The sequence below is a fragment of the Zootoca vivipara genome, chromosome 1 (genome assembly GCF_963506605.1).
Source record: "Zootoca vivipara chromosome 1, rZooViv1.1, whole genome shotgun sequence".
Lineage (NCBI taxonomy): Eukaryota > Metazoa > Chordata > Lepidosauria > Squamata > Lacertidae > Zootoca > Zootoca vivipara.
In genome coordinates this window covers 41983633-42055392 of record NC_083276.1, presented here as the reverse complement: position 1 = coordinate 42055392, position 71760 = coordinate 41983633, and the positions used below count along the sequence as shown (strand labels likewise).

General features: G+C 44.5%; 2 protein-coding genes across 3 annotated transcripts; one reads left to right on the top strand and one right to left on the bottom strand.

Moving 5' to 3' along the window:
- Positions 1–24784: 24784 nt before the first annotated feature.
- Positions 24785–36462, bottom strand: VPS18 (VPS18 core subunit of CORVET and HOPS complexes). The gene is made up of 5 exons (XM_035111455.2): positions 36193–36462; positions 33119–33260; positions 31948–32039; positions 29180–31050; positions 24785–27802 (listed from the first exon to the last, which is right to left on the bottom strand). The coding sequence occupies exons 1-5, from the start codon at positions 36281–36283 to the stop codon at positions 27074–27076; spliced, it is 2925 nt and encodes a 974-aa protein (XP_034967346.1). The 5' UTR covers positions 36284–36462; the 3' UTR covers positions 24785–27073.
- Positions 36463–47396: 10934 nt separating this feature from the next.
- RHOV (ras homolog family member V) lies at positions 47397–67192 on the top strand. Of its 2 annotated transcripts, none has more exons than XM_035111446.2 (4): positions 47397–47475; positions 48081–48561; positions 62027–62080; positions 63250–67192. In XM_035111446.2, the coding sequence occupies exons 2-4, from the start codon at positions 48469–48471 to the stop codon at positions 63688–63690; spliced, it is 588 nt and encodes a 195-aa protein (XP_034967337.1). In that variant the 5' UTR covers positions 47397–47475; positions 48081–48468; the 3' UTR covers positions 63691–67192. The 2 variants fall into 2 exon arrangements, with proteins under 2 accessions (XP_034967337.1, XP_034967327.1); XM_035111436.2 differs by having other exon boundaries at positions 62022–62080.
- The last annotated feature ends 4568 nt before the right edge of the window (positions 67193–71760 follow it).

The window sequence follows — 71760 nt, the reverse complement described above, 5'->3', positions numbered from 1 at the left end:
TGATTGTCATATTATATAGGATCATATGAAACTTCCTTATGCTGAGTCAAATTTTTGATCTGTCTACATCAGCATTTGTCTCTTTTGACTGGCAGCGGGTCTCCAGGGTAGGATTGCCAAATGCCCAGAATTTTCCGGACATAGCCGATATTCTGCCCTCATAAGCAGCATCTGGGGGAAATCGCTGAAATGTCCAGGAAAATCTGGGTCTATGGCAGCCCTACCTTGGAGAGCTGCTGTAACAGCAACTTTTGTGTCTGGATTTTCACTTATTGAAATAGGGCAATCCAACACCAGGGTGTCAGGTAGAGGTCTGTTTCATTATCTTCTACTTGAGATCCTTTTAATTTGGAACACCAGGGACTGGACTTTAGGTCTCCTACTGTTGAGTGGTGGTCCCCTTCCAAATTTTCCTTCAGTTCCTATTTTTCAACATTCAATTCCTCTCCCTCCCTGCAGGCCCCACTCAGCAAACTTTCCCAACTTGTTGCACTGAAGGGCATCAGTTTGCTGTGTAAATGTTATTGATTTAGACTCAGGGATTTCTGGAATGTGAAGTGTTGCTAAGAACCAGTGATCCTCTCATTCAGCTTTGTCTCTGGTAAATTGTTTGTATTCTTGGAAACAGAGCCAACAGTCTTCTGGTAATATTTATGCTGCAATGCTTAGTTCAAAAAGGCTGGCTTGCATTTCTGCTTGGCCTTTGTGATCTCCATGGCCTTGCCCAGATAAGCCTGCCAGGTTGCAGCTGGAAGGATTAACAGAGATCCCAGAAGCATATTTGGGGGGTGGGGGCTCCCTGTGGTCTAATATATTAAATTAAAAATTAAATTCAAGAAGGATCCCAACTGTTACTGCATAGCCTCATCCACACATGTACACATGGCACTTGACCAATACATACATGTTTTGGTCCTTAGCTAAGAGTCACAGTGTGCCACAGGGTCAATTATACTTGTAGAAGAGGGGATTTAGCAATCAATCAACAAGACAGAGTTTAGAGTAAAAAGCACATGCCATTTATTACAAAAATAGAATGTATTCCGTAGAGTGGTAGGTCTTTGGGATGATGGAGGCCGAATGCCAGACATGGGGAAGGAAGAGTGGCAGGTGCCCAAAAAAACATGTAGGGATCCTGATTGTGTTTGAGGAAGGAGGCGAAGCCTTTGCAACCCTACTTGGGAAAGTAGAGAGAGATGAAATGGAAAAGAAACATAGTTGAAGAAGGCAAATCAGAGTGCAGATACTGTATTACTCTGGAAGGCAGAAAAGGTTCTCCTTTTGAAGGATGCTGTGGGTCACAAGGCCACACTTTGCACCATTCCATCAGGGTTGCTTAAGCTGTCTCTAATGAATCTGTGACAGGGAGGCTGTCAGTTTGCATTTCTTAGTACAGAAAGTATTGATCTGATATGTAGAGATCTTTCCTATTCTAATTAAATCAAGGGGGTTCTGGAAAGTTCTCCGTGTGAAAGAAACAGCCAGAAGGTTCGTGACGTTTGGGTTATTCCTGCAGAGAAGCCGAGTACAGCTGGTTTAAACTGCTTCTCTTCTCTCTTTCTGTCAAAGTCATGCTGACTATACAGTGGTGCCTCACTAGACGAATTTAATTTGTTCTGTGAGTCAATTTGTTTTGCGAAAAATTCGTCTAGTGAATCCCATAGGAATGCATTGGGGGGGTTTGCCCATAGGAACGCATTAATTGAATTTCAGTGCATTCCTATGGGAAACCATGATTCGCTAGATGAATTTATCACAAAACGAATTCGTCTTGCGAGGCAACCTCCGCTTGAAAAATCTCTTCGTTAAGTGAAAAATTGTCTTATAGGGCATTCGTCTAGCGAGGCACCACTGTACAAGTAAGGCCAAAAGGAGCCTGGGTTTCACTTTCTCTTTCTATCTCTTTTCCTTCTGGTGTGGTGTTCTGTACACAGTACAGTCATACCTCGGTTTAAGTCCGCTGCAGTTTGAGTATTCTTGGTTTGAGTACTCTGCGGACCCAGAGTGTTTACTTCCGGGTTCCGTGGCATGCGGATGCGCAGAAACGATCTGCGTGGTGCACGCATGCACAGAAGCGCTCTATCGACACTTCGCACACGCGCAGAATAAGCACTCCATTTAAGTACTACTCGGGGAGCGAATGGCTCCCCAGAACCAATTGTGTCATTAAACCGAGGTACCACTGTATGCTTAGTGTTAAGGTTTAGACTTATTATAAGTTATTGTAAGTTTAAGTTAAGTCTGCTGCAACTGGACTTCTTATGGACAGTGCCAATCCTGAATGTATTGGATTTGTGACCATTATGCTAATTTGCCTTCAGTAGCAGTAAAGCTCTGCTGGATGGAATATTAATGGCCTCTGCTCTGTTTTTTGGGAATCCTGCAACATGTTTAAGTTTTTACTCTGCTAACTATACATTGGAATCTGCTCTGGATCAATGTTGAGTAGAATTTCATGACAGAGGCCTGGGGAGTGAGTGGCTGACAACAGATCCAGGTACTCTTGGAGTAGAAAGTAGATCCATTTCAATCAGCACTTAGGCTTCCTTGGTTGCCCTGTGTGACCTGTGTTGGGAGAGAAATGGGGGAGATGACCTTGTTGACTCTCCTTGATCTCTCAGTGGCTTCCAGTATTATTGGTCATAGCATCCTTCTGGGCAACTAGCTGAGTTGGAGGCATTGCATTGCAGGGACTCTGCTTTTACCTAGACAACCAATTCTACACAGTGGTGCTTGGGGGATATTGTCCAGCCAGAAGAAGAAGAAGAAGAAGAAGAAGAAGAAGAAGAAGAAGAAGAAGAAGAGTAGTTTGGATTTGATATCCCGCTTTATCACTACCCTAAGGAGTCTCAACGTGGCTAACAATCTCCTTTCCCTTCCTCCCCCACAACAAACACTCTGTGAGGTGAGTGAGTGGGTTGCAAATGTGTGTAGAAACTATATACATTCATTGCTCCATGCACTTTTGCCCCAGACCCAGCCAGGCACTGGCATGTGCTCCCCCCCAGAAGCATGTGCATAAAGGAATGTGGCCCTTGGGGTGAAAAAGGTTCTTCACTCCTGAGTTAGGGGAAGTACCTTATCAGGTTTCCTCCAGCTTGGTACAGTGGTGCCTCTACTTATGAAGGCGATCCGTTCCGTGGCGCTCTTCGCAAGTTGAAGTCTTCGGTTGTTGAAGCGTCTGTTTTGCGCATGCCGCTTCTGCGCAGGCGCAGAACGTATGCGCGGCAAAACGACTTCCGGGTTTGCCGACTTTGGAAGTCGAAACCTTCGGAAGTCGAGGCATTCGGATGTCGAGGTACCACTGTATTCACATGTAACGTGCTACCATGGGATTCTGCAAGAGTAGAGGAAAGTTACCACTGTCCCTCCATAGAAATAATTGCCTGGAGATGTTTCTCTTCTTCCCATCATAAGGTCCCTGGTGCTGCTACTCCTGGATACAGATGATGGGAAAGATGAACAATCGGAACAGGAATGACCTAAAATTCAAGAGTGCGTGAAAGCCTCAGGCCTTGTAGATAAAGTCAGGCCAGCAATTATCCCAGAAACGGCATTGGGGAATTTACAGGACCCTTTGGCACAAGCGCTGAGTGTGTGCCTCAGATTCCTGGCTGAAATACAGAAGGAAGCTGAGAGCGAGAGCCAAATCTGAAGGCCAACAAGATTGTACCCCCCATTGGGACTTGCACATGGGAGGAAAGGGTTCAATTAAGGCTCCCAGCTGCTAATGAACATCTCCTCAGTTGCTTTGGCTTGGTGTGCAGCCCAAACATGTATACTAAATTGCACACGTACTAGTTTAGGGAACAAAAGTGAGAGGAAAGGAGGGTGTGTCCAACCATTATGGTTTTGGTGTCCATTGAGAGCCAATCAGACAGAAAGTAGATAGAGAATAAAAGGAATATGGGAGAAAATCTAGAGTTGGAACTGCCTAAGGAAGAGTGGGCAAAGGTATGGAATAAAAACCCAGTGGGATTATTATTATTAATCGAATTTATATACTGCCCTACACCCGGGGGTCTCAGGGCAGTTCACAGAATAAAATCAAGATTAAAAAAGAGAGAACTCCATTAAAGTATTATTGGTATCTCACTTCCCATGGACTATCTAGAATTACAGTGACCTGTTCCCCAGAATGATGGAGGGTTTGTAACACTCATGGGACATATTTTCATATGTAGTAGATGTGTGTGCCGGTACAGGCATTTTGGCAATGTGTTCATCAACAAATTTCTGCAGCCACTGGGCAGGAGGTTCATGTGAGCCTGTGATTATCTTTATTTGTGGGTGCAAATGAGAATCTGATACCCGGAGACCTTTTTAACATGCCTTGTGTTGCTGCTAGACTTGAAGTGGGGAAAAATTGGGGGGAAATAAAAATACAACTAAGTTTCCGATAGGGTCCTAGTGCCAAAGGGTCTGTGGAATAGCTTTGGCCAAATAGCTAACATGCACAGTAAGGACACTGTGTACTGTGAGTATACACAGCAATGCCATCTGTGTGTTGTGAGACAGCTTTTGTAAACTTATAAACAAGAGTCACAGAGGAAAGCACCAGATGCATGGAAGGATGTTTTCTGGTAACATGCACCAAACAGGACTTTAAATGTGATGTGAACTTCTGGAACTGTTATTTGTTGCCTTACTATATCAGCCAAGATATTACCGGTATGTGATCTCTTGTTTATATGATTGTGTTGATTTTCAAAGAAAATCATAACATTTCTTGCTCTCTTGCCAATGTGTTGGGTTTCACAATCTAGTTCATAGGCTAGCCGCAACCCAACACATGAAGGAGGCTGCTTCCACAGAGGGCATTTGCTGTGGAACAACTGTGCTTTGTGATCTGATTTCATGAACATCATATTTTTTGTGTTCAGATTCCGTTCTATTTCACAGCTCAGAATAGCTGACTTTTTTCTAACACAGTAGACTACCTGGACAATATCTCCAGGCATATATGGCCTATTGTGACATTACTCTACCTGCTTAAGTGGTTGCGGCCATTTTCTAGATTGCCTCATTTCTCTAGGAATCAGCTCTATCACTTTAACCCTTCTTATTCTAAACGGCATTGACTTTACGAGTATTTTTCCTCTCTCCCACCTTTAATGGATTGAATGCACAGACTGTGTGCACCAGGAGACATGTGTTCAGTACTGGGGTCCCAATTCTGTGGAATTTCCTTTAGGCTGAGCTCAGACAGCCTCCCTCCCTGTTGAACATCCATCACCTAGTGAAACCCTTTTCATTACAGCGGGGATTTTAAGTAAGTTTTCTTATTTTTGTACTTACTTTAACCCAGTTTTATATTTATTTTATCCGTTTAAAGTAACTGAGATGTGGCGATTGCTATTTAAACTTATACACACACACACACACCCCTTGAACATGGTGGTAGGGGCATTCATGATTGAGAGTGCAGCTCAGTGAGTGTCAGAGGGAATATTTAACTCTTCCCCACCTCCCACCATAGTGATCTGAAGGAAAAATTCCATCTCCCCCAACATTTAGGGGTGGAGAAAGTGGACTGCTCATTTGGCTGCAGAGTCTGGAAGCAGGGCTGCTATTCCACTTCCAACTTAAAGCGCAGCAGCAGTTACTGGGTGCCGCTAAATCGCTCATGTCTGGAAAAACCCTTCGGTTGCTGAAGCCCACTGACATAGAATCATAGAATCATAGAGTTGGAAGAGACCACAAGGGCCATCCAGTCCAACCCCCTGCCAAGCAGGAAACACCATCAAAACATTCTTGACATCAACAGGTTTATGCGCAGCTACATCTGTGTTGAGCTGCGGCCACTGCCTTCTCTGGAAATGTATGACCTGCTTCCCTAAACACGTCCAAAGGCAGAAGCCTTTGCAGCAAGTTTTCAACGTTGTGCTTTAATTAGGCCACTTCCGTCAGCTCCACAAGAGACCTGGATGAGGCCAAGTCTTGGCAGGATGTAGCTGAGTCTGTGTCAGATGGAGGAGGAGCAGGTGGTCTTGCCCTGAAGCTCTGTCATTGCCACACTGTGGCCCTTGGAGAATGAGCAGAAATGCAAAAGACTTGATGGCGGCTTTGGTTGTTCACTTGTCAGTAAACGAGAATAAACTCCAAATCATTCCCATTCCCCACTTTGTGGCAAATAATCAACTCTTAAACATTGCATGACTTTGAAGTCCTACATGGCTTGCCAGAACTACTTGACTTGTGACTCTGCCTCCACCCAGACAAATTTATGTAGTGTCTTTTATTGTTAGAATGTTGATGCTAACCCAATGCAATAATTAAACATGTATATCCCTTTCAAGTGTTCCAACATTTGCACAGCACATTTCAGCATATACTGTACAGTACTCCATTTTGCAGCTCGAGGGGACCAAGACTAAGAGAGGGAGTGGCTTGCCAAATGCACCAAGTGAATCTGTGGAAAATAAATATTCAAACAAGGGACCTCCTGAGTGCACTTGTTGCACAATCTTCAAACTGAGGAAATTGCCATGCTTATTTATTATATTACATCATGGCTGAGATTGCCTTCATTTGGGACTGCTCTTGGAGATGACTCGGAAGCTATAGCCCTATCCAGACTCCTTTCACTGGATAGTTCTTTGGTCTGATCCAACAGCATATTCTTAGCTATGCTTTGTATCATAGGTGGAAACCTATAGACTCGAACTCCCATCAGCCCCAGTCATCATGTCCAATGATCAGGGATAATGGGAGTTGTAGTTCTGCAGCCACAGGTTCATCTTCCCCTGTTTTGTCTACCTGAGGGCAGGCAAACGTAACGAAAGTGAACATAAACCAGACCCTCCAAAAGATTCTGTTTTTGTCCCCCTTCAGAACTTGTTCAGTCCTCATTGACAGGAAATTTGCATCAGGAAATCATTAAACATCTCAGTGATGATACCTGTAAAGGTAAGGCAAGGTAAAGGATCCCTGGACAGTTAAGTCCAGTCAAAGGAGACAATGGGATTGGGATGCTCATCTCGCTTTCAGGCAGAGGGAGCTGGCTTTCCGGGTCATGTGGCCAGCATGACTAAACCGCTTCTGGAGCAAAGGAAGCCAGAGTGCACGGAAATGCCATTTACCTTCCCACCGCAGTGGTACCTACTTATCTACTTTCACTGGCGTGCTTTTGAACTGATAGGTTGGCAGAAGCTGGGACAGAACTACGGGAGGTCACCCCATCGCGGGGATTCAAACCACCCACCTTCTGATCGGCAAGCCTAAGAGTCTCAATAGTTTAGACCACAGCACCACCTGCATCCCACCGGTGATACCTGTAGGGCTCTTCCTACTTTTCAAACAGCTGAGATGTGCTAACTTGTTATCATTTCGTGAGGGGGGGGCAGGGCGGAGAGAGAACTCCTTAAAACAACTCTTCTGTCTTCTCTTTGTTTCAAATCTGCTTGTGGGGGGTGAAAGATAGCTGCATGTGGTCATCTGTCCTCCAAAGCCAATTTCACAGACACTTAACCAGGCTGTCAGCTTCACCCCAGCCTCTAATTGGGCTACTCATGGCACCGTGTTAAATTGAAACAAAGCCGGGATGCAAGGAGAGAACCATACTGAAAGGAACAAGAGCTGTGTTCTTGGAGCCTCAAAAAAAGTTTGCCCGCTCGAGGTGCCAAACAAATGCCAGCCATGATCGTTTACTGCCATGAATATTCAAGCCCAGCTGCCAGCAAGAAGGAGCAGCTGTGCTGGCAAAAACCGGCACGTCCCCTTCAGGGTGCCCTTGCACACTGACCCTAGCATCTGGGTCAGCTTAAGAAGAAAAGCCCTCTGTGTCCCAGGCTTCCCGAGCTGATAAAACGGATGCCTCAGGCCAACACTACTTTGCAAGCAGAAGTGTTTTAAAAACAACAACAACAACAACAACAACCCACAATCATAAAGTTGTGCCCATCCACTTCCAAAAGATACCTTTCTCTAGCTCAGGTGTATCATGTCCTTGTAACACTGGATCGTCGAAAGTAGCAGTTTAGGTTGACTGATAGTGGAAATTTAAATAGCGCTGGAGTTTTGGCAAAGACCACCAGGGACTCAGAAGAAACACCCTTGTGGATCTCAAGGTGTGGAGGTGACTTGGTGGAGGTGCAGGCTGGGAAGTTAGTGCTGGTTATTAGAAGGGTATAAGCTGCTGCCATGGTGTCTAAGTAATTACACTCCTAAGAAAAGGAGCAGATGTCGAAGTCTTTGTCTTTTGCACTAACCGAAAGCATCTCCAGATGCTGCTGCTCCAGATGGCTTAGGCCTACAAACAGCAACTGGCAAGGAGTGGTGAAATTGGGCAGTGATGGAGGGAGATCAAGTACCACATTTCACTCATTTTCACTCATGATCACTTAAGCGGAGAGTGGTTTGTGTGCACTTGCACAGCAGCATCGCATAGAGACTTTTATGTGTGAATGAGCGTCAGAATTCATCAGTCCAAAGAAAGGGACTTTCAAATCACAAGCACAATGGTTTTCAATGGAGTCAGTCCGCACATTTAGCTACAAGTTGTCAAGCACAGTAGTAACAATTTTATTTGTTTAACTTTAAGCTATACGCCTGGAAGACAAGGTGTAAAATATTATGGGCATTTTGAAAGAAACGTGTAGTTCCTTTTCAATGCTGTTGGCAGTGAAATTTCCAAAAGCAAAAACAAATGGTATCTTTTTAAACAAGCAAGTATTTCAACTTAGATACTTTACTGGATACAAGTTGTATGGGGAAAAGGATATAGTAGGGTTGCCATACATTCGGAATTTCCCGAAAATATCTGGAATACTGCAGTCGGGAGCAGTCTCCGGGTGAAAATCGACCAAATGTCTGGGAAAATCCATGTCAGCAGTGATGTTTTTGCCAGTTTTGCCCAAAATGCTCATCAACTTTTCTGTCCAGAATTTCCCTGTTTGAAAAATGGCAACCCTAGGATATAGCAACCTATACTCCGAGACTGCAAGAGAATAATTAGGAAGAAAAATTCATAAAAGAAATAGCAAGAGGTGTTGGCTACAATTAGGGATGCAGGGGGAATTTGGTTTGCATTTTAATGCAAAGCTATCTTAATTTGCACTTTCTGAAAATGCAGAAGCTGAAACACAGCTACTTCTGAAATTCACACTTCTCTGAATTTTGTGATGCCGTATTGCATCCAAAACACATGTACAGAAATGGATATATTTGTATATATCCACTTTAAAATGTATATATTAGTGGCAAAAATTCAAAAGCGCATTATATTAGGGAAGATAGTTTACAAAAATGTGCAAATTAGGCAAAATTACATACACAAAAACCTATGTATTTGAAAAGTGCACTAAAATGCTGGTATATTTTCACAAGGACTTGCAAACTGATGCAGAAAAATGTTGATGAGAATTTAAGATTGGAAAAAGAGGAAACTTACAGAAACCAAAACTGAGCTAGTCATTGACTCCTAGCTACAATTCTAAACGCAGCTATGGGAAGAGAAGTTCCATCTCGCCCTCAGGATTGTGGGTGCCCCACCACCACCACAATGCAGACATGTGACATCACACACACACACCTGCACATAGTGCATGTGACATGTCCAAGTCACACCCCCTGGGAAAGGATACCTCACTCGTTGGCTGCGGAGGGTGGAACTGAACTGCTCTCTCTACTCTCTACTGCCTGCCTGCTTTTTTCATTAACTTTGTGGGTGCCAGTCCCTGCAATTATATTATTGTGGATGCCCAAGCACCCACAGCCCCCTGGAGTGGGCTCCTATGGTGGACTTATTCCAAGTGAAAAGGGCATAGGATGACACTGACAGATTGGAAAGCTTACAGAAAAGGGTTACTGAAATCCTTAATGGATCAGAACAACTTCGCTTGGAAAGAAACCCACAGTCTTTGGGAATTTTTCGGTTCAGATAAAAGAAATAAAGAGGTTCACAAAATTATGAACAGTGTGACTAGAGTGGAACGACATATGTGTATAAAATGATCAAAAACCCAATAAAAATGATAAAAAAATAAAAAAATAGAGTGGAACGACATTGCTCCTCTTGCCCCGACTGCTAGTCGTTATTCAGTGGAACTGATTTGCAGTGGATTCGGAAGCGATAATATTGTTGTAATGTCGTAACTCACGCTGGGCCCTTAGGGTGAAGCACAGTTAAATATAATAGTACTGTAGTAGTACCGGTAGTAGTAGTAGTAGTAGTAGTAGTAGTAGTAATTTCTTCTTCACACAATCTGTGTTGAAATGTACTAAGGGGACTTGCAGCCATCGCAAATTCACACCTAAAAAGTGAAGAGTGCCTTTACCGGGGGGGGGGGGAGGAAAGGCTTACACAAATTAGTGATTAACTGCATTCTACCAGGATCAAGAAAAAAATCTATTTTTTCACACCTATTTATCTATGGGCTTATCCACACTTACCTTTTGCCCCATACTCACTAGGCACAGAACTGCACTTTCCTGGTCGTGTCTGTTTTCTTTCGCGCCCACTTTCCCCAGGAAAACCCGCTCTTTAATGCTGAATTAGAACAAACAGCAATTTGGGTTTTCCGCAGAATTATTTTCAGCGGTAAAGAGAGGGTTTTCGCAGGGGAAGCACGGGGGCAAAAGGAAAAAGCACTTGGACCCAGTGCTCTAAAGTGCGGACCTGTGCCTTGAAATGTGGCACAAGAGGAAGTCTGGATGAGCCTTAACTATCAATACAGATATATTTTGATCTTGCAACTGCAGCGACCCTTCCTTCTGGCTCCATCGCGGGAGTTTCTTCCCGTTCATTTCCATATAAGAGCAACTGCATTCCCAGGAGACCCAACTACAGTACTACAGTTAAGGCAAGTTCGTTACATTTAGCTTGAGTTTCTCCAACTAAATCTGGACTTGATTAGTTCTTTTCAGAAGGGTGAAAGTACAGAACAATACGGGTGTGTTTGCCAAAAGCCCATTGGGCCTTGAATGTCCTTGTATGGTGACCCGCAAATGCCATGGAAGAACAGGACAAGCCTGTAGCAATGGGAAAGGTCTCTATAATAGCCCCTGATTCGCTGTATACTTGACAAGCTGTTTTCCCATGTTGCTTGGTGCGCGGCTGTGGCAGCCTTTGCTGGCAAAATTGCATGAGCTTTGACACATCCACAGGCTGCTTATGTCTTGGCCATCACAGTTTACTCTTCTCTCTCCTGCCCCCCCCCCCAAAAAAATCTGGGCAATGGAGGCACTCATCTTATTTAGATGGGTATCTGAAGAAGTGTGCATGCACACGAAAGCTCATACCAATGACAAACTTTGTTGGTCTCGAAGGTGCTACTGGAAGGAATTTTTTTATTTTGAACTTTTTTAGAGTTTTGGAAAGAGAAATAGTATTGTGGAAGTTGGTTATCCTTTCCCTCCTTTATACAACAGTATGCAGTATGAGGACTGACTCTTTAGTCATAGAATCATAGAGTTGGAAGGAACCCCAAGGGTCATCTAGTCCAACCCCCTGAAAAGCAAGAATCTCAACTAAAGCATCCATGACAGGTGGCCATACAACCTCTATTTAAAAACCTCCAAGGAAGGAGAGTCCACAACTTTCTGAGGTTCCACTGTCAAACAGCTCTCGCTGTCAGAAAGTTCTCATTTCTTGTAACTTAAAAGAAAAATAGAATTGGAGAAGCTAGTCAAGGCAACTGACCCATTCATCCTTAAAAAAGGCCAGAAGATCAAATCATGGATCTCCACCTAACATGTGGCTTGAAATTTACTACAAGGGCCTAAATAGTTCTCAATTCAACACTAGGGAACACATTTACACCATTTACTTCCTAGTTATTCAAAATAACATTTTTCAAGGTCCTCATCAGCCTATTACCATGTCTATGGTATTTTCAGAAATGTTCGATATGCGCCATAGAAATCTGATCTTACCTACTGAACTCAAGTTTGGTTAAGCAAAAATCTCTGTTCACATTTTCCATGCATCTGATAAGATCCAATTCAGAGGGTAAGATCTGATATTAGCAAGGCACAGTGCAGAACAACAGGAGAAGCTCTCAGCCTGGGGAAAACAAACCAAGGACCCCTTTCTCTCATATACATATTAACCATAACAATAACCAGTGCTGTTTTTCTAGAAAAAGAGGTGCCAGAACTCACCATGATCTCTTATCATGACAATGGTGCCCACCTGAAATGTGCCAGAATTGAGTTCTGGTGAGTTCCACCTGAAAAAAGCCCTGACAACAAGAAGTTTATTATTTAAACCCCACCCATCTGGCTGGGTCGCCCCAGCCTCACTGGGCAGCTTCCAACACCCATAAAAACATTAAACATTAAAAACTTCCTGATACAAGACTGCCTTCAGATATCTTCTAAAAGTTTTGTAGTTCTTTATTTCCTTGACATCTGATGGGAGGGAATTCCACAGGGAGGACGCCACAGGAAGGCCCTGAACCTTCATTTCTTGCAGTGAGGGAACCGCCAGAAGGCCCTCGGAGCTGGACCTCAGTGTCCAAGCTGAATGATGGGATTGGAGACGCTCCTTCAGGTATACAGGTCTGAGGCATAGCATGGGAGTTGTTCTCTTATAACGGCAATGGCAACCGAGTTTTGGCGAGTTCCAGTTGAAAACAAACAAACAAACAACAATTCTATGGCATGGGAATCCACATAAACATTATCACCCCATGCTTAGAATATTCATGCACATTTCCCAACAATATGAAGAATTTGTTTGTTTATGTCTTTGTTGCATTTATACCCCGCTTTTTCTCCAAGGAGTTCAAGGTGGTGTGCATGGCTCTCCCTCTCATTTAATTCCGTCAACAACCCTGTGAGGTACATAGCTGCCAAGTTTTCCCTTTTCTCACGAGGAAGCCTATTCAGCATAATGGAAAATCCCTTAAAAAAGGGATAACTTGGCAGCTATGGTGAGGTAGGTTACTCCGTGAGGCAGTAACTGGCCCTCAGTCCATAGCTGCCAAGTCTCCCGCTGAAAAATGCAGGATCACCAGCGGCGCGGCACCGGAAGTCACTTCTACGCATGCCTGGACATGCATAGAAGCAACTTCCGGTGCTGCGCTACCCATGTATGGGCACCGGAAATTGGGCGGCGCCAGGACCCAAAATGGAGCCTCCCTAGCAGGTAGGAAATCCGGGGGATTTACGGGATTTTTTCCGATCCGGGCTGCCAGCGGGAAACGGTTTAAAATACGGGAGTTTCCCACGAAAAACGGGAGACTTGGCAGCTATGCCTCAGTCACCCGGTGAGCTTTATGGCCAAGTGGGGATTTGAACCCTGTTCTCAGGTCATAGTCTGACACTCTAACCACTACACCACACTGGCTTTCATACTGTATTGCTGGATGGCTGTATGTGTACGTGTGTGCAGGGGACCTAGAACACTTGTGTAGAAAGGGAAACCGTATTTGCAGCCCGCTGAAGCATGCAGATGTGCCCCAGAATTCGACACTACATAAGAAAATAGAAGCAAAATGCTACCTTAACCTAAACAGTTGTTTTCACATCTTTAACAGAGGGTCTCTTCCACCCTGGGCTGTTGTGATAACAGTTTGGCTGAAAACAGATGCTTTGTCCTTGAACGTTATTGGGCAATGTGCACTTGGGGCAATGCCATAGACTGCATCAATAAAGGAGCCCAACAGGGCTTTGCTCCTTAGCACCAAGCCCCCAGCCTGTGATGCCAGCACGGTGCCTCTGTCCTGATCCTTGCAAATGAAATTAGGAAAACAGGCTGCCTCAGTTGCATCTGCTTTTGCATTGCACGAAATGGCATTACAGCCAGGGTTCACTGGCTGGGGAAAGTCATAAATGTAATTTCCTCCTCAAATTAGCTGTGCCAATCTGGCAATGGTGGGTTGTTGTTGTTATTGTTGTTGTTGTTGTTGTTGTTGCTGTTGTTGTTGTGTTGTTTTAAGGAGAATCTAACCACAACCTATTTTTTAAAAAAATAATACATTTAAAAACCCACTTTTGGCTCCAAAGGGACAGATCTTTAGGGGATTTAAAAAGGAAAGACATTTCTAGATTTCAGTGAAGCGTTGGTCAGTTCTGGGCGTTGGAAGAGAAGCATGCAAAAAGCTTAGAGATGTGGTGATCTTTAGCTAAACCCTTGTGTGAAAGACCTGTGGGTGGACAAACGGGTAATTTCAGGAAGGAATTTACAGAGCAATATTTTTTTTATTTAAAAAGGTTGGAATTTAAGACAAGACAAGAGCTTTAGGGTCATCAGGGCCAAATCGTGAAGAGTTTTGCAAAGTTTCAAAGGTGCATCCAACACTGGTTGTCTTTCATAGTCCTGGTCTGGTCAACACATTCATGTACATCCAGTAATTTCTCATCCACTTGATAGTATGCAAGTGAATATGTGAATGGACGCTACATCAATATGTTGTGATTTGGGTGATATTATTATTATTACTAGTAGTAATTAAATGTGTATACTGCTCTTCATCTATAGATCCCATGGCAATTCATAGCACAAAATATTATATGAAAGTTACACCTGTAATGTGATGTTGACTTAGTATGTAGCAGCAGCAGCAACTGAGTCCATTGGTGCATGCGATTTGAACTTGCACAAAAATTATCCAAGCCAAAGACTTTAGCCACTGGTTAGACTGCACTACAGTGGATCTCTTAAATTTATGCTAGAGATGAAAAGCAGAAACAAGCTTAACCTCAGGACTACCCTCCCATCTCTCTACTTACCGGTATTTCCCCACCAAAATTGGCATGATCCAAGGGACATTTATTAAAGTGACAGAGTAGTTAGCTACTTTATTGTATATTGCTCCATAATCATGAGAAATAGTGAGCCAAGGACTGAGCCATGGATTGCTATAAATTGGTGGCAAAATCTACCAGTCCTACTACTGTTTTAGCAAATATGACAACTGTCCAGTTTCTCTCCAGCACAGAAGAAAGACCAAAAGATGAAATAATTTAGCCACCAGGCTAAACTTTGTATGATTTGATTACATATGTAAATGAAATAAAAGGGACAGCTTCTGGCTTTTAAATAAAGACACAAGCTGTTTATTAGGATTGGAACAGGAACAGGAGATGGTTTTTTGTTGTTCAAGTTAAAAGGTGAAGGGCCCCTGACCATTAGGTCCAGTTGCGGGCAACTCTGGGGTTGCGGCACTCATCTTGCTCTATAGGCCAAGGGAGCCGGCGTTTGGCCACAGACAGCTTCCAGGTCGTGTGGCCAGCATGACTAAGCCACTTCTGGTGAACCAGGCAGGACCATTTAATCTCCACTGAGAAACGCAGGAAATCAAAGAGATGATTTGGCCAACCATGGACCATCCTTGCTGGATCAGGGAAGTATTACTGAAACAAGAAACCTGCCATTCTGACAGCCAAACATGTTTACTTGTAGGATATATGTTGTGATTTATTTGTATACCATCTTATGGTTCAAAGGTTGCCAAAGATACAAAAGAATACAAAAAAAGAAATCCAATAAAAGCACAATCAATACAACAAATTATCATCATCCTCACCACCATCACCACCACCACACACACCTTACCTTCCAAGTCCCAGACTGCAGAATCTGGGACCGGCAGCCGTGTGACACCGCAAGTTGCGTCGACGTAACTTCCGGTGTCGCTTTGCCCTTCTATGGGCACCAAAAATGGCCGCTGCCAGCTTCGAAAGTCGTTTGTACGCATGTCAGGAAGTGTACGCAACTTCCGGTGTCGCTCCGCCCATCTATGGGCACCAAAAAAGGCCACCACCGACACCGGAAGTCACGTCTATGCACTTCCGGACATGCGTAAATGCGACTTTTGAAGCCAGCGGCGGCCATTTTTGGTGCCCATAGAAGGGTAAATCGGAAAGAAAAAAATGGCCGCCGGCAGGAGAAAATGACGGAGAAAAACGGGAGAAGAAGTGATACGGGGGACCACCGGGAAAAGGTAAGTAAAAACGGGGGTTTCCCGGGGGAAACGGGGTACTTGGCAGCTATCACTCACACACACACACACACACAGAGAGAGAGAGAGAGAGAGAGCTGCTCCAGTCTCTCATCTAGGAGCAAGCTCGGGCCCTTGCCTGACTCCAACAGAGAGACATTTTCCCTTCAATGATGCCCTACCAGGGCTACCTCAGCAGTGGCGACCGACTGCCAATAGCAATCTCCAAACAGCAGATTGCCACTTTGGGAACCAGCTACAGTTGTGGCAAAGTTCTTGCTCTTCATGGGTGGGGCCAGCTGGTCAACGCATCCTGCCCCTCTAACAGGCTGCTGTTCTCCAGCTGCGGTAGAAAAACCCTGGGGAGGCTAATATATGTATCCACCTCCCAAACTGCAGAAGTCCAGCTACTGCTACCTGCTTCCTACGTGGAAGATACTTGTGAGTGGAAAACTACTATTTCAAAGCTCTCTAGGAAGGATTAGGCAGAGGCTCGGTGTGCCCTTTGATGTGACACACTGTAGAATTATAATATTATCCACTGAAAGAGGATACAATTGGGATGGAGAACTAGCAGGTGAGGATCTAGTCTGCTTTTTTTATTCATATAACATCATCAATGTACAATGCATAGGGGGCTATTTATAGTTTTATCCCACCTTTCCTCCAAGAAGTTCCAGGTGGCATGCAGTCTCTCCCCACCCCCATTTTATCCTTTGCCACCCTGTGACATAATTGGGTGAGGAGTTGGTGATCAGGAGTCCAAAGTTATCCAGTGAACACTATGGCTGGGTGGAGATTTGAACTCAGCTCTCCTTCACTAGCTCTTGAAACAATCATTGGCTGGCTTGCACACTAGCTATTTTCTCTGGAAATGCCACCCTTGGATTGTTCGTTCTTTTTATGCCCAAAGTAATTTGCAAAGTGTTGCGTTCCAGTGTTATCCGAGTTCAGAGTCAGACAATTCAATTTCTGATTTGATCGGTGGCCCTTTTTTATTTTACTTTTTGCATTTCAGGGCTCCCGTGCCTTTTAATTTAAAGTTTCCTCTTTGCAGGTCCAAACTGTTTGACGGTCTCCTGTTGTTTAAACAAATGGTGGATTAATGCAGAATAAATTGATAATTGCCTCAATATTATTTTTCTCATGAGGTGGAAAGGCTTTAAATATCCATTTCCTCTCTTCACCTTTTAAAAACAAACATAAAAATGGAGGGGGGGGAAATAATGCAACACAACCAATAATTGAAGCCTCCAGCTCCGTCCACAGGAGCAGAAACTGACATTGGGGCAATTTAAGAGAGCATTCCTTACCAGGCCCATAGTTACAGTCAACAGGAAACCATCAAATGAACAGAACCTGAAAACCAGAAGCTTTTCATAAACAATGGGAACAAACTTTACTGAACAGGAATGGCATGTGAGTAAACATGGCAGGAGGACTGTGGCTGTGGGGACGCATTGCTAGATACTGTAACATAATGCTGTATTAAATGCTGTGTAAAAACTTGTTTCCATTCCCCTTCTGCCTAATTATAGTGCCTGAGCGACACACTAGTGTGTCTAATGTAGAAGAACCCACCCTGGAAATGGACCTGGAAAGCTCAGGTTCAAAGTTCTACCTAGGGCCAAACTAGATGCTACCATGACATGATGAAATTGGGGGCGGCGGCATGCCAACCCCTTTCTCCCTGACACTTCTTTGCTTTAAATAAGAGGTCCTCAACATGACATCTGTGGGCACAGCCCCCCTGAAAACAACCACCAAAACACCTCCTATCTTTTATTTTTATTTTTTTACATTGAGGGGCTTTTGTGGTTGCTTGGCTAGGGGGCCTTTGGGGGGGGGCTTCTTTTTGGTCTGTATTTCATCTGTTTTGAGGTTTGTATGTATTTTGCCTGCTAATGCTTGGAGGGGAAGTAAGTTGATCACTTAAGTTGATCTGAAGTGCGCATGCACACGAAAGCGCATACAGTACCAAAATAAAAAAAAACTTAGTTGGTCTTTAAGGTGCTGCTGGAAGGAATTTTTTTATTTTGTTTGATCAACACTAGTTTTTCTTCTGGGAAATGGTTTTTTTAAAAAAAAAAATACTGTCCGTGTCAGTATCTGAGATTTGGAAGTGTTCCACAGGCCTAAGAAAGTTTGAACTGCCTTCCCTAAAATCATGGCCACTGCCTCCCCATCTGCTTTGCCCCCTAAAACTGATTTATCCCAGGGCCAGCATCAGCAACTGGGCAGCTGCCTGGGTCTGCCTCTGACCCTTGAACTCCATATTTTATATATGGGCCAGTGCTCCAAGAATTAAAATAGTGCCTACACAAGCCCTCTTTGGAGTTCCGCTGCCACCATTGCCTGATAACCCCACCAGGACCCACTGATAGACCCATCAGAAGGCACTCTGACCACTGTATTTCTCTCAGCGGGGCTTCCTCCCACGTAACCCGGATGCAAAGCAGATGCTCTGCTCCTGAGCTGTAAGGAATACACTGAATTACAGTTCATGGGAAATAACAGCAGGCATCTTTGCTTAGCTGCATGGCAATACCAGCTCAAGTGCCAGGCAGAAAGCAAGTGCAAAGAGCTATTGCCGGTGCTCAGCTGCTTCTAAATTTAGCTTCATTCCCAACAACTGGCAAGGCTTTGGACTAAGCTGAAATGAGCATAAAATCCACTAAACAAACAGCCTTTAGCTGAAGCTGCTCTCTCGCCTTCCAACGGCTGTGTGCCATCTTTGCGTCTTTCCAATCTTGTTCCTGAGTTAGATTTCTGGGCAGTCCTTTAGTATAAAACTCCCAGGGCAGCATGCAATTAGTCATAATCTTAGGTGGGGGCGGGGGAACCAGCATAAAAGTAGCTGGCCACAAAATAAATAAAATCCAGCAGAGCTATACCATACAACTAAAATCATTTAAATAAGGGGCTGAAATATCTGGGCATATTTTTTTTAGGTCTTCACCTGCCATTGAGAGAGCACCTAGGTGGGCCACCAGGTAAGTTTCTCAAGGGGCTGCATTTCGTAGATGGAGTCCATGCCCCTCAAAGCCATTTCCAATCATCACCTGGCATCCACCTAACCTTTGTATAGTGGGGCAGGAGATGGGACATGGAAAGCTTTGTGAATAATGGAGCATTTGGGTTGAATAAGGTGCGCCTTCAGGTAGCCAAGAGTCATTTAGAACTCTTTAGGTAACAATGCTCCCACTAAATTGCTGTGAATTAGGTAACAATGCTCCCATTAAATTGCTTTGAATTGCCCCCACTAAGCAGCAAGGTTGTGCCGTTGTTTTAAGTCCTGGCAAGATGCTACCTTTTAATTTCGTGACGAAATTAAAAGACGCCTGCTTCTTGGGAGAAAAGCAATGACAAACCTAGACAACATCTTAAAAAGCAGAGATATCACCTTGCCTACAAAGGTCCGTATAGTTAAAGCTATGTTTTCCCCAGTAGTGATGTATGGAAGTGAGAGCTGGATCATAAAGAAGGCGGATCGCCGAAGAATTGATGCTTTTGAATTATGGTGCTGGAGGAGACTCTTGAGAGTCCCATGGACTGCAAGAAGATCAAACCTATCCATTCTGAAGGAAATCAGTCCTGAGTGCTCACTGGAAGGACAGATCGTGAAGCTGAGGCTCCAATACTTTGGCCACCTCATGAGAAGAGAAGAATCCTTGGAAAAGACCCTGATGTTGGGAAAGATTGAGGGCACTAGGAGAAGGGGACGACAGAGGACGAGATGGTTGGACAGTGTTTTCGAAGCTACGAACATGAGTTTGACCAAACTGCGGGAGGCAGTGCAAGACAGGAGTGCCTGGCGTGCTATGGTCCATGGGGTCACGAAGAGTCAGACACGACTAAACGACTAAACAACAAAGATGCTTCCTTATAACTGTTCCAGTTAGCAACCTAGTATTTTTGTGGTATGCTATGTTTGAAAAGTCTTCAAGGGCAGCCCCATGTATATAGCATTTCAGTAGTCTGGTTGAGGGGACGCGGGTGGTGCTGTGGGTTAAACCATAGAGCCTAGGGCTTGCTGATCAGAAGGTCGGCGATTTGAATCCCCGCAATGGGGTGAGCTCCGAAAGCACGTCTAAGTGCAAGTAGATAAATAGGTACCGCTACAGCGGGAAGGTAAAGGGCGTTTCCGTGTGCTGCTCTGGTTCGTCAGAAGCGGCATTGTCATGCTGGCCACATGACCTGAAAGCTAATAACGCGAGATGAGTGCCGCAACCCCAGAGTCGGTCACGACTGGACCTAATGGTCAGGGGTCCCTTTACCTAGTCTGGTTAAGAGGTTAGCAGTGCATGGATAAATGTTGAGTTCTCCCTCTTCTAGGCCTCAGCCAGAGAGACCCAACATGGAAGAGGTCCAAGGTCCGGCTGACAACTGTCTGTTCAGGGCACAGAAGCTGACAATAGATGTCCCCAAAACATCCCAGAGGAGTATGTGGTCTCAATTCTTAAACATTAAGTGTGTTGTAATCAGTTTTCCACTTGCCACCAAACTCCTTTCACAAGTTTCTCGCTCTTGTGCAATATTTGCTTTGGTAAAATTTTCCTGAGAAGGAAGTGTTAGATTTTCTCACAGTACAAGCCCTAGAAACGTAAAAAACCATTTGAAACTTGTTCACAAGCCGATTATTATGCAGATCAGTCAACAGTATCCTTTCCCTCATTACCTCAAATGCTTTGTGCCATCTGTTGGTAACAAACCTGCATCTGGCAAATTACCTATTGATTAGGGTGCCTCTGATAATTGGGGTAGAAGCTCATGGAGACAGGCCCAGCAGTGGGCATGAGGAAAGCTACTGGTGTGAAAAGAGATGGACCCTACGGAGTCAAGGTCTTGCATCCAAATGTATGTCGGACAAGGATTCTTCCTGAAAATGACTAAGACCAAGGATCAGCTGCATACGTTTCTTTCCACTGCAGTAATTTCCTGCAGTGATTCCTGATTGATTTCAGAGTACCATATTGGCTACCCCTGACACAATGGAGCCAAGTTGATCTGGGCAGAGCTTGCTAATGTGATCTCATGCCTCACACGCACATCCTCACTCCAGGGATGTCTATCATAAGGACAGGGCTGTGATTTGTGAAACAGAAAAATCCACTAACCTAGCCATGAATGTGCGCGCTTGCCTTCCCAGATTCAGATCCCGCCCCCACCCCCCGTTCTGCAACACAGAGATTATACCAATGACCTACCTTACAAAATTGTTGTAAGGATTGCTATGATAATGTGCAAAAAAAGATTACTAATGCACTGAGTCTTATTACACGAGGCCTACAATATGAAGCCTTTATGAAGGCTTGCAGGAGGATATAAGAAAAAGTAACAGCATGGGATAAAGTGACTAATGAACATACACCAATAAAATGTTAAGTGTGAATGTGTAGGCGAGTTTAGGTCCACAAATGACCAAAGTTTGTCAAACGGTAATAGGTATTTGATATTTCCTGTGACATTCGCCTCTGCTCCACAGAAGAGAGAAAAGGGATCTGCACTGGCAATGGAAGATACAGAAGTAGGATACATTCATCTACACCAGGCATAAGCAAACTCGGCCCTCCAGATGTTTTAGGACTACAACTCCCATCATCCCTAGCTAACAGGACCAGTGGTCAGGGATGATGGGAGCTGTAGTCCCAAAACATCTGGAGGGCCGAGTTTGCCTATGCCTGATCTACAAATTTATGTGCCTGCCATCTACATGAAATCCAACAGTTGGCCAGCAGAATTGACACCACTGACAGAACAGATCCCCCTTTCACAGCCCCCCCCCCAACTCTAGAGGATTGAGGTACCCTCTGAAACAGATGCGGGGCCTGGGAAGTCCCACTGCAAAAGCCCCATGACGCAGTGCTGATGTTGCCCGCTGACTTCTAATGGATCCTAGGCAGTGAACAACAATGCACCCTGGAGGAAAAGACACCCAGATGAGACCTAGAGGCTATCTGGCAGCAAGGTTGGGAGGGCATAAAGCCGTCTTCCTGCCCAGCTCCACTTCTCATCCGTACCAATAAAGGACACCTGCAGGCTGGGAGATGCAATTCTCATTACGTCAGTGCATAAAGCCCCCGATTCACCTCTATATTATGGAAAGACAATACACCCAACAAGGAAACCAGCAGGCCTCCCCTATCAGTCACACCCCTTTCAGAATTATTTCCTTCTTTTCTTCTCTGTTTCCCAAGTTCAATTTCGGCGAGTTTCACTCTCTCCCCCACCTGCTCTTCCCACATTAAACATTGATGCAGGAGTGGAACGTGATAGTGGTGGCATTTCTTTACCGATGCAGCGAGTGAAGGGAAGGCCAGGGGTGGGGGGCGGAGGAGGATTGATGCTGTGGGTGGGGGAGACGTGGTGGAAATGATCGGTTGGCGAGCCCGCTTTGGAGGGGAAGCAACAGAGAGGAAGCGGGGAGTAACATCTGGCAGGCAGAAGCAGGGCTGAGAGTGGGGTCAGAAACAGGCCTTGTGCTGAGGCAGGTCATTGTATATGCACTTTCAGCATCAACAGTGGAACCAGGAGGGTGTACCATTACACACTTTCTCTTAAAGCCGACCCAGGTAGCAAGCTTTGCAAGGCACCGGCAGCCTATTCAGCAGCAAGGGCGTTTGGGGAGATGGCACAAACCTCATTCATGCAGGCACACGCTGCATTTCAGATCATCAACAGTTCTTGGTCAGGTTCAGAGGCCGAGGCTGCCAGATTTGGTTCACTGCTTCTGTAGAAGGTAATTGAAGATGGGCAAAGACCCTACAGGAGCTGATAAGCTACGCCTGCATCTTTGCTCAGGTATCAACAGTATCCAATGTGTGTCTGGAATCAGCAGCAGCAGTGGGCTGAAGCAAGAGAAGTGTTTCAAAACGTACTCATCTATATGCTGGTGGCCATTAATATTAATTAATATTACTGCAAAACTCGGAAGACAAACTGACCAACAGGTTCGTTTTGCTTCCCATCATGATCTCGAACCAACAACCTATGAAACACTTAAATGCATGCACATTTATACAGGGTTCACAGGTTGACAGCATCAGTAATCTCTCAAAGGCTCAAAACACCAACCTAATGTAATAACTGTGAGATAGGCTATGTAGAGAAATTAATTTGGCCAAGGCTACCCTCGTGGGCATAAGAGAATTTGTTCTTCCAGTTGCTATTGGAATAAATTATTGATCCACAAATCCACATGACTTCACACATGAAATTAATTATTTGCATACAACTGAAACCTCTGCTTTATAATCTGTATCAATTTGTTTTTAAGTAAACCCTTTTCTCGGTCTTTGACAAAACAGTGGCATCTAGTGGCTGGTCCCAGTGTTTTTACTCTTACTTAGCAGCTTAGCATTTTTAGAACAAGATGGGTGTGGGAGTCGAGAAACCTAGTTGTTCTGGATAAATGCAAAATGAGTGGCAGATTAATATTTAAGAATTCTTGTACTAGAACGGTTTCAAGAATTACATTATATAAAATTAGAATTTCGTATGTTTATGAAATTGTTTAGCTAATTTGTTTAGAAAATTGTTTAGAAAATTGTTTAGAAATTTATGTGATTGTTTAGCTAGCTTAACAGCAATATGGCTTTAAAAAAAGAAAAAACTTTTAACAACTGCGTAACAAAATTTGCTTTGGGGTGTGAGTTTTCTTTGTTGGTCGCCTGAATGACACAGATGTTACAGAAAGGGATAGCACCTGTTAGTGGTCCAAACACTCTACCAAGAAACAATAAATCCAGAGAGAAAGGCATCTGGTTGGCCACTGTAAGAAATGGGTGCTGGACTTGATGGACCCTCGCCCTGATCCAGCGTGGTTCTTCTGTATATTTTTGGGTGTTTATATATAATCAGTCTTACAATAGTGTCAGCTGACATTGTTACTGTAAGGCCATGACCCTGTACCATTTGTACTGTTAGCATCTTTCGTTTTCTTCCTTTTGCGGTTCTTGAGGAAAGGCTACAGCTGTGGAAACGGGTTATGGCACAGCATCTCCTTTGCATGCCGAAGGTTCCAGGTTCGATCTCCAGGAAGGCCCACAGTTCAATCTGTGGCACCTCTAGGTAGGACTTGGACTGTCTGAAACCCTGAAGAGCTGCTGCCAGCCAGAGCAGGCAATGCTGATCTGGGTGGACCCATGGTCTGACTCAGCGTTAAGGCAGCTTCTGTGTACTGATTCACAACATCAAAATACAAAGCAAAAACATGATGGTGACAATCTAGGCCAGGCATGTCAAACCTGCGGCCCTCCAGATGTTTTGGCCTACAACTCCCATGATCCCTAGCTAGCAGGACCAGTGGTTGGGGAAGATGGGAATTGTAGTCCAAAACATCTGGAGGGCCGCAGGTTTGACATGCCTGACTAGGCTCTCAGCACATCTAGATGGCAATGCATCCCCAATAACTGTTTATTCCAATTCAGCTTTAAAGAGCAGATTTTTGTGGAGAAAGCTCCAGAGATTAAAGGGGGGGTGCTTGGACACACACACAGCTTTAAAGCACAGACCTGTGTCTGTAAAGAGTGGGGCAAAATTTAAGTGTGGATTGCACATAATTGCAATCTGACTCAAATAGAAATTGGATTAGGCATGTTGAAGCCTACCACTGACCTCAAGAAGAAATCCATCTTTAATATTGATAATGAACATGGTGAGCAGGAAATGCTAAGCATCCTTGTACACAATTCTAGAAAGTTTGTAATAACATTTGAGTTTCCCCATGAGCAATCCCTGTTTCTGTGTTGCATATTACTTTCTAGTGTCCATGTAGTAAATAATATTTTTAATTGAAACTAATGAGACACTCAGGTGCTCCACAGCCTCATCACACCACAAGCAGGCAGCCACATGTATATTCCAAGCATCCAACAAAAACCTCAAAAGCCAGCTGACCATTTCAGAAAATTTTAATGTGCAATTAAAAAATAACAACTGAGGCACATCCTTAGAAGCAGCTTCACCATAGAAACCCTCTAGTTCAGACATAACCTGGCTCGTTATTAATGGTAATTCATAACCAGAACTAAGAGCGAGTGGATCAGTCACAGTCTAGACCCATCCTGTGCTTCCCATTCATGCTGTCTGGTTGCGTCTATTCAGGTTTAACTCTGCCCAAAAGAAAGGCTGCAACTGCAGGTGAGGAAATGGAGGCGCCACTGAGACGATCGGCTAGGTTATTTGCTAAACCTGCCCCCACCCACCTAAACCAGAGTCAAAGCCCCCAAAGGAAGCAACTAAGAAAGAAAGAGGAGCAAATGATACGAGAGAGGACTGGAAGGTAGCCAAAGGGAAGAAAGGAGTGAAGGAAAAAGATGAATCTAAGCAAGAAGATGCTAAAGAAGAAGGTGCTGAAGTGTCTGACGACAAGCCAAATTCTCAGTAACAAATTTAACCCCCTTCATTTCCATCATTTGGTATCCATACCTCCATACTGTATTGGAGAGGGAGGAATATTTTTCTCAACTCTTTTATAAATGCAGGTTTTCTTAGCAGGAATTTAATTATGGAACATCTTCATTTCAGTTACCTGTATCTTAAACCAATGGGAAAAGAAACGAAATCATTGTTTTGTGATTGTCACAGTTTGTATGGTACCTGGAAAGAATGAGTGGTGGTTAACTCTTGACTTCTGTCACTATATAATCCCTTTTGTTTTGTAGGTCATACAAGACTTTAAATTTTCACCCTTGTTATGTGCTGAATGGTTTCTTAAAGTAGGGCGGTCTAAAAATGATTATGATAACGCCACAAAATAATTGCGTCAGACATTCCGATGGTTCTGTGGGTTGCTTTTATAAAGAAGCAGGGATATTTTCATGAAAAATCATAAGGAACTAGAAACCTTGTATCGCAAATGTAGTTCTATTTTGCCACATTTTACAGAATAAGAAAGAATGTAAAAAAGGGGGGACTAGAACCAAGAGGAAATGTAGTTCTAGTTACATAGTACCTTTGACATGATTTAAACTTTGAGTCCCTTAGCTGGCTTTCCTTGTGACCTAAAGTCTATTCCACATCATTATTGCCTTTAAAGAGGGAGGGAGGAAAGATACCTTTCAGCTCTGCAACTACATCCAACCATTGTTCCAACCACACCATTTTTCTATGGTCATTTAAGGATGTGAATCCTGAATTGTCCTGCTCCAGCTTCAGGATGGATTTGCTGTTGGCGACATGCGAGTTTCCAATTCTATGTTTTATTATCAGCCCACAAAAATCTGCAGTTAATAGTGTACAGCTGTAAAGACCAGGAATGACCAGGGGCTGCTCTAATTAGGGGCGGTGTGAACATTCAAATGAGAGATTGTAAAAAATAAAAAGGCAACAAAGCTAACATGGAACATATTAGATCTGCACATATGCTATCAAGTCAGAGTGCCATATTTTTTTTCCTGCGTATTGTGAGCAAAATGAAGAAATCTTACAGAATGTTAACAATTTGCAGCTACCTGACATAAGCTTTCAGAAAACTAGGAAAAAAGAACACAACCTCAAAAGAGAAAAATAAAAACGAAGCATTTTACATGGAATTGCTTTGCCTAAAAGTGAAGCTTTTATGCCATATTACAGGCATAGGCAAACTTGGCCCTCCAGGTGTTTTAGGACTACAATTCCCATCATCCCTGACCACTGGTCCTGTTAGCTAGGGATGATAAGAGTTGTAGTCCCAAAACATCTGGAGAGTCGACTTTGCCTATGCCTGCCATATTAATACAACAGGACTTCATGCACAATTTCTCCTTTTATGTTTCTGACACAGAACGCGATCTCAGTCTCACGACCAAGAAAAACAGCAGGAGATGCTCCACATTTGAAAACAATACAAGTGTATCAATTCTTTATAGAAATATGGGCGTAATCCAGATATGGTAACACAAGCGGTAATGTTTGGTTACCTCTTAACCAGAAAAACATCCATTTAGAATTCATATTAAGGATGTCTCTGAAGAAGCCTTGTGTAGGCAGCTGTTTGTAGAGCGTCAATATAATTGCCTTATTAGCAATGACCATTACCGACACCCCACTTTGCCCCACTAACTTACAGATTGTGAGACTCGCATAATACTTTTTCAAATCCCCATCGAGCTCACATGCCTAAGGTGCCTGGTGGTTAGCTGCCAAGCCTCATGCTCTCTCTGCAGGCAGTTTCATGCTCTAGTGCAGGCAGGAACATGTCGTCCTTACAGCCAGCTCTGCATCTCCTCTTCATACCTCTGTGGATCAATGAAAGGCTTGTCAATGGACCGGATCATCAGCTCTCCACAATACACACATTCAGCTGCCACAATATCATCAATGTCAGCTTTCATCTGCTCACGGCTTAACTGTCCCTTTCCTTGGCTAGAAGTATCGGTGTCCTTAGGCCGGTGGTGGGATTTGGAGGGCTGGCTTGTGGCCGAGAGCTTCTTTTGAAGGTCTTCCAGTTTAGCCTGCTTATAGGCAGGCAGGTTTGGATAAACTGCCTGCAGAAGGCAATCGTAGTGGAACATGTGCCCACAGAGGAAGAGGTAGAAAGGGCGGTTCAGGAGCGGGAAGTCACATGCCGCACATTTCTCCTGGGGTTCCACGGAGCCGTATTTGTTCCTCATTTCCTGAATATCTTCCCGGATCCTTTTGGCACTCTGTGTGGCTTCCTCCATCTCCGTCTTCAGTTCCTCTATGTGCTTGTTGTAGGCCTCTAGAGAGTTGCAGATGGCTTCCTTGAAGTGATCGATGGTGACAAAGTCTGGAAAGAAGGGCAGGACATCTTCAATCTTCAGCAGGTTGCAGCTGGAAAGGCAGGCCATGGCCTTCTTGACATCCTTCTCTTCCTGGACGACATGTCGCGCAATCTTCAGCCAAAGCTTCTTCCTCAGCTCCTCATCATCTTCAGGGAGGTCTGCACAGGACTTTGCCATATCTACATCCACCTGGGAAGAACAAAGCAAGAAGGAAGGAAAGAAAGATAATGAACTAGTCACCATTTACCCTTCACTCCTGTCACTAAATACTGTACATGGTTGGCAAAGGAAAGACACTGCTAAGAGGAACCAGAAATAGTTACATCAAAATAAAGGTAACAAGAGGAAGATGATACATCTCGTCTCCCCCAACCAAATCTTGATGTTGTTTTCGGTTGCTGCTTTCAGTGGGATCATTTTGAAAACTCATCTATCCAGAGATGAAACAAGACAGAAAAATTCAAAAGGAGTTGCATTTCCCCATGGGACACACTTTTTGCTCTTAACCAACATGGCTGGGAAAATGGGCCCAGCCAGATGCGCAGGGTATAAATAATAAAATTATTATTATTAACATAGAGAGAATTAATAATGCAGAAGACATTTGGATGCTCTCCTTACAAAATGGAGGTTACTGGATGCTTTCATTAATTGCCCACGAGAACAATAAAGAGTCACATGACACCTTCAAGAGGAACACATGGAAGACATTCACATTTCAAAGGCTTGTCTGAAAGACCATGAAGACAGGGGTGGTTCCTGCAGAGCCTCTACTGGCAGGGAGTTTCACAGGGCAGGACCTGCCATGCTAAGGGCTCAGTCCCTAATAAAGGCTGACTGAACCTTAGGGGCATGGGCAACCACAAGAAGTGCCCCATATACACACAGCCAGGAGAGGGAATTCTAAGCAGTGAAGACAGTGGAAAACTAAATGAAAGAAGTACAGACAGTGGGTTATATCAAACTCATGTCTCTCCATGGATGAAAGGCTTGGAGTCTTCCACCAGTGGAACACAGATCAAGGTGATCTTGGGTGATTTTGCCCTCCCCATTACATTACTATTCCAAAGGGTCTCCCAACCCTCTGGAGCAGATTGGAAGTGATGCAGGGGGGAGGGGGAATTCCCAAAGATGGCTTCACTCACTGTTCCACTGGCAGGAGTCTCTGCTGGATCCAAGAGCCTTTCAACAGCAGATGGACGCCAAGTGTACACACCCAGCAGCAATTGCATGAAGGTGACATAGAAGAGCTAAATGAAACGTTGTTGTCTAGAAACAGAATCTCTCAAAATGCCAGGTGCTGGGACAGATAACCATACGCTTCTTGTGAGTTTTCCCCCAAACAACTGCTAGCTGCTGCTGAAAAGAACACCCAACCAGGCCAGCAATGCAATTATTCCATTAGACAATGCTGTACTAAAAGACTCTTGCTTTCCAGACAATGAATACAGCAACAGTGTTTCCAGGTCTTCTGTCTACACCAAAACTTCCACAGTACTTTCAAGCCTTGAAATAAATCTAACACATTTTCAAGTGCATAAACAAACGGGGTCATTGTTCCCCTACCTGCAAAGCGAGATCCACAGCTTCCTCATACATCTCCATAACTTTGTACACATGGACACAAGCCCGGTGGTGGCTGTGTTCTGCACAGAGCCGAAGTGCGTACTTCAGGTCATAGTGGATGTTGTCAGCGTAGGTTCCAGCGCGTTCCAGATACGACAACAGCGAGTCAGGGCGACACAGAGCATAGAGCGACAAGAGATAATTATGAATGGCCTGCTGAGTTTCCTTCAGTTCGCTCACACAGAACTCCATGTATCGAATGGCTTCGTTGATCTGCTCAGTGCTCCCACTCTGGCTGTAATTGACAAGGGCGGGGATGAGGTTCTTGGCATCCAGTTTCTTCCCCATTTCGATCCAAGCATCCACCAGCTTCTTGGGGATGTGCTGGATCAAGACTGGAGAAAACTTGTAGAAGAGCACGTCGTCCCTGATTTTGGACAGGACTTCCAGTGCTTCGTTGTAATTCTCATGCTGGCAGTAATGGGCTATCACCCGCTCGTAGTCGTGCATTATGACGGCAAAGTACACCATGTGCTCCGTGTCCCCATGGCTCGCCAGCAGCTCGTGAATGGTTGCTCGGTTGTTGAACAGGCAGTCTTTGTTTTTGGGGCTGCCCAAGAAGCTGCGGAATTTGTCCCGGGTCTTTTCGTAGAGGTCCCGTTTTGATCCGTCTGCTTCCAGGACTCCTAGGCGGTTTAAATACAGCTCCGTCAGCCATGTGGTCAGCAGGGTTGTCTGAGTCTTTTCAGAAGGCTTCAAGCTAGCCAGTTTTTTAATCAGAAATTCCATCAGCGCCTCTTCCTGCTTGGCTTCGATAAATTTAAGAGCAATCTCCTCAAAGTAATTTTGAGTCAATGCATAACACTTTGCACTGTCCAGGTATCTCTTGTTCTGGAAGCAATATTCGGCTTCCTTGGCCAGCACGATATCCAAGCACTCGGGGCGGTCCTTGCAGTACTCTTTAGCCAGATCAAACTTGTTGATGTTCGTATACATCTTCCACACGTCACGGGACTCTCGCTGCACATTGTATCGAAACACGGCCTTTTCTGTGTGGATCCAGATTTGCCCAAATGCGGGGTCTTTGATCATACGCTTCAACGAGCCAAACTTTTCCAAGAACACATCCTGGAAGACAACTTGCCCATTCAGGGTACACACAGCCTTCACTCTGTCAGGAAACAGCAGCAGAAAATGAAACTGCGTGAGCACTATATTCATGGGCTTGTTGGCTACTGCGTCTACGTCAGATGGATATTCCCAGACCTGCTCATCGCTAAGAATAGAGTCGGGACGTCCATAGTCCAGCGATCCGTACAGGACACCGTTGCCCATCATCCAAGCAAAAGCACTGGGGGTGGAGCGAAGCTTAGGAGTATAAAATGCAATTTCGCTGTAGCCAAGGCTAGCTGGAAACTCACGGAAGCCAGGCAGGTGATCTGCAGGCATGCTAAATATTGCTCCAAAGGCTTGCTGTTCAGATCCCTCTGGAATCTTGCCAACAAACTGGAAAAGCCTCTTGCGAGTAGTGGCAATGATAAAGCACTTCCCATCAATTCCTCGTTCTATCTCGAGGCAGCAGACTGGGGCAGGTCCTGCCTCCTCTTCTAGGTTATAGATCTGGCGAAAATACTGGTCAGGGTTAGTGCCGAAGAGACTGCCTTCACTGACCGAGACCTCAGCCTCGTATATCTGGCCTTGGGATGTTCCCACCAAAATGGGGCCCGTGTTCATCTCTGAGCCAAGGAACTTGTTCCAGCCCACACTTTCAATCAAATGACCTTTCCAGCGTGACAGGATCCGCACCTTCTGAGCACTTCGGTTCAGATAGAGGCACTCACTGGTGTTCAGGGCAATGATAAGGTGAGAACCTGGAGTAAAAAAGGGATACCGTAACACAGATGGAAACAGAGGATCATAGCAAAATACCTCTCCTTAGACACATCTTCTGATGCCTAAAGTTTTCAGAAGGTTCTAGAAATAGATTTGACAAGCACAAAATATTCAACTCCCCTCCTCCACATCATATTTGTCATATCATTAAATGCCTAGCATAACACTATAACAAAACTGTCATGCACATTTAGACAGGAAGGCCATTAAAAATCCTGATTATTCTTTGGGAATCTCCTACTTGCTTTCATTGTTTCCATCCAAATGAGAACACTCATAATTATGCATAAATGTGATGTAGAATTTGGCTTCTTTTGGTGTCAGTAGATGTCAAATTTGCTACAAATTTGAATATTTTTAAAACCCTTACTAAGATATCAGCCAACACATTACTTTACCTTATTTCAGTTAACAGAAGCACATTCTTCAACATTGCCAGCTTCACTCAAAGATCAGTTTATCTTGAACAGACAGAAAGCATACAATCTGCAGTGCCCCTGTGATAAATCTTAAGATAAAGACTTGTGGACATCCAAGTCTGAATATCATCACTGTGCTATGACCACATTTAATCGGCAAAAAGTGTACTGAAGGAATACCCTTACAGGATGGTCTGACCAAAAATATAGGTAAAAGAAGAAAGAATAACAGAGGCTATTGCAAATGTGTGTTTTCACATGAATGTGCACTTTACAAAAAAAAAAATCCTCAAGGAAGAAAAACATATTTTGTTAATACTGTATATGGAGTGAACTAGGGATGGCTTTTCTAGACGGAAACATTCATATTGCATGCAAAAAACAAACCCCATAACATGTTTGTGGCATTTACTGAAGATGCCAAAGAGCACTTTGCACCTCCTCTTATTGCCTCACCTGTGTGGTCCAAAAAGAGCTTGTGAACTCTGGCTTCATCCTTTCGCCCAAGCTCTACCTGGTTAGGCTCATCTGCCTTGGCCAGGTCAAGCCTACATAAAAGGGGAAAGAAAGCAAATTGTTGAAAATTAGGGGGCGGGATTGTGTGGGACTAGCAGGAACTTTGCTGCTTGGCAGAATTATCATTCAGGCTGGGATTTGGGACTGGAACAGCCTCAGTTGCCCTGACTGATGTTCTGTTCCTGATGTCCCCATCTAGATGTTAATCATGCTGGATCTCTCAACAGCTTTTGATATCAACAACCATGGTATATTATGAGACTGCCTCTGTGAGATAGGAGCATTGCGCTATTGTGCTTCTCTTCCTACCTACAGCATTAGTTCCAGAAGATGGCACTGGGCAACTTCTGCTCTGCCCTGTCGCCGTTACTCTGTGAGGTTCTGCGGGGTTCTATGCTGTCCTAACATCTATCTAGCATCTATTTAAAGTTGCTGGGAGAGGTCAGCAAATATTTGGGAGTTAGGTGTCATCGGTATGCTGACAACACTCAGGTCTTTTTCTCCAAGTCACTTGAGTCAGGTGAAGGGGCTGGGCCACTGTCTGGTCAGCATAATGGGCTCAATGAGGGCCAGTTAAATAAAACTGAATCCCAGCAAGTCACAGGTTGTGTAAAGTAGTGGGTCCAGACCCTGAAGTCATCATATGAGGCCTGTTGTCATGTGCCTCCAAAGGTGGTGACAAGAAAAAGGACCGTCTCATTTATGGACCCCATTTTGTGGAATGCACCCCCCAGCAAAGTCCGCCAAACACAGACATTGACATCATTTTGGCACTAGATAAAGACTCTCCTCTTCTCCCAGACATTTGACTGTTAACATCCTTGGGTTCTGCTGGACTTTTAAAGGGATTTACTTTGTGCCAATTATGATACATGTATTTTCCTTGGAGTTGTGTGGGTCGCTTTTAGAATGGTACTGACACAGTTGTTGGTTTTTATCTCTGCTTTCAATTCATGTATATTTTTATATTGTTCGCAATTTTATCTTGGGATTATTTTTTAGTAGGAAGCGTCTAATATATTGAGGAATAATAGGAGGGAGGAATTCAGCATCATGCTCGTCTTTCATCCTTCCCACACCCTGAAACAGGATAACAAAAGACTGCACATACCTAAAAATAATGTCTTTTCCAAGACTCATACACAGCTGGTTTGAAGAGACAACCAGGCTATTAATCTTTTCAGGGGGGTTGAAATCAATCCTCTGTTTGTTAAAAATTGGGGTCTCTTTTTCTAGGCGAGCATTCACATACCCTTAAAAAAAGAAGGAAACAGTTAGGTTTTTAAAAAAATTGAAATCAAACTGCAGCACAATTCTGTGTATAAACCCTCAACTGCCATGCACTTACTAGACATGGAAACGTGATCCAATTACATACACTGCATTTACTGAAAACAGTTAACTGTCATCTGTGCCAAATAAAATAAAGAGAAACATTAATTTATTCCTGTTGAGGCATGTGCAAAGTGCCCATCCTCATGCCAGCAATGTGTGCAAAAGAACAGAGAGACAACAAAGAGCTCTAGAAAGAATCAGTTGCTTTATATATAAGCCATAAATAAACCAGAAAAGAATGACCATCACACAAGCAATAATGCAAGCAAGTTTGCAAAATGTATGCACTGCAGATAAAATGCAACATCATGGGGTGTGACTAGGACTAAGGTGAAACTGTGAAGCTCCCTTGTTATTTTTACAGCTGGGTGCTGCATGTTATTTAAGTAATCTTGATATATTTATTGTATTTGGAATGTGGTTGTTTGATACGTTATTATAACTGCTTTTGTTTTGCTTTGTTATGAAAAGGTTGCTTTGTCAATATGAAATTGTTTTTGTAGTATTTGTTTGAAATGCAGCCATTTACTTGTTGTAAGCCACTTTGAGCATGGTTGGCTGTGGGTTTTTTTTGGCAAAGTGGCATACAAGTAAAATGAATGAATGAATAAAATGTATACAAAAGCAGACTGCGGAGTAGGTTAAACAAAGACTATTATAAGAATCTCAGTGTTAAAAGATATTAATCTGGAAATATTGAGAATAAAGATACGACTTGTTTCCAAGCAGACATGCACAGCATTGTGCTGTAACATTATAATCTCTCATTCAGTCAACAACTGCCATACATAAAAGATGACGACTCAAAGTGCAAATGATGTGCTTTCTAATGTGCTTTCTAAAATATATATCCCTTTCCTTCTGGTTCACTTTCCGTTTTAAAAGTGTTCCGTTAAATGCAGGAAGTTACAACACACACGCTAATGACAGCTGCAAACAATTTCACTAAACACACTTAACCACATTTGGGGGGGGGGGCTTTCATCTCACTACCTTCCGCAAACGTTGGTGGACAGCAAATTGCACTGCCCAATACAGAAAGATGCAGAATTCATACAAATATTCAAGGATGTTATTTTACGACACAGATACACAGCCTTCTGTTTCGGAAACTTAAAAATGTGTAGTTCCAAGAACTTTTGAAACCTTCCCAAGGTAAATATGTCTCTTTTCAAGATCAAGGAGAGTTTTTCACTGAACTGGAAAATAGTGTGACATCCTCATAGATCAACCCACAAATGGAGCAATTTTTTATCATCCACAAACAGATAGTATCAGAGCTTTTGAACCACATCTGTCCTTCAAAGACACCCATTTTTCCTAGGCTCACATTCATTGTAAGGCTGCGGAACACCAGAAAACCCTTTAAAGAAGATCTGCTAACAAGATCTGCCCATACCACCTCAGGGTGGATGACAAAAAAGGGATCAGCAGTTGCGGGTCCCTTCCCAAGTTAATTAATATCAGATTCACTGGAAGTAAATGTGGGGGCAGAGAGCGGAGAACCCTGATGCCAAAGGAATTTATATAAGCGGCAGTACAAGCCTGGGAAAATGTTCACAAGTAACATGTACTTGGAAGAACTGACACGGAATAAAGCAAATGTTCCAGATCATCCGGCTTCATTCTTTGCAACATTGACCTATGCTGTTCCACTTGCCTCAGTTCTTCCCAAAGAGTTCCTTTCCTATATTCTGGGATGGGAAAGTTCCATTAGCACTGAACTGAATCACAGAATGGCACTATAGCAACTGTCTTCCATATCTTGACCCTGCTTTAAAGTTACCCTCAAATCACAACCTGTGTTAAAATAGGAATGCATCTAGATAACCGCAGATTCTGTTTGCTTTTCATTCAAATGGGAGTGACACAAAAAATAAAAATTGTATGACAGAGTATACCAAGAGGTCAGCTGTGGGCTCCTTTTATCAACTATCGTTTCTGTTCTGTTGAGACTATCCGTAGCATCTGAAGGACCATCTCTTCCCACACAGATCTACCTGTGGGTTGCACAGGACTGAATTTCTACTCCAGTAGCATCTTCTAGACCAGACATCCCCAAACTTCAGCCCTCCAGATGTTTTGGACTACAATCCCCATTATCCCTGACCACTAGTCCTGTTAGCTAGGGATCATGGGAGTTGTAGGCCAAAACATCTGGAGGGCCGCAGTTTGGGGGTGCTTGTTCTAGACTATGAAATTCCAGATCTAAACTTCTTCAAATGCCTTTGGACAGCAAGCGTAGGCCATTCATGGTACTGCTTAGCGATTACTTCTGCTGCTTCATTTTTGTGTGGTGGAACACAAACATGGTTATTTCAAAGTTCTAATCATGATTTAGATTTGCTGTAAACCTCTCTATGGGAGACCCCTACTCAATTTTGAAGAGATAAATTGCCTCCATTGTGAACTGAGAAAGAAGCAGAACCGGTGGGGTTTTGATCTGAGAGTAACAAACAGGAGAGAAGACAGGAAAACGTTTTGCCACACCGGCTAGGGATCCACAATGATCAGAATTCAGATCGCTCAGTAGAGCCTATGGCTGCTTACTCGGGAAAGAGCGGCCTTAGAAGCAATGGGGGAATAGGGGTATCCAGTATTTTGGGGGGGGCAGGCCTTTTGTTGTGGGGGAGGCACAACCTCCGTTTGCTATGCATTTTATTTATTTTTATTTATTTTGGGGGGAGGCAGCTGCCCCTCCCTTGGCTACGCCCATGAAAAGGGGGCATTGGGGAAATGTGCATTCAACTCCTAGCAGAGAGGAGGAGGCAGAAGGAGCCGAAAAACACGCTGTTTGAAAGAAGAGACTCAAGTGCACTAATGAATGGATTCTGCTTCCCGTCCTCCTACCCGTGTGCGGGATGCCCAGGCTGGCGCGGTTCTGCTGCGAGGAAGCCGAGTGCGAAAGCGAGTCGACGTACTGGTCCAGAATGGAAGCCATGGCTGCTCCGGCAGGCGCCACGCCCAGCCTTCCCGGACAGCTCTTCCAAGCCGCCTCCGCAACAGCAGCAGCACCTCCTCGGCTCCGGCCCCCAGCGACCGCCAAGAGGCGAGGCTCGGCCCTCTTCCTCTCTCTCTCCCACCACCGCCTCCTGGTGCTGCTCCGATCAGCTGACGAGACCCACGAGCGCAGGCTGCGCTTCCTGTTTCCGGGTTGAAATCCCGACCATAGAGAAGGGAGCGCAAGCAAGAGAGTTCAGTGGACAGCTTCTCTTGCGTCGCCCGACTCTCTAGGCACAGGAGGGGAGGGCTTAGGACAGTTGTGTGTGTGTTTTTAGAAAGAATAATAAATCCAGGAAAATATGGAATGTTCTCCCTATGCATGAGTTTGACGCGGAGTGAACGTTTAGCTTTACTATTATAATTATTATTATTATTTATTAAATTTATGTACTACCCTTCATCCGAGGATCACAGGGTAGTTTTGCAATATAAAAACATAAAGAGGGCTGGCAGGAGGTTATTAAATCGCGGTAATGTGTTTCTAGGCGCACAAACTTGGACCTTTTTGCAATCGTTCGGTGGATTTTTAAAATGTATTTAAACAATATATATATATCACTTAACTGCAATGGTCTCTTATGTGGTTTACAAAGATGCAGTACAAAAAATAATAATCAGTTAAACTGCAATCGAATTTGTGTTAAAGTGCCTGCAATACTGAACACACAACATTGGTTGATGCAAGCAAGCTGTGCATCAGAGCCATGAGAGACCGCTAACAGTGGCTCCCTGAAGACTTCAGTGATCAGGCATGACTACAAGGGATTGGATGTCCTTGAAGTATGCTGTAGCCAAATTCTTAAGTGCCTTGTAAATGCATACGAGAGCCTTGAACTGGTAACATGTGGGCAGTCAGTGCAGACCCCTGAGCTCAGGAGTAATGTGCTGGTGATTGTCTGCAGTGTTTTCCATCAGCTGGAGACTCTGGATCAGGCCCAAGCGTAGCCCCACATAGAGCACATTGCTGTAATTGAGTCTTGAGGTTACCAATGCATGGATCACGGGGATCGGACCACCCTGCTATTGCTGATGTACCAGATGGGGTTGGTAATAGGCACTCCTAACCCCTGAGGCCACCTGAGTTTCCAGGGTCAAAGATGGATCCAGGAGCACCCTCAGACTCCAAGCGTCTGAGGGAGTGCAGCCCACCCAGAACAGGGAGCTAGCCAATTTCCCGGACATAGGAACTACCAACCTACAGTGCTTCCATCTTCCTAGGGTATTGGCCCTCATCCAGTCCACCATAAATGTCTACTTAGACAAGCCCTGCTGAGCTCAATTGAACTTGTTTCAATCCTTATATCCCAGGCATCCACAAACTTCGGCCCTCCAGATGTTTTGGACTACAATTCCCATCTTCCCCAACCACTTGTCCTGTTAGCTAGGGATCATGGGAGTTGTAGGCCAAAACATCTGGAGGGCCGCAGTTTGGGGATGCCTGCTATATCCACTTACCTGGGACTAAGCTTTTTTAAATCAATTCTTTGAAATGAATTCATTGAATTTCTGGATACATGTGTAGGATTGTGTTGTTTACATTGGTAGACATTGGTAGAAGGAGCTAGGGAACATCCTTCTGGTTTCTTTTAAAAACTTTTTATCAAATAAGAAGGCCCAGTACTAAATTCCTTTTAAAAGCCTATTTGTATCATTTTTTTCCCATGGACTGAAATTAGCCTCTGGGGAAAGTCGGTACTTGAAAGCCCAGCTGGCTCCAGTGCTCCCGAGAGGGGCTTGAGAACAAGACAAGTAAGCTGGTACGAAGCGCCTGAGGGGAGAAAGAAGCAACTTTCTTTCCACAGGGTGATTAAAATGCTTTATCTTCTTTCATACTCACAGAGCATACCGTATGAATAGCTTGGTCTGTGGCACATCTGTAGATGAATAATATGTTCAGTATCACTCTGAGCTGGACAAAGACATTTTGCTGCCTGAGACAGTGCAGCAGCTGCCCCAGCCCTCCAGTTTTGACTCCTGAAATCTCACAAATGTGGCTTCCCCCTCCCTGGCAGTAGGGGTGGGGTGCTAACAATTTGCTGCTCCAAAATCAGCTGCCTCACTGTCGGCCAATGCTTCAAACGGAGGTGCTGTGGGTGAGAAAATCAACTGATCTAGACGGAGTGATCTGGTGTTGGACCCACACACCCATCCAAAGCACCAAATTGTTGATTGGGGATCCTTCTGGAATTGGAGCTGCCCGACAGCCCACATTGGGGCAGATAAGAGTGCTCCCCCCAAAAAAATTAAGTTAGCATGACAGCTACGTACAATTCTATCTTGGGAAAACAGACCTAGCCTCAGTTCATGGATGTGGTAATTGCATCCATGCTGGCCTACTGTAATGCACTCTTAGTGGGGTTGACTTTGAAGACTACTCAGCAACACCAGCTGCTTGAGCCCTTCTTGGGGCGAGATGGTTCAATCACATCACACGGCTCCTACATCAGTTGCACTAGTTGCCAGTGTGTTTCCAGGGGCAATTCAAAGTGCTGGTTCTGACCTTTAAGTCCATAAATAGTTTGAGTCCAGATTATTAAAATTGACTTTGGAAGCCTAACTTGTGTGTCAACCTTTAAGATCAATTTAGACTTGTGGCTACCAGAGGTAGGGTCTTCTCGGTGGTGGTGCTGTCAGTTTGTATTTCTTAATTCAGAAAGTATTGATCTGATGTGTAAAGATCTTTCCTCTTCTAATTAATTCAAGAGGGTTCTGGAAGCTTCTCTGCGTGAAAGAAACAAGCAGAAGGTTTGTGACGTTTGGGTTATTCCTTCAGAGAAGCTAAGTACAGCTGATTTAAACTGGTTCTGCCTTCTTTTCAGTCACATTGACTATAAAAGTAAGGCCAGAAGGAGCCTGGGTTTCACTTTCTCTTTCTATCTCTTTTCCTTCTGGTATGGTGTTCTGTACACAGTAGGCTTAGTGTTAAGGTTTAGACTCATTATAAAATAAAAAAATTCCTTCAGTAGCACCTTAAAGACCAACTAAGTTTTTATTTTGGTATGAGCTTTCGTGTGCATGCACACTTCTTCAGATACAGTGAAATAGAAGTCCCCAGGCACTTATGTAGAGAAGGGGTGGGGATGGGGAGGGGAGGGGGGATCACTCAGAAGGGTGGTGGAAGTGGGTGATTGACTGACTGATAGCTGTTGATGACCGAAAACGACTGCAAATGGTTTTGCATGAAAAAGCAAGGGTTGAGATGGCTGAAGATCGCTTATAGACTCATTATAAGTTACTGTATTGTAAGTTTCAGTTAAGTCTACTACAACTGGATTTCTTATGGACAGTACCAATCCTGAATGTATTGGATTTGTGACCATTAGGCTCATTTGCCTTCAGTAGCAGTAAAGCTCTGCTGGATGAAGTACTGTACAGTACAATTGCCTCTGGTCTATTTTTCGGGATCCTGCAATGTGTTTAACGGAGTTCTTCTGTGGATCAATATTGAGTAGAATTCCATGACAGGTGCCTACCTTATGGAATTTCCTTCCAATAAATATTATGGCTGCCTCCTTCATTTTCAGGTTTTTGGGGAAGTTTTAAAAAGTTCTGTTTACCCTGGCTTTTAGTTGAAGGTTTTAAGTATATGCTTAAGTTTTAAGAAGGACTTTTATGCAATTTTTAAATGTATTATGCACAGTGTTGGTCATTTTTATTCATTGTTGTATGATATTTCGTGTATTGTCCTGTTCTTACATATGTTGTACTCCACCCTGATTTACTTCTTGATCAAAGATAGCACAAAACATTTCAAATACAGTAAATAAATGTTGTCGCTCATAGCTGGGCTGATAAAATGTTATAAACTTAAGCTTGTTGCAGATCACATCATTTTGTTTTCCACTTTAAAGAGCCACCACGGATTAAGGCTCCAATGCACTTATCTGGGATTAAGCATTTTTTAAGGTAGTGGGACACATTTCTGAGGAGACATGCATAAGAAGTCTTTGACGTGCCTGTTGTGCTACAGGCCCATAGAAATGAAGATCCATGGCAGGTTTGTCCAAGAAGACACTCTTGCTGTGTAGCTGTGACAAAAAAAAAAGGAATCTGGTCTTTCACAGGGTCACCACCAATATCAGACTACTGCTACAATTGGGATTATCACATCCTGCTTTGAGTAAACACCGGTCCATTAAATGTCTACTTTGTTCATCTGATGAAATAGGCTTGTGTAGTTTTAGAAGCAAGTCCCACTGTGTTAAATGGAGTTTACATGTTTGAGAATGTCACTGGATTCATCGTAGCTGGTTTTGTCCATTAGGTGGCAACAAAGATCTTTTTTTAAAAAAAAAGACACATCTGAAAAGTATCAAGCAAAAAAATACAACTCAAACAAATACCTGTTTGGTGGGTAAATGCTGGCCTACATCTGAATCAAGCCAAGGCAATCAGACTAATATATGTGTTGGGGTTTTTTTTCTGGAGCATTAAAAAAACCTGTTGCTTTAATTCAATAAACAGCTTGTAAAGATCTAAGTAGCCAACATTTTGAGAACGCAGAAGAGTGATGTAGAGGTTATTCCTTCTGCACATTTCAAGTCTAATTCTGTTCAGTGCTGCTTTATTTGCATAGCAAGCAATCTAAATAATGACAATATATAAGAGCAGACTATACATTGCGGATCTTTACAAAGCCTCAGAGTTTGAATCAATTGCACTCCCTTTGCAGGGGGAGGAATCCCTGCCCATGAGCCCACCTGGAACATTGGTTTTGTTGGTGAGCTCAAGAGATAGGGTCTTTTTTGTGGTGGTCCCCAGATTGTGGGATTTATATAGGACCTTAACACTGCAGACTTCTTATATTAAATAAATAAATAAATGGCATTCACATCCTCTAGTCAAAACTGTGACAATGGGCTTTGGGAATAGTAACCGAGCTTGGATCAGCCAGCAAATTGGCAAATATTCGACACAACAGCATCCATTTTGTTAACAGTCATAACTCTGGCATACAGCTTTTACAAAAATTTCACACTATTTACTGTTCCATACAGTGGGTTGTTACATTTTGATCTTGGGCCTTTCTCATCATGTCCATCAAGATCATATGTTAAACAGCGATGCTGTAAATTTATTTCACTGTCGAAATTAGGGAGTTGGCTTTTCCCCCCCCCCGACTGGACTGAGATGAGCTGTCAAAAGTGACGCTTGGTGAATCAGCTTTAGCTGGCTCTCTCACTAATTAGATAATAATAAGCAGGTGATTAGCAAGGGAGGTGTATAGCTCATCTCCAGAAATATCTTTCTTGGTTTCACCAGATCCCTTTTACTTTGTTGCCATGCTTCCTCTTCAGTTACGGCCACTACATCTGCAGGGATCCCAATCTTTCTCCACACACCTTTCATTCTTTATCAGTGTGTGGGACACAGGGTGCAATCTATGTTCCCTAATTTGGAAGTTAGTTCCATTGGGTTGAATCCAAACTAGCTTTCAGTGGGAACAAAGTGCAGCTAACTTATTCTGGATCCAAACCACTGATTCCAAGTAAGCTTGCTTCTACTTCAAGCATAGGATGTGGCAGAGCAAACCATTTAGGAGCTGTGACTCTTCAGGAGCCACACACTGATTCTGAAGCATGTCAACACTTCTGTTGACTTCAACCAGATCACTTTGACACCCACCATTCATTGGGAACTTGGGGAATGGGGGCTTGTTCCAGTGTCTGTCTGTCTGTCTGTCTGTCAGGTTAGGCTAGCTGTGACCTGTGCTAAGATATCCTCAACTGCAGCACCAAGTTTCAGTCTCCAAGGAGGCCTACTTTAAGACCATCTTTATATTATTCCTTTGTGTGACAAATGAAAAACAAATTTAATTTGGAATAGGAGAAAAAATGTATTGTGGCTGCTGCTGTGGCTTTTGTATTGGATTGTTGAGGTAAAGCATTTTAAAAAAAAACATGACCACCACTCAAACACACGGTTAATTATCCAGTAGAAAGGTCAGTCGCGGAGGCCTTGTCTGCAGGCCCACCATCAAGGTCTTTTCAGTGATGGCCCCATATCTCTAGGGCTCCTTCCCAAAGGAGGTACACCTGGCTCCTTCCTCTCACAAAGCTACAATTCCTAGACTTCCCTGTAAAGAGGGATAGATTGTTAAACCACTCTGGGAATTGTAGCTCTTTGAGGGGAATATGAGCAAACAACTCTCAGCGCCCCTAATAAACTACAGTTTCCTGAAGTCTTTGAGGGAAACCATGATGGTTTAAAGCAGGGTCCCCAAACTAAGGCCTGGGGGGTGGATGCGGCCCAATCACCTACTAAATCCGGGCCCGTGGGCGGTCCGGGAATCAGCATGTTTTTACATGAGTAGAATGTGTCCTTTTATTTAAAATACATCTCTGGGTTATTTGTGGGACATAGGAATTATTTGTGGGACATAGTTCATATTTTTTTCCAAAATGTAGTCCGGCCCCCCACAAGGTCTGAAGGACAGTGGGAAAGTTTGCTGACCCCCGGTTTAAAGTCTTATCATAACACTTTAAATGTATGGTGTAAATGTGGCCTGGACCTGCCTGCCTTCCTCTCCTCTCACACACAGTGTGGCAATCTCTCTCCTCTTTCCCTGAAACCAGAATAACAAGCAGCTTGGAATCCTTACCCCCCAAATGCCCCTCTGAGTGATGTCGCAAGTCATAGTGGGGACAAGGGCAGCCCTCAGGCTCAGCTGAAGCCACTTCTCATCTGCCTTCCATTTCCCCACAAGTGACTTTATTATATCCACCTCCATTCATTACCAATACACTATGCAAGGTCAATTCAACAGGGCAGAACTACAGCATCGTTCTGCTCAACAAGCAATAAACCTTTATGTCTTATCAAGGATTTATGTTTATGCTGACCAGTGGGGAAATTCCCTGTTACGACTGCAAACTTCTTCCTTTTGTTTCTCTTCTTTGGTTTAACTTCCTTGCAGACCTTGTAAGTAACTCAGAACAAGACACTTTCCTGCTGCTCCTCCCTCTAGTTTGTGTGCCTCCAGAGTTGCAAAAGTCACAAGCATTCTCTTGCCATGCATTTTGTAGCTGTTTGGCTCCAGTGTTCCTAAAACAATACTTTATCTCAGGATCCATATATATGTATGTGAGGCCAGTGTGGTGGTGTGGTTCGAGAACTGAACTAGGACCCAGGACAGCAGCGTTCAAATTCCCACTCAGCCATGAAGCTCACTGGGTGACGCTGGGCCAGTCACAATCTCCCAGCCTAACCTACCTCACAGGGTTGTTGTGAAGATAACATAGGGAAGAACAATGTGCACCATCTTGAGCTCCTTGGAGGAAAGGCGGGATAGAAATGTCATAGTTAACTAAATAAATATGTGCACAATCTGCCAGCAGAGGAGGCTGCTTCATGCATCTGACAAAATTCATGAAAGCTTATGCCACCATTAGATTGGTCACACCAATTAGCTTCCACAGTTGCTGTGGAATTAACTAGAAAATGATTTTTTTATTGCTACTTTAAATATGTCTTTACTGCTATTGATCAAAAGATTCCATAATGTGTACAAAACTGTAAATAAGAAGTGTGAATAAAAGTGTTTTAAAGTCCAGTCCTGTGCGTGTTTAAAAGGTAAAGGGACCCCTGACCATTAGGTCCAGTCGCAGACGACTCTGGGGTTGCGGTGCTCATCTCGCTTTACTGGCTGAGGGAGCCGGCGTACAGCTTCTGGGTCATGTGGCCAGCATGACTAAGCCGCTTCTGGCGAACCAGAGCAGTGCATGGAAACACCGTTTACCTTCCCGCCAGAGCAGTACCTATTTATCTTCTTGCACTTCGTGCTTTCGAACGGCTAGGTTGGCAGGAGCTGGGACCGAGCAACGGGAGCTCACCCCGTCAAAGGGATTTGAACCGCCGACCTTCTGATCGGCAAGTTCTAGGCTCTGTGGTTTAACCCACAGCGCCACCCGTGTCCCATTTGTGTGTGTTTACTCAGAAGGAAATTCCACAGAATTCAGTGGGACTTACAAAGGTGCACAGGAGGATCAAAGTCTTAGGTCACAGCCACACCATGTACTAAAAGTGCATTGAAAGCACATGGCTTCCCCCAAAGAATGCTGGGAACTGTAGTTTTTGCCCTCACAGCGCTATAATACCTATGCCCCATGGGTGTAGCCGGGGGGGCAGGGGGCATCTGCCCTCCCACATCAAGTAAAACAATAGAAATAACTAACTGACCGATCACATCGGTTTTGCCCCTCCACAAAAGTCTTGCCCCCCCCACAAAAATCCTGTCTGCACCCATGCTACCCCCCCCCCAACAAACTTCTGTCCCCAGGATTCTTGGAATTGTAGTTTGCTCCTCACAGAGCTGCAGTACCTAGGACCCTTAACAAATCACAATTCCAAGGGTTCTTTGTAGGAAGTCATTTGCTTTAAATGTGTAGCATGGATGTGACCTTAGTTTTCAAAGCTATCATCTGTGCACCTTTCCTGAGAGAAGATATGCTCTGGTTATAAAAACAAAACTCTTAGCTGAAGTCAGGTCCCGTTGTTTGAAAAGCTTTTTACTTTTTTTTTAGTTGAAGTGAAACTGCACCTGTAATTTTTAGATGCTGGGAGCTAGATAACGCCTGAGAAAGAAACCTGTGGGAGCAGGGTTGTTTGTTTCTAATAAATTAATTGCTCAGATTAAAGAGCATTGAGACACTGCAGAATTCCCACAGAGGTGAAGAAGTCATTCTAGGCAGTCATTGTCAGAAACATATAACTAAGGCAGAAAGCAGGAGTCCGTCAGCAAAATGAAGCGTGATTATTTCAAGAGGTATGTGAGTGAAGAATCTCAGGCAGCTGGCCAGAAGTCATGGAGTGTTGCAGGAAGCTGGGTTGCGCCAATGGTGACAAGAAGGGCTCAATGCTGCAGAAGCGGCTAAATCAGAAATGGCCAATATGGAGCCTCACAGGTGTTCTCGGACTCCAATCCCACCATCCCTGACCAATGGCTGGGCTGGCTGGGGCTGCTGGGATTTGGAGTCCAGCAACATCTGGAGGGATATCCCTGGGGCAAATGTATAGCAGGACTAGCAGGGCCTGGCATCCTTGGACACTGATGATACCTGCCCCAGGGACCAACTTATAGTCGTGTGTTTTTTTCTTTCTGGCTGGCACTCTAAGCCACTCCAAGTGGCTGGGTCTAGACACCTTTTTAAATCAACAGGGTAGCTCATCCCAGCCCCCCTGCAGACCTCTTGAGTGTTGCCAACCACAGCCAGATAAGCCTACCATGGCCAGATGACAGATCAGTGGTGACAACAGAGGAGACTCTGTCCAATCTGGAGCTGGCTCTGCTTCTAGGGAATTTTTGCCCCGTACTGCTAAGTTTAGTTCCAAATGACAATATTAATATGATCTGTGAGAACAGGATCATATTAATGATCCCTGCTTGGCAGGGGGTTGGACTAGATGGCCCTTGTGGTCTCTTCCAACTCTATGATTCTATGATTCTAGGATGCTATACTTGTGCTTGTTTAGTCGTTTAGTCGTGTCTGACTCTTCGTGACCCCATGGACCATAGCACGCCAGGCACTCCTGTCTTCCACTGCCTCCCGCAGTTTGGTCAGACTCATGTTGGTAGCTTCGAGAACACTGTCCAACCATCTCGTCCTCTGTCGTCCCCTTCTCCTAGTGCCCTCAATCTTTCCCAACATCAGGGTCTTTTCCAAGGATTCTTCTCTTCTCATGAGGTGGCCAAAGTATTGGAGCCTCAGCTTTACGATCTGTCCTTCCAGGGAGCACTCAGGGCTGATTTCCTTAAGAATGGATAGGTTTGATCTTCTTGCAGTCCATGGGACTCTCAAGAGTCTCCTCCAGCACCATAATTCAAAAGCATCAATTCTTCGGCGATCAGCCTTCTTTATGGTCCAGCTCTCTATAGGATGCTATACTAGATGGGCCATTGGGCTGATCCAGCAGGCTCCACTTAAGTTCCTATGGCTACCTCCCTCTTGCAGGATCAGGCATTGTTGCTGGCCATCTGGATGGGATCGCCGTGCTGGCAAGGTGGCTTAGTACATTTGCAGTATAAACAGGTGGGGAACCCAGAGCTGGACTGAATGGACTGGGTAGCTCAGTTGGTTAGAGCATGGTGCCGACAATGCCACGGTTGCAGGTTCGATCCCCAGATGAGACAGCTGCATATTCCTGCATTGCAGAGGGGGTTGGACTAGATGATACTTAGGGTCCCTTTCAACTCTACAATTCTATGTATTGCCTGGTATGGATTAACTGTGCCTTGCATGGATTCCATGCCAATAAGCCCTGAGGCCTGAGCTTGGAAGAAGAGGATGTGCTAAGAGGTAGCATGCACAGATCAAATTTTGTTGCAAAATCCTTAGTGAAAGCTACCATAACCATTGTTCTGGGCGAGGGGGGAGGGTGAGAATTAGCTTTCTCAAGGAGCACTATGGGATGGGTGTGTGCATCTCTCACTTTCCTAATCCTTGCCCGCCAAGTTCATTGCAATGACTGCATTTGCTGCACCAGTGATTGTGTCACTGGGAACGCTAATGTCAACACACAGGAGTATGTCACTTACAGCCCAGTCCTGTGCACTCAGAGGTAATAGAGTTCAGTGGGACTTATTCCCAGATATGTATAATATTACAGCCTCAGAGCTCTATTTTTTTTAATCCATTGTCTTTCAGTAGCATGCTGCCTCTTCCACTAATGATGATGCTGGTTTTTGTGAATGCAGTTTGTCACAGGGTCCCTAGGAACAAATGCAAGAGGAAGAGACAACCTGGGTTTCCTCCAGGAAAATACGCATGAAATGAGCCCAAGATTTCACCTCTTCCAGAAAGTCAAACCTGTTTTTTTTGCCATGCCGCCTTTGCAGGATTTATGAAATGTGATATGCTTGCTTTCGTTTGCTTTAGGTTGCTACGTTCTGCTTGTTGACCAAAGCCACCACTCCTGATCCTCTTTAGAAATCCCCGGCATAAATCAATTGCTGTTTCTGTTTGGGCCAAGAGGGCGGAGGGGTTCTGAAACACAATCATCTCACTTATCTCTCCCTCTGGAAACACCCTTTTGAAAGTCTGGTCAGCAGGTGAGAAAAGGACTTTGACTCCACTGTTATAGCAGATGAATCTCAAGGGGTGTCCAGAGCATTGTGTAGTCCTGTTTTGTTGGGTAAGTTTCAGTTAGTAAGGCTTGGGGAGGAGGACAAGATGCTTGGATCAGTCAGGTCGACCACTTGACAAGACTCTTGGCTGCTAAATCTATCTAGCAGGGAGAGGATTAATGCCTCCTTGCGAGAGGGGGTGGTCCCTGCTTGTACATGGTTCTCCCTCTCCCTGTTTTATTCTCACAACAACCCTGTGAGGGAGGTAGGGCTAAGAGTCCATGAGAGACGTTACCCAGTGAGCTTCATGGCTGAGTGCGAACTAGATGCCCATGGGAAGCCTATAAGCAGAATCTGACCACAACAGCATTGCATCTGACAGTGGAGATAGAAGCCACAGTAGCAAAACTCTTTTACCTGTCTGTTTGTCTGTTTGTCTGTTGTGTGAGACGGCGCTTCACCCCACCTTACCCCCATGTGTCAGTCAGTCCAGCAGTTTGCCACAAACAGCACCTTCGATAAGTGCTAGGGAAAGGAGGAAAGAAGGCTGGGAGTTTGGAGTTTGCTCAAGCACCTATAAGGCAGCATCAGGTTACCGGGAAAGGGGGTGGGCCCATGCAAATCACAGCTGCTCTGGGTGGCTTAAATAATTTTTTTAAAAAAACCATTACAGGTCTCGGGAGTTAAATGCAAAGTGAAAAGGTGGAGTACTCGGCCCGGATGCAACTCTCTTTTGCTCCAGAGCCAGGGCACCTGAAGGGATGTAGTCCCAGAAAATGAGATACTACCACTGCGCGTGGGAACAGAGTGACTGACCCACCTTTGGCTCTCACTTCTTCCTGCTTGGCAGTTGTGGTGGTGTTTTTAAGCACGGAAGAACTAAATATCCAACCGCAACATTTTTTGTTTCAAAAGAGGGACGCCAAGTGTCCCCTTTCCCGCTCCTCCAGCGATGCCCCCACAGGAGCTACTGGATTACTCCTCGCCCACCTTGAGAAGATGCAGCACCCCCAGCAGAGGAAGCGGCTCCGAGCTGGGCATCAAGTGCGTCCTCATAGGAGATGGGGCAGTCGGCAAGACCAGCCTCATTGTCAGCTACACAACCAACGGATACCCAGACCAGTACCAGCCCACTGCGCTGGACACCTTCTCAGGTAAGCAGAGCGGAGCCTGGGCAGCTTCTTCCATCCTGATATGTGTTGGGCTACATTTTGCCACAATGGGGTACATTGTGGTCTGTTGTCATTTTGGCACTCTGCGTCCTAAGACCTTTCGCAGTGACAAGTGGGATACAAAGTTCATAATTAATAGATCAATGGCACGTGTGACAATTGTGAATATATTGAGATGTATATTATTGAGATATATATCGAGATACATATTATTAAACTGCTGGGTTAAATGACTGTGTTTTATTAGAATAAGATGTTGTAATTTAATACTGTTTGCAATGTAAGAAGTCTGAGTGGGGAGGTTAGCCTGCATAGGGATTAAAAATATATATACATACATATTAAGAAGCAATTAAGTAAGCATGCAAATGATTGCTTCCCCCCCCCCCCGCTGTGCATGGGAGGCAGAAATTCACCAGGTGAAGCTATCTACAACAGGCAGATGCAGAGACAGGGAAAACTTTGCCTATTGAATATTGCCAGAAGAAAATGATTGGGGGGGGGGGGCTACATGTGTTCTCTGTTCCAAGCAAAGACTTTTGGATCTTCTCTTCTTGGGTGTAATTGGAGTCGTAGTGGAGGGGCTGCAGCTGCAAACAACCAGCCTTCTGAGCTCAGTATCATATAATTGGCCAGCCAGTTGCAGCAATCTGGTGCTGTTCATCTGTACTGTAAAGAAAAAGATTGGGAAGCAATTTAACCTGATCCCTTACAAAACTTCATTGGCATCACAACCCAATGCATGTCTGCTCAGAGAAGTTAAGTGGCACTTCCTCCCAGAGAGGCTGCTTTCCTATAAATGCTGAGTACAGTGGCCTTCTTTGCCTGTTGCTTTAAGCCACAGTTAAACTTAGCTATCTGCTCGTGCAGGCGAGGGGGTGGGGGAAAGGGAAGGAATTACAACCACTTCATTCATCAAAGTTTGATGGGCTTGTGGTTTGTCTCACTACAGATAAACCATGAACTGTCACCAAGGTTTGTTCATGCTTTGGGAGAGAAAAACCCGAGCCCTGGTTTGGTTGTAAAGCTAAGCTAAGCCAAACCATAGCTTAGCTCCTGGTAGCAGGGCAGCAACAAAAGCTTTCCCTTTAAACTACTGTATAATTAAGCTTCTGTGTGATTTAAAGTGATGTGTGAACGAGGCCATTATTTAAAGCACCAGTAGCCATATGTATCTTACCCACCAATATTGAATCAGTGTCAGTAGCTTTAAGAGGTTCTGAAAGAAAATAAAAAAGCTGTAAAGTGGACACATCTTGAACCCTTAAAAAAAATATTGCAAAGCAAACAGGTTTGGTCTTCTACCCGAAACATGGGTGGCAACACTCTCGCTTAGCTTAGCTAACTGTGGAAGACTGTTCAACTGGTTTTGGGTGTTTGTAATTGGGAGAGTTAACCTCAAGAGATTGTGTTTCCAGTTCAAGCATAGGAAAAGAGGAGAGAGCAGTTGTGACATTTGAAGCTCTGTTAGTAATTCATTTATTAGGATGAAACTCCCCATAGCACGTGGGGCTTGATTGCCTTCAGCTCTGTACAAACAGGAGGTTTCCCACACTGCAGCTCATGTGATAGGGCACTGAACTGGAAATGCAGGAAGGATCATATGGAAGGTAGAAAAAGAAGCAGACATTTGGAGGGATTGTTTGCCAACTGACAGAACATGCTCTGAGTTCTGTTCTTCTTAGGGAGTAAGATCAGGCATGATTTTACTATGGTGGCATACATTTCCACTGGAAGAGTATAGTGGTTAGAGTGTCGGACTAGGAGACCAGGCTTCAAATCCCCACCCAGCCATGAAGCTCACTGGGTAACTCTGGGCCAGACACTGTCTTTCTCAGCCCAACCTACCTCACAGGGTTGTTGTGGGGATTAAATGAGGCAGGGAAGAACCATGTACATTGTACACCATCCTGAGCTCCTTGGAGAAAAAAAGTGGAGATCTGAATCCTGGTCTCCCAGGTCCGATGTTCTAACCATTACTCCATACCACTACTCAGTATGGAGCACAGTAAAACACCAAGCATTAAACAACTTCCGTAAACAGGGCTGCCATCAGATGTCTTCCAAAACCCAGATAATTGTTTATTTCCTTGACATCTGGTGGGATGGTGTTCCACAGGGCAGGAGTGACTACTGAGAAGTCCCTCTTCCTTGTTCCCTGTAACTTCACTTCTCAAATGAGGGAACCGCCAGAAGGCCCTTGGAGCTGGATCTCATGATAAGGGTGGAGACACTTCTTCAGATATACAGGGTCAAAGCCATAGGTGTGAGTCGTGCATCTGGGGAACCACCGATGAGGGAAATCACCCCCTCTCCCTGGCAAAAGTCTCTGCCAATATACGTAATACGGGATCAGAAATTCCTTGAGATGTTCTGGACCCAAGTTGTTAAGGACCCAAGTTTGTTTGGTTATTCTTCCATTTGGAAAGTCCAATTTCATCATTGTTATGGTCAACAGATGCATTTTCAAAAAATGGAAGTTAATATTTATTCATTTATATATTACATTTCTTTGCTGCCATTCCTTCTAAATGGACAGCAAATGCATCGGCGTTGAAACAGTGCAAAATTAAGCATCTGGGCTTATTTATTACAAACACAATCCTCTTTCCTTCAATATTAAGAATTAATTTTAGGCTTCAAAGGGATTTCATTAGAACACAAGCTGTTGCCATGTGTGTCTAAATTATCTGGCTCCCAGCCTTTTCACCCCATTGGGGCCTGCCCTGCCCCACACTCTCTCAAGGCTCTTCAAAGGCCATTAGTCCCCGCCTCAAGAGAGTTTCTGTCAGTCTGGATGCCTTGTAAGGAGAAGGGAGCAAAAGGCACAGCGGGTGAGAACCAGGTGTGAGAGCCTCTCCTTGTATTGCCTGTGAATTGCATAGGCAAAGAGATTACCTGTGGAAAGAGGAGGGACTGTTTATTCATTGCATCTATAATTAGGATGGAGAATTTCGGGTGCCAGGAGGCAGCTGTGTGGAATGATGGTTCCAAAGTCAAAAGGGGATTGGAGCATTCTTGGGTCTTAAAAGACACTAGCAGATTTCACGCTGGAACCCTGCACAAAAGGTCAACCAAATATTTTTGATGAAGTAGGTCATTGCCTTTAAGGTGTCAGGGCACAATGTGTCTTCCTTGCAGCCTTCCTTAACCCTTGCTGCAAAGGCTGCAACCCCATGCAGGCTAACTTGAGAGCCAGCCTTATTGAACACATTGGGATTTACTTCTGAGTAAACAGGGAAGTGTTCTTGGACAGTGTTCTCGAAGTGACCAACATGAGTTTGACCAAACTGCGGGAGGCAGTGGAAGACAGGAGTGCCTGGCGTGGGGTCAGGAAGAGTAAACAACAACAAACAGGGAGAGGGTGGGGGTTTAGAAAGAAATGGCTGAAATCCATTTACTTGAGAGTAAAGCCCATGGAATTTTATTTGGTTTTTTTAAATTGTACCTGAAGTCTGCTCTTCACCAAATGGCCAAAAACAGATAAAACCATTGCAAATCTGGAAACGAAATCACAAAATTCTGAAGCTGTCTTTGGAAACAGTCAGAAAACGATTGCATCAATTTCTTGGTATCAATTTGGCTAGGTTCCGTCAGCCCTTTTGAAAGTTTCCAAAAAGTCTGCCTCTTTATATTTTGGAAACAGTGGTAGTAAAGTAGAACACATCTTGACAGATATTTGGGGCACCTGTGGGAGTAAAGGGTGTACATCTTCAGCATGTTTTAATTGAGCTGCTTGAAGTAGGGTAATAGGGGTGGTGCAGGTAAAGAAAAAACTACTGGTAAACTGCGGGAGGCAGTGCAAGACAGGAGTGCCTGGCGTGCTATGGTCCATGGGGTCACGAAGAGTCGGACACGACTAAACGACTAAACAACAACAACAACAAACCTTAGATAAACTAGGCCCCAGTTTGAATCTCACCTTTGCTCTAATCTCACTAGGTGGCACTCTCTTTTGCTTAGCCTCCTGTCTGCATAATGGGGGACGAATCTACCTTACACAATGGTTGCAAGGATTACGTATATGAAATACTTTGAATGCTTTAAAGTGCTCAATAGAATTGAGTCTTACTTTTACCTTAGGATCTGGCTGTAAAACAGTTTCACCTTTTATTTGATTTCTTTCGTTATTTATAAAATATTGACATACAGCTTGGAATATACAGAAATGGCGAAACTTACCAGAAGAGTAAGAAATCAAGATAAAAAATTTTTTTAAATAAAATAATGGAAATGGTTTATTGAATATTTACAGATAAATTATAAACAGATAAAAACTTTGGCAGGATTATTGTAACAACCTGCAGTATATATTTAAAGAAGATGAATAAATGAGTAAATTAGGTTAATTTGGATTTTTTAAAAAAAAATTAAGGAACTGCAGAAAGAGGGGGAGGTAGGTCAAGTTTTGAAATGTCAAAATGAATGTAAAATTAGTGAAATGTATAAAATCAGTGAAATGTATAAACTTGTAAAGTATAAATAAATAAATAAATAAAATGGAAAAATGTACATACAGCTAGTCATAAAAAAATATATATCAGAGCGGTTTAGAACAATTATACTATAGAAGCCATATAAAAATGTATTCTTAATTGGCTGCATAAGCCTGATGGAACAGAAAAGTTTAAAGGCATTTAAAGTTGAACCTTCCCCCTACACTGCACATAGACTCCCCTAGAAAAATGAGTAGTCTAGTGCAAATAGGCTGAGAATGTCTGGAGGCGACATCTCTGTTCTTTTAATTGGGAGCATGTGTAATGTTTAGATGGCAGGCAGACTGTGACTCAGAGAGCAGAGACATCAATTTCATATGTCAGCGGTCATTCCGCTGGTGGTCATTTAGTAGAACAGGCATCCCCAAACTTCGGCCCTCCAGATGTTTTGGACTACAATTCCCATCTTCCCCGACCACTGGTCCTGTTAGCTAGGGATCATGGGAGTTGTAGGCCAAAACATCTGGAGGGCCGCAGTTTGGGGATGCCTGTAGTAGAGTGATTAATCTATTTTCAGGTTTCACCTGTTGCTTTCATTGTTGTGTTTTACTGAATTGATCTGTTATTTTCTGCACTGTCCTGAAATCTAATATGGTTGAGGGGAGTATATAAATGTTCAGGGGCAAACCTAGTGGCTGGTTAGGTTGCCGCCCCCCACCCCCTGGGGTACTGGGAATGGGGATGGCGGCGCAGAAATCTCGCCTCACACCTCTCCACTTTTTGAGTTTCTGGTCCATATTCTCACCTGGCTTCAGAGGCGCCACTACAATTCCTGGCCAAGGGTGCAAATGAGCCTCAGTTCTTCTACTGAGAAGCAGTTTCCTTACATTGGAACTCTGGGGGCTGGGTATTTAATATTGTGAAGGCTGTGACAGCTTTTGCTCCACACCCGATTCAACAACAGCTGATCGCTAACCTTTGGGAGACCAGGCAAGGCCTCATCCTGATTAGGGGCTATTGTATATGGCTATCTTCCTGATCTTCAAATTTATTTGCAAGATATGGCAACAGCAGCTTAATTGCTCTTTCTGTCCTGTGCCTCCGGTGTTCCCGGTGCTCACAGAACAGGCTTTGCAATCTTCTTTTCGAAATGTGTTTGTTTGTTTTTGACACTCCTCCAAGGACTCAAGCTAGGATACAATGCACCCTTATCTCGTTTTCTTCTTCACACAATAGCAGCCGGAGAGATAGTGGCTTATCTAAAGATGGCCAATGAGTTTTCATGTTGTCGTTTAGTCGTGTCTGACTCTTCGTGACCCCATGGACCAACGCACGCCAGGCACTCCTGTCTTCCACTACCTCCCACAGTTTGGTCAAACTCATGTTTGTAGCTTCAAGAACACTGTCCAGCCATCTCGTCCTCTGTCGTCCCCTTCTCCTTGTGCCCTCCATCTTTCCCAACATCAGGATCTTTTCCAGGGAGTCTTCTCTTCTCATGAGGTGGCCAAAGTATTGGAGCCTTAGCTTCACGACCTGTCCTTCCAGGGAGCACTCGGGGCTGATTTCCTTCAGAATGGATAGGTTTGATCTTCTTGCAGTCCATGGGACTCTCAAGAGTCTCCTCCAGCAATATAATTCAAAAGCATCAATTCTTTGGTGATCATAGTTTTCATAGGTAAGCACTTATTTGATCCCTGGTTCCCATGCCCATGGCTAAGTCCACACTATGCTAGGGTGGCCATCTGCCCTGCTTTACAGAGGAATGGTCCTCTGTTGAAAGGTGCCCTTCGTTTCAAGGGCTGCCCAGTCCAAATCTGGTTTAAAGACTAAAAAACCCACCAGAAAGTAAAACTGGAAGCTGCCCTTCAACACTGAAAGCACCTGGGCAGCAAACATGCAGGTCCTGGTCTTCCCCACTATGGCAAGATGTGTTGTATTTATATTTAATACAGTGGTACCTCGAGTTACAGACGCTTCAGGTTACAGACTCCTCTAACCCAGAAATAGTACCTCAGGTTAAGAACTTTGCTTCAGGATGAGAACTGAAATCTTGCTTTAGCGGCACGGCGGCAGCAGGAGGCCCCATTAGATAAAGTGGTGCTTCAGGTTAAGAACGGACCTCCAGAACGAATTAAGTTCTTAACCCGAAGTACCACTGTAATAGTAATTAATTTTAAATCTGTAGTATATGCACAGGTCATGTGAATCGCTTTTTTGTTGCATTTCCTCTTTTCGGTGAGGCCTAAGGGGACGTGGGTGGCGCTGTGGGTTAAACCACTGAGCCTAGGGCTTGCCGATCAGAAGGTTGGCGGTTCGAATCCCCGCGACGGGGTGAGCTCCCGTTGCTTGGTCCCAGCTCCCGCCAACCTAGCAGTTCGAAAGCACGTCAAAGTGCAAGTAGATAAATAGGTACCGCTACAGCGGGAAGGTAAATGGCGTTTCCGTGCGCTGCTCTGGTTTGCCAGAAGCAGCTTTGTCATGCTGGCCACATGACCTGGAAGTTGTACACCGGCTCCCTCGGCCAATAACGTGAGATGAGCGCCTCAACCCCAGAGCCGGTCACGACTGGACCTAATGGTCAGGGGTCCCTTTACCTTTTAAGTGGCCACCACCATAAGTGACTATTCACTGCACCTTCAAGGGGCTGCCTCAAATTAGGGTGTACGTCAAATTAGAGTCCATAGGGACATTGTCATGAGTTCTGCCTTCCAGGCCAAGCTGCAATACATGGCTAAACTTGCTCATCTTATTTATGAGCAAGAAAAAGTCTGAGCCACATGGTCAAATCTGATCAGCTATACAGCTGAATAAGTTGTCTAACAAAACAAAACCCAAACTAAGGTCTGCTGAATAACAACCCCACTGGAGTTTCCCTCCACAAGCTTCTCAAAAGATTTGTCGTTTGTTTTTTATGCCCTGTCCACAGACCTTCTGTCAGGGGGTTAGGCTTCTCTTATGGAAATAATCACGTTTTCCCAGAACCCAAATTACTGTATAATGTTTGGAGGATGTCTGCAGGCAGCACATCTTTGTTGTGTAGTTTATGGGAGAACCACACACACAAGCACACACAGGTAGGTTTGCAACAACAAGGCTTGCCTGCCTTTAGAATACAGTGGTACCTCTGGTTACGAACACTTCGGGTTACAAACTCTGCTAACCCGGAAGTAGCTGCTCCTGGTTGCAAACTTTGCCCCAGGATGCGAGCGGAAGTCGTGCACTGGCAGCAATAGGAGACACCATTAGCGAAAGCTTGTCTCAGGATAAGAACAGTTTCAGCTTAAGAACAGACCTCCGGAATGAATTAAGTTTGTAACCAGATCTGTAACAGATCATGAGTGGTAAGTGCCATTACCTTCTCCCTGGTAAGTGACCAGAGAGAAGATAATGGCATTCAACAAAGCAAATTTTATGTATATATTGTTACTATCCACAGCACCTCCACCTAATAAGGATTCAGTTTCAATTTGTTGGCCCTTGTCCGGCCCATCACAAACTCTACACACTGGCCCAGCTTCTCTGATTGAGGTAGAATTGAAATATAGAGTGGGTGTCATCTGCATATTGATGAAGCCACACGCCAAACCCCCAGCACCACCCAGCAGTTTCATGGAAGCATTTAATAATACAAGACGGGGAGGTCTAAACCACTGAGCCTCTTAGACTTGCCGATCAGAAGGTCAGCGGCTCAAATCCTTGTGATGGGATGAGCTCCCGTTGCTCTGTCCCAGCTCCTGCCAGCCTAGTAGTTCGAAAGCACGCCAGTGCAAGTAGATAAATAGGTACCACTGCAATGGGAAGGTAAACGGCGTTTCTGTGAGCTCTGACTTCTGTCAAAGTGTTCTGTAGTGCCAGAAGCGGTTTAGTCATGCTGGCCACATGACCCAGAAAGCTAGCTGTGTGGACAAACGCCGGCTCCCTCGGCCTGAAAACAGAGCTGAGCACAGCACCCCATAGTTGAATTTGACTGGCTAAGCAGAAAATCTCCAATGCTATTCTCTGGTAATGGTCCTATTGATAGAAACAGAGCCACCGTAACACAGTGCCCCCAATTCCTACAGTACACCAGGAGGATACTATGGTCAGTGGTATGAAACATAGCCAAGAGGTCCAACAGACTCAACCGGGTACCATTCTGTCTGTCACTCTCCCAAATATAATCAACCAGGGTGGCCAAGGCTGTTTCAATGCTATATTGTATTCAAATCTGAAGCCAAGCTGAAATGGGTGCAGGTAATCTGCTGTATCCAGGGATGGCAGCCACCACACAATCACCCTGCCCAGTAAGTGATTATTGCAACTGAGCGGTAGTTATCTAAAACCTCAGGTTCTGGGGAGACCATCATCAGGCGGGGATGCACCACTGCATCCTTTAATGCAGTGGGCATCTTCTCCTCCATGAGTGAGGCATTAAGTGCTCCCTATAGTCATCCAGTCAATCCTCCTTTGCTTAAAAGGCATGATGGGCTATGGCCAAGAGAGAATACAATGGGCTCGATCCCTTCCAGAGTCCTGTCCCTCCTCAGGTTGCAACAACAACTGATCTCACAAACCTCAAGCAGACAATGCTCTAAGCACATGGTTAGCTGCTTTCTCTTCAAGGCTGGATTTCAACAGCCCATTCACCACTTGGAAAGGCCACACTGGGCAGTCCACTGAGGAGGCATACAGTGTACAAAGACAGCCCCATGGTTATCATGTCCTGAGGCAGAGCAGAAAATTGGCCCTGACACAGATCTGGGTCCATGTCACAAACAACCTAGAGAGAAGTGGGGTGGGTGCTACATCACCAACACCCCAGGCTGCTCTGCAGCTCAGCCCCTCTGGTGCAGATTCTCATATCCAGTTCCCAGACAGGCTTCCTGGTGAGAAATTAGTTTCCCATGCTTTTACAGGTTGAGATCTGAGCTCCCGATAACCTGTCATTTCAAGTTAGTTCGTCACTCGGGGTCAGAAATATGCATAAATATTGACCTTCAACCACCAAACTATCCTGTTTAGCCTGCTTCTCCATTATGCTGAAATTCTTCCATTGCGTAGGGGAGGGACCAATGCAAGGTTTAAACTTAGAGAGACCTACAAAATTGTAGTGATGGGGGAGAAAAGAAGCAAACTTCCTCATACTGAGGTACTGTGCATTATACGCTTGGCCAAATGCATTTGGATGCCCTGAAATGGGGTTCTCAGTTTTGCACCTTTTCACACTGCCATCACGTACTCTTCTCTCTGTTGCCATCATTCACAAATGAACCCCGTGCTCCTCCTCTCTCTCCCAACTTCTTTCTCTTTCCTCTTTCCTGATTCTTTTCCAGTTGGGCTTCACCCAGGTAAGGAGAGGGAGATAAGCACAGGCAGTTACTAAGGAAATGTGTGTGATTTTCCTCCTTCAGCAGAATGGAGGGCAGTAATAGTTGAGGGGCTGTCCTGAAACCACCTAGTCCAGGGTTTATCCCTAACCAATGCCATTCTGGCTGGGGCTGATAGGAGTTGGATCCCAATAATATCTGGAAGGCCACAGATTCCCCCAAACCTGATGTACAGGGTAGGCTGCAAAGTGATAGAAGCAATAAATCCCCAGTGAACTTACGGCCTGTATCCTATTGGTTCACAGTTCTCACATGAATTTCTGATAAAGTATTTGGGGCAGTATACAACTACCACATCCTGTTGGTGCCTATATTTCCGCTTGCTCAACAGGACATCCCCCCTACACACGTCCTGCATCTTCCCTCAAATACTGTGCATGCCAGTTATTTATTTCCCAGTTAAGCCCCACCCATGGGATTGGCAAATACTTAGAAATGAGACACCAAGCGGGAAATGCTCAGCATCTTGGACATCAAAGTAGAATCTTTGGATCAGGAACAGGTTTCCCTTCTTTCTGGGTGGTCAGCCATCTCCCATCCATAAGGAAGTGATGTATTTTCCACCAGCTCTTCTGATGGCTGAAGAGGCACTCTAGGACCTTGAGCTATCCCTGCCTCTCTCTTTTTTTACCTGTTTTTGCGCTCATGTGGAGCCACGTTTAAACCCCCTTCTCACCCAACACAGCGGCAGGCAAAGATGTTCATTGCGCTCCAAACATTGAACCCTAAAAATCAATAAGGAAACCTCTTTTTTGACCCGGTCACATGATGAAGAGGCAACCGTGTGTGGGGATATTCAGGGTTGGCCCAATAGGTTTCACTGTGTGAAGGCCTTGCTTAGACCCAGATATGTTCCATCTGGCGCATAGCCCCTTAGAAAGAAAGAAGCTATGAGCCAGGAGACCAGCTCCTGAAGGTGAGGCCTGGCTGGAAGAGTTTGTTGCTACCCTTTGCAGAATCCTAGGCCTCATCAAGAAAGACACACGTTCTTTTGTAATTCATGAAATAAACAGCAAAGGGCAAGACATCCACCGGCGTAGTCCTGAGTGGGGAATCGGATGCCCTCCTAACATTGTTGGACTTCAACTCCTGATATCCCTGACCATTCCAGTGACCCTGCTTTTGTATCTGTTTTGGCACATTGAGCCAACCAAAGTGTTTTGGCTTTCCCTGTGTCTCACTTGCTACCTTTAACACCTTGGCTGCACTTCAAGGAACATCCAAGCCCAGCCCATGTGACAGCTTGGAGGCCTTCATTGCCTAGGAGCCTGCCTGGCCGCTGAGGCAGCATGTAATGAAATTACTGCAGTGAAAGCTGATGGCTCCGTTCTAATTGTCCCAAGCCTAAGAGGAGTTTGTACTCCCTTTTTCTTTAATCAAAACCCCCAACCTACTTATTTAATATTTAAACTACTGTGGGATCTTCAACAGTAACTTTGTATGTATCTTACTGCCTTTCCGTGGCGTAGGATTTTCCACAAATAATGCACTGTGGCTGTGCTCTTGTCTGCGTTTCAGTAAGTTTCTGTTTTTCTGCAGTCCCAAAATGCTCCTTGATTCTGTAGTCCCCAAACGCCTGCTTGTTTATCCTTTGATGCATTTGCAGATCTCTCCTCAAACTTGTGCTTCTGAGAATGGAGAGCTCACATTTTCTAAGTGCTCAGTGTGCAATATGTGCAATATTTTGTAGCTGGAAAAATTAGTGGTCTTCTCCCCCCCCCATTCATGGTAACGGCTATTGCAGAGGTAGCCAAAGTGTCAGTGGGGGTGGTGTCCTCTGGGTACAACCTCCTTCCTCCGCAACACATAAAGTTTTATTTATTTTAAAATTGGACATTTCACCACACTCCCTCTTTCCTGTGTGGGAGTGCACATCTCACCATGGAAAAAAAGGAAAAGAAAGGGCTTTACAAAGGCACCATCTAGTAGCTCCATTGTCATTGAGATTTGGGGTGGGGTGGGGAAGGAGCTGAGACACAGGCGAAAATGTGATCAGGGCACCCTTTGCCCCACTGCGCTGAAAGGCCCCAAGGAAGGGAGAGTTATTTCGCTTTTGCTCTGAATAGATCAATGTAAATTCTGAAGCAGGATTGTTTGTGGTCACCTGCTAATGGCATAAAGCCTGAGAAAAGTTTAACTCTGTCTCTCTACAAAATAAAGAACCCATACACACCCCAGTTGAGGAAAGGACACAGTGGCAATATCACTAGTTGGTGCTAAGTATGGGCTATTGTTGCCTTTAGCACAGGATGTCTGCTTCTCTTGATTACACACGCCTGCTAATTATGCATTTTGTCTTGGGTCGTTGTTTTTCTTTATTACCCTGCCTCTACAGTCTCTGTAAGCTACCCCCAATATCTGTTAATGTTGCAGAGCTTGTGTTGCTCACAGCTTCACTCTGGGTTACGGTAGCTGATCAAGGTAGCTGATAAGACTTTAAAAATATATTCCTCCATGGTATATTTCCCTTCATCAGTCATTCATTTGCGTATTGTCACACACATGGTCTCATCTGTCTTGTTTTTTGTCTTGTGGAGAGAAGCTACAAAATAGTGGCATACTTCCAGTGGAGGATGGCTCCCATTGGGACTGGTAGGGTGGAAGGCAGAGAGGACAACGGCAAATGGAGTCAAAGCCAATGACAGGCAGAGCCAACTATTTATCCTAGAAGCATAAAACTGCAGAGTTGGAAGGGCTCCTGGGGGTCATCCAGTCCCTGCAATGGAACCTGTACCAGGGTGGGCAGAGAGCTCTCCTTCACCGAAAGTCTTCAAACAGAGGCTAGACAGAGATGTTCCCTAGCTCTGCATTTCTGCACTAACCAGAAAACTGGACAATATTGTATACAAGGGCCCCTTCTGCATCATTCTGCAGTGTTTCCATTTGAAAATAGATGTAGGCTGTCCTGGCAATGGAGGGTGTATCTGCATCTGTGCAATGACGTAGTTATACCAAGATAACAATCGCCACTTCCTCCTTTCTTTATCTGGGGCAGGTGCAGGGAGGAAAAGGCACAGATAACCAAATCAAGGGCAAGGTTTTCAAATGTGCATCAAGTAACTACACCCACCCACCCTTGTGGGTGATCTAGTGTAAACCTAGGTTGAAAGCATCATGTTGAGTTCGGACATGAATGATTCCAGACTGAGAAAACTTCATGTTTGTGGTTCGAATGGGATAGTGTATACACAGCCTAAGTCACCGGGATTTGTGCACTAGTAGAAGAAAACTGGCCTGCTGCAAAGGGATTGCATGGAACCTGCAAGGGAAAGGCCTTTGTATTGAAATTGAAACTTGCTAGGTTGGTTTGTTGTTTTTCAAAACCATACTGCAATTATGGAACAGTGTTGTTGCAAACATTGCACAAATAATTCACTAGTACAGTTTCGCTGTTGACAGTAAACTACACTGGCTATTCATGGCTGGTTCCATCCCTTCATTAGTGTGGCAGCAAAAGAAGGGAGTAGCTGGACATATGGAGGAACGCTTGCCTTTCAAATGGCTGTTTTTTTGACACACTGCAGCTCATCACATTCAAAGAGCTCCTAGGTATATTAAAAGGGGAATATGTTAGTAGATAGGTATGAAATATATCCAGCATTTTCCCCCCTCCCAACCTTCTCTCTCTTTCTGTTTGCAGTGCAGGTCCTGGTAGATGGGGCACCACTTCGTATCCAGCTGTGGGACACTGCAGGACAGGTGAGACCCATAAATTAAAGGAGAATACAGGTTTGAGTTCTGATAGGGTGCCAGGAATGTCAGGAAGGTGATGAAAATCTGGGTCAAAGTGAAATTATGAGTGGCATTAATAATCACCCTTGTACAGCACATTTCAAGTTCTAAAGATGTTTCGGATACATCACCCCTGTAATCCTTACTACAGACTTACTAGGCCAATCTTATCAAATTAAGAAAAAGCCCTGCTGGATCTGGCCAAAGATCCATTTAGTCCAGCATCCTGTTCTCACAGTGGCCAACCAGAGGCCTGTCGGAAGCCTACAAGCAGGACCTAAATGCAACCGAACTCTCCTTACTTGTGATTCACCGGAACTGGTATTCAGAGATATACACAGCTGGATCCCTGTACCGCAGCTGAGGGTATGCAGTATTGTCACCTGATGAGTTTGTGTTTGAGGTAACATTAGAACTGGGGGCTCCAGGAATTGAAATCTGCTGAAGCCTCCACAGCCAGGGTTCTGAAAAATGTGGGGTACCTCTGTATAGAAGTGCAGCCCAAGCGTTTATTGGAATAACTGGCTTTGTTTGCTTGGCTGAATCCCTCTTTGTAGTGGAACTTAAAGTACCTTTTACATGGGCCAAACTTAGCTCCCTCTAGTCACGAGAGTGGGTGAGCTACCAAGTTGTCTCTGTTTCCCTTTGGTTACACTTGGAAAGCTCAAACTGTTTTGTTTCTTGGCTTCGGAAGGTTTGCTGGGACAAAGGATGAAAATGTATGCCAGGCATAGGCAAACTCAGCCCTCCAGATGTTTTGGGACTACAACCCTCATCATCCCTAGCTAACAGGACCAGTGGTCAGGGATGATGGGAACTGTAGTCTCAAAACATCTGGAGGGCTGAGTTTGCCTATGCCTGATGTATGCTTAGAGCTTTGTGGAAAAGACATTACTACATTTTATGAGAACCTTCTAGCTCAGGCATCCCCAAACTGCGACCCTCCAGATGTTTTGGCCTACAAATCCCATGATCCCTAGCTGACAGGACCAGTGGTTGGGGAAGATGGGAATTGTAGACCAAAACATCTGGAGGGCCGAATTTTGGGGATGCCTGTTCTAGCTTATAAGCCACAGCTAGTTTCTGCTGGTATGCATCACAAACCAAATTCAACATCTCCTATTTTTCCTCTGCAGGAAGACTTTGATTGCCTCCGTTCGCTCTGTTACCCTGACACAGATGTCTTCCTGGTCTGCTTCAGCGTTGTAAACCCCACATCCTTTCAGAACATTATGGAGAAATGGATCCCTGAAATACGGACACACAACCCCCAGACTCCCGTGGTGCTGGTGGGAACACAGTCAGATCTGCGGGACGACGTCAATGTGTTGATCAATCTGGACCACTATCATGCCGGGCCTGTGCTGAGAACTCAGGCCGAAGACCTGGCTGAGAAAATCCGGGCTCAGACTTACATCGAGTGCTCTGCTCTGACTCAAAAGAACCTGAAGGAGGTTTTTGACACAGCCATCATCAGTGCAGTTGAGCACAAAGCCCAACAGGAAAAGAAAATGACAGCCAAAGGAATAAAAACCCTCTCCAAGTGCCGGTGGAAGAAGTTCTTCTGTTTTGTCTGAAGCTGGTTTGGGAATGAAGAGGCCTAGAAGTGGGGATTGGACTTTGCACTTTCTGCCACAGAGGGCAAAGTGGCTAACTGAATCAAAAAGGGGCTCCAACAAGGAGAGTGTCGTGAGCCAAGGGGACGTGGAGCCCCAGGATTTGCTGGGTTGGGGTAGAACTTTCCTGGAAGACAGGAAGTGGACTTGTGTAGTAGTGCCAGGATACCAAATGGCTCATGCAATCTTAATAGAACTGGGGTGGTTTGAAGCTTCATGTACTGAGTTCAGTATTAAAGAACAGCCAAGCCTGTCATTTTAGGTACCCAGACAGCATGGGCAGTTTCCAGAACCTCCTCACAGCATCTTATTTAAACCCAGGAGAAGCCGATGCAGTGGGGTGGTGCCATGCCGCTGCCCCCGCCCCGCCCCCCCGGACAATGGCATTGCTGCTTATTGGGGCAAGGGCAGGGCTGCAGGGCCAGACTGACAGGTGCCGGTGTGCCCTCACAGTCTTGTCCTTCCCACAACCCTGCCCCATAATTTGAAGTGGTCCCTTTTTCAGGAGGGAAGCCAAGCAGCAGCACTCTCCACCGCACGGGATTAAACTTGAGATATATTCTTGAGGCTGATATCTCCTTTTCAAGGCGCAGGCAAGGATTTCTCTGGGAGACAACAATGTCAAATAGCATGGCCTGCTCAAGGAAAAAGTATATTTTATACTTTGCTTTCAGTCCTTCTTCAGGAAGCAGAATAAGCCCTCCAGGCAGCAGGGTGTTTCTATGAAGGAGTATCAGTTGTGTGGCACATCCTTAAAAGGACAAAACATTTTCTAGTGAAATGATATGCGGTGGTCCCTATGCTTCCACAATGCTATTCCAATACAGTACATAATTTTGGATATCTTTGGACTTCTTTTTTAAAAAAAAAGTTCCACCGAAAATGTATTTAAGGCTTTTGGTAGGGTAGGGAACCTTCCGGCATCTAAATGTGAATATTCCCCTCGTAAGATGGACCGAGTGCATTTGAAAGAACTGTAAGAAAATTTCACTGTTGTGTGAAACAAATACAGTATTGTAAAAGTGAGAAGATAAAATAGAAGGAGGGAAATGACAGTAAAGGAGAAGCATGTGACAAGAAGGGCAGAGAGATGGTAGGAATGAAGGAGGAGAGAGAGAGAGAGAGAGAGAGAGAGAGAGATACAGATACAGAGAGATACAGAGAGATACAGAGAGATACAGAGAGATACAGAGGGGGTTTAAGTAAGGTGAAAGGGAGGCATAAAGCAGCATTTCCCAATGTAGTGCCCTCCAGATGTTTGAACTTCCAGATCCCATCAGCACAGCTGGCTGAGGCTGGTGGAAGAAATCAAGAGACAGGATAAATCAGGCTGGCATAGAGGAATCAAGAGACAGGAGAGCAATGTTGTCATGGGGTTTAGATAATGTTAGCAGAGAGTTTTTTTGGTTTTTTGCACTAAGAAACCCTTCAGTGACCTCACCTCTTGATGGTTAGTCATACCTCAGATTCAAATGAAGGAAGATGCAATAGGGGAATTGTCATGGAAATAAGATCTTTGATGTGCTGTACTGAAATCAAGGAAAGAGACTGCCGTTCTTCCTGTATCAGGAAAGAACTGGCTTTGCGACCTATGGGTGGAGCGTGAGAGCCAGAAATTCTGGCAGCCCTGGAGTAGCAGAGATTCCCACCTATGGATAAGGATCCGAATGCAAGCCTGGACCTTTGTATAAGAGGTGAGAGTGGCTGCAAATTGTTCAGCACAGAAAAAGAAGTGGCACTGTTTTACTAAATACACAAGTATTTTGGAATTCACCAGTTTCTTAAATGCCAGGCTTCAGAAAGTGTGAATGAGAAGCGGGAACCTGAGTGGCTTTGCTTATTCCATTGATGTCTCCACAGGCAGGAAACTGTGTCCAGATCAGGGATTGACCATCGCGTGCGGTAATCATGCATATTTTCTTTTTACTACGCGTGGATACACTGGGAAGCCCAGCCATGACTTTCCAGCGTTTGTACGCCTTGTGTGATGATCAGCACACAGTTTGCATGTTGCTGTGTTTGAAGCAGTTCTTGATCATCGCTATTCTAGAGTTGTACAGCACACTTTTGCTGCACAAGTAGGAAACGTTGCATGTTGGGTCTTTATGCATTTCCATTGTACACGGGGAAAGTCCTGAAAGGAGGTTGGACATCCTGGCAGCCTTGTGTTGAGGACTGAATCTTAAAGGCAGTGCCAACAGCAGGAGTTCAAAGGCACTAAGCATGCTTCCCTTTTCCTCCAATACTAGGGAAGGTTGCATGAGTGTTGTCCGCTCATGTTTGTAGCATTGGAGGGATTCCAAGGAGTTCTTCCTGGGAAAGAAAGGATCCTCAATCCTGTTCCCATTGCCCTAGGGACTGTGTATCATACACTTTTTGTTTTGTTTCCAAATAAAGATGTTTTGTTTTAAGTATGAATGTGGTTCTGTGAATTGTTTTCATTGGTGGGAAATACCTTCACAGATTACCTGCAAATGGAAATCAATTCAAGGTAGCGAAAGCCTAGTGATGATGAGTAAGAGTCACATAACATTTTCTTCCCGCAGAAGTAACAAGACACAAGTTGCAAAATGGCAGGTGAATTTCAGCGATCCAAAATTAAACTGGGAAAATCGGACTCCTCAGCCTTAATCACACGTGTGTGGTTGAATTATTGAGGACCTCATTCTATATAGATTGCTAAATAAATAAGCCACAATATATCCCTCAAAAAGCAAAATAAACTGTTAGGAGCAGTTACAGACATAATTAATAAATATAGATAATACAGGTGCCATCATACACAAAGTAAACCATTGGGTGGAATTCAGTGTTGTGTTATTATAATAGTTCCATCTGTGCAACCAGTTCGGTTTTCTGCATCATTTCTTTTGGCAGTAGGAAAGGGTATCTGTGCTGTAAGGCCATTACTTTCCTAAAATCATTATTTCACAGCAAGCTACTTGGAAACCAGCAAAATAGACATAGACTAAGCACTTTAATCCTGCTGTAACCAACCGTCACTTGACCTGGCCAAGTTGCAGCATGCCTTGCTGCTTGGGCGGCAGCCAGGGGGGAGAGTTTCTGTTTTTGGTGTATTTAATTCTAAAGGAAATCTACAGTGACACAGATTTTAGAGTTGCTGAGTCAGCTGCTACTGCTGTTTTCCAGACTAACTGATGAGAAGCAATTTGATGGAAACCTATCTGACTGGGAGTGATAGCAAACTGTCAAAGAACCTTTGGAGTAATTCACTGCAAAAACAAAAGCATCATAGAATCATAGAATCATAGAGTTGGAAGAGACCACAAGGGCCATCCAGTCCAACCCCCTGCCAAGCAGGAAACACCATCAAAGCATTCTTGACATATGCCTGTCAAGCCTCTGCTTAAAGACCTCCAAAGAAGGAGACTCCACCACACTCCTTGGCAGCAAATCCCACTGCCGAACAGCTCTTACTGTCAAGAAGTTCTTCCTAATGTTGAGGTGGAATCTTCTTTCTTGAAGTTTGAATCCATTGCTCCATGTCCGCTTCTCTGGAGCTGCAGAAAACAATCTTTCTCCCTCCTCCATATGACATCCTTTCATATATTTGAACATGGCTATCATATCACCCCTTAACCTTCTCTTCTCCAGGCTAAATATACCCAGCTCCCTAAGCCGTTCCTCATAAGGCATCGTTTCCAGGCCTTTGACCATTTTGGTTGCCCTCTTCTGGGCACGTTCCAGCTTGTCAGTATCCTTCTTGAACTGTGGTGCCCAGAACTGGACACAGTACTCCAGGTGAGGTCTGACCAGAGCAGAATACAGTGGTACTATTACTTCCCTAGATCTAGATGCTATACTCCTATTGATGCTGCCCAGAATTGCATTGGCTTTTTTAGCTGCTGCATCACACTGCTGACTCATGTCAAGTCTGTGGTCTACCAAGACTCCTAGGTCCTTTTCACATGTACTGCTCTCAAGCCAGGGGTCACTCATCCTGTATTTGTGCCTTTCATTTTTTTTGCCCAAGTGTAGTACCTTACATTTCTCCTTGTTAAAATTCATCTTGTTTGCTTTGGCCCAGTTGTCTAATCTGTTAAGCTCATTTTGAAGTGTGATCCTGTCCTCTGGGGTATTAGCCACCCCTCCCAATTTGGTGTCGTCTGCAAACTTGCTCAGGATGCCCTCAAGCCCATCATCCAAGTCATCATCTTTTGTGAGTACAGCAAGCCTAGGAAAATACCTGAGGTACGGGATCTAGTTGGTAAGAAGCATTTTTATGGTGTTCCATATAAGAGTAAACTGATACTTTCCTCAGTTCCCCTTTGCTGAACCAAACTTGCTGATAGACCCAATTATGAAAGCCTTTAGGCCACAGAAAGGTTCTACCTTTTTAACAATAATGATAATTCATAGAGCATTCTTATGTGCAAAATCTCTTAAATGTTTATTGCATTCATCTCACAGAGTTAATATTACTAATTCAAAAAACTCTTTTAAAGCGCCAAATCTCTAACAATCTTTATTACAGACATAAAAGTTGGGAGTTTGTAATAACACAGTGCATTTACATACCGCACTTCAAAGTGTTTCACATTTGTTTATCTCCACAATCCTTAACAAACTAGGTCAGAACAATTAATTGTCTCCATATTGCAGATGAGAGTCTGGAAACTGAGCAAACAATAATGGCTTGTTAAAAAGGACTTGAATCGAGATTTCTCAGGTTCATCCCCGTCAGGGCAGCCAGTCGGCAACAATACCTCCAGAGAGATCCAGTTTTATGTGTGCATTTTAAGCTGATTTTCTGCCTGCAGCATAAAGCCACCTATCCATTGACTCTTCTTCAAATCATGCTAAACCATGCGATGCAGCTGAATCATGGTGAAGAAGGTACAGAGTGAGGGCTACCTAAGGGCCAGTTTCAGTCTGGGCACAGACTTTCCAGATTATACTCAATACTGGCTACATTCTTTCCACAGCTTTAAAGTCAGCAGATGACAGCAGAAACTATGCAGTTTAGCTCACTCGAAACCCCTTCTCTTGGCTCCATAAAAAGAGCAGTCTTTATCTAGGCTATGAATTTTTTTGCGGAAAATCTCCCAACAATGTGAGACTCATGTGAATGGCAGCGTCCTGCAGCTGACTGCTAAGTAATATTCCTCATAAATCCCAGTTGATAGCAAACCTAATTTATTCAAGGATGATAATCTGCAGGGCTATTCACAGGAGGGTATCGGTTTTACCAGCTCTAGCATTTGCTTACCTAGGCAGTCACCCATTTGTTTCACTACAAAAGAAATGTCTCCCTTAAAAGGCTTGGCTTCACCTCATCAGCTTCCTGCTGGGACAGCTACCCTATTCCCCCTCCTGATCCCAGGCTGCAAATTAAGCCCTGGGACAGCAAGTATTGTTCAGTTCAGTGGGATTCCTCTTCCTAAAGTGGGGTGTGGCCAGGCTTTAAAACTTCCAAAAGATTCCCCCTTCCTGCTGTTTTTCTTCCAAGTCTTATTTACAATCCATGGCGAAATGCAGATGTTGGTTGGTGTTGATGAAGTGAGTCCTTTAGCCAGCCTCTTTCAGTTAAAAATGCTGATGAGGCCACAGGGAACTTAACTTAACCATGCTAATTATGGGGGGCCTTTTAAGATAACATGCAACTGGGATGGTCCTTCACTTCCCCAGAAGCCTGGGGGGTATTTCCCCTTTTAAACAAAAATCAAGGAACAGGCAATTATACTAAGATGCGTTCAAATAATAAAAATTAGTCTGCTCGTTATCTTACCATTTTTATTTCATGTATCTACACAAAACACTAAGGAACTAACTTGGGCATTTTCATTTCACCCCAACATCCTTTAATCCCTGCCTCTTTCTTCATTGTTCAATTTGCTTGCTTAACTTCCCGCCTGATGAAAAGTTTTGATGAATTCGGAAGCTTCTTGCTTCTTTGTGATCTTTTAGTGGATTGTGCTTTTGTTACTGTCCATAAATAACAGCATTACTGTACCTGTCTTGTGCTTTTATCTGTGCTTTGTGGCTGTTTTATTTGGGTGTGTGTGTGTGTGTGTGTGTGTGTGTGTGTGTGTGTGTATGTATGTGTGTGTATTCTTTCATAAGCCACCCTGGTAAGATATTAACTATAGAAGCAAGCAAGCCAACAAACTCTTTATTTTTCATAGGTGTGTGACATGTCATCTATGGGGAAACAGAATGAAGATGATTTCTGAATCTCATTTTTCTTTATTTGTTCATTCAGTTCGCAAGCACATGTACATTCACATTCCCTTTCCACTCAAAGTTGCACCTTAAGATTTTCACTAAAGGTGAGCGCCTTGAGTCTCACTTCACACACAACAGCAGAAAATAAGAGAATTACGCAGGGTGAGTCAAGAAACATATGAATCAACTCTTAAGTTAGGCACAGTGACTTGCTTGAGGGAGGGCGGCCACTAAGTCTACCCATTTCACAGGTGGGGGACACCTGGGATCTGGTGTTTTCGTACCTCCTCCCTATCAGCTTCATCTACTTCTTAATTGTCAACGAAGATGGCACATTTCAATTAGTCTGGGGCAGGCATCCCCAAACTGCGGCCCTCCAGATGTTTTGGCCTACAACTCCCATGATCCCTAGCTAACAAGACCAGTGGTCGGGGAAGATGGGAATTGTAGTCCAAAACATCTGGAGGGCCGAAGTTTGGGGGTGCCTGGTCTGGGGGATCAAAGAGACAGTGGAATCAGGTCTGGGGCAGAACTGATAGCATTTTCAAGATCAGGTAACTGGGCCAGAGGTGGTAACACTGTGATCAGAAGGGGAATGGAGGCAGCCAGGTATCAAAAGCCTGTATGTGGTGAGGGGATGGATGTGGGTCGAATAGGAGGAGGAGGAGTCCAAAGCTTAGGAGAAGGAAGGTGGGTGTTGGTGAAAATCTTTGGTTGAATTGGACTTGGAGCTCAGCATTTAATAATCATCCCAGAGGACCACACTGACTCAGGCCACGGAGTACAGACCACCTCCTCGGATGTTGCGAGAGGCCCACAGGCAACAAGCTCCTCCTCCTGTACAATTTGCAGCGTGGCTTTGATTCCATAAGGATAAGGCCGGAGGCGAGGATGTCGGAAAACCATCTCGTCCTGCTCTCGGGGCCTCCTAAATGAAACCTGCTGAATCATGTAAACTGCAGTCCCTCCTGCGCTAGACAAAAAAGTTCCCAGCACAATGATAAGTGCAGTATTGTTTTGCCCCTGTGAAGGCCCATTGTGCAAGCGGGTGAAGAAAGGAGTTCGGGGTGGGGGGTGGGGAGGAGGGAAATGATTCAAGCTCAGCCCTGAGACAAGTCTCATCCTTTGCGTCATGTGATGCCGGTTCCCAGGCTGACACCGTGCCCTTTGCGCTGCGTGTGAGAGAGCTTGCAGTGCTCTAAACTGGTCAAACCAGTCTTGGAAGGGAAAGATCAGCTGCAGGGCCGTGTCTCTTCTTCTTCCACCGACACCACCATCCCTCCCCACCCCACGTGAGGCTGTGTTGTGAACCTGAAGTGCTGCATGAGAGGGTTTTTTTCCCCTTTGTCCTTCTGACTGAGGATCATCGTGTGTGTGTGTGTGTGTGTGTGTGTGTGTGTGTGTGTGAAATCTGGCTCCCAAACAAGTTTCGCCACATGTCACCAAGCCAGGCTTTTCTTTCCCATGAGATAATCCTGGGCGGGGCAGGCAATCTATTAAAATCGAAACACAATGAAAATGAAGGGCTTCCCAGGAGTTACTGTAAATCTCCCTTGCTGGGTTTTCTCAAGAAGGACTGGGAATATGAAGGCGATACTGGGTTTTTGGGAAAGAGGATAAACCTATTGTATGCCTACCGTATATCCAGACACACGTTGGGGCACGGTGAAGAACTCCCAAAGTAAGAGCAGTCAACAGTCCCCTGATGATGGACAGAGAAATCCCAATTCCCCTTATGATCAGCTAGGGGGAGTTGGATTGAGTAGACGTATCTCACTGCTCAGCCATCCTCCCATTGGCTGCCAGTTGTCTGGGCTGGTGGGATCCCTGAGCCAGGGACCACTC

Coding starts and splice junctions, on each gene's coding strand:
- VPS18 (XM_035111455.2), bottom strand. CDS start 36,283: ATGGCTTCCATTCTGGACCAGTACGTCGACTCGCTTTCGCACTCGGCT. Junction 33,261..36,192: donor CCTGGGCATCCCGCACACGG/GTAGGAGGACGG, acceptor TCTTTTTTTAAG/GGTATGTGAATGCTCGCCTA. Junction 32,040..33,118: donor GGAAAAGACATTATTTTTAG/GTATGTGCAGTC, acceptor CCTTTTATGTAG/GCTTGACCTGGCCAAGGCAG.
- RHOV (XM_035111436.2), top strand. CDS start 48,360: ATGCCCCCACAGGAGCTACTGGATTACTCCTCGCCCACCTTGAGAAGA. Junction 48,562..62,021: donor TGCGCTGGACACCTTCTCAG/GTAAGCAGAGCG, acceptor TTCTGTTTGCAG/TGCAGGTCCTGGTAGATGGG. Junction 62,081..63,249: donor TGTGGGACACTGCAGGACAG/GTGAGACCCATA, acceptor TTTCCTCTGCAG/GAAGACTTTGATTGCCTCCG.